The 60,948-nt window shown below is 39.9% G+C and overlaps 1 protein-coding gene across 1 annotated transcript; it reads right to left on the bottom strand.

Annotated features, from left to right (window-relative positions):
* Nucleotides 1–1,325: 1,325 nt before the first annotated feature.
* Nucleotides 1,326–58,036, bottom strand: btaf1 (BTAF1 RNA polymerase II, B-TFIID transcription factor-associated). Its single transcript, XM_079560561.1, has 38 exons — nucleotides 57,635–58,036; nucleotides 53,761–53,884; nucleotides 53,533–53,647; nucleotides 49,989–50,132; nucleotides 49,618–49,805; nucleotides 48,246–48,379; nucleotides 47,998–48,127; nucleotides 47,843–47,911; nucleotides 46,137–46,226; nucleotides 45,932–46,027; nucleotides 43,098–43,274; nucleotides 35,870–36,010; nucleotides 34,025–34,149; nucleotides 33,803–33,923; nucleotides 33,600–33,704; nucleotides 32,281–32,430; nucleotides 30,680–30,822; nucleotides 30,420–30,594; nucleotides 28,094–28,297; nucleotides 25,892–26,312; nucleotides 24,404–24,588; nucleotides 24,101–24,257; nucleotides 23,805–23,914; nucleotides 21,319–21,520; nucleotides 19,379–19,527; nucleotides 17,438–17,590; nucleotides 16,999–17,120; nucleotides 14,285–14,452; nucleotides 13,244–13,321; nucleotides 11,682–11,811; nucleotides 11,447–11,588; nucleotides 11,221–11,351; nucleotides 9,344–9,466; nucleotides 9,058–9,210; nucleotides 5,239–5,450; nucleotides 4,954–5,113; nucleotides 3,228–3,398; nucleotides 1,326–1,660 (listed from the first exon to the last, which is right to left on the bottom strand). Exons 1-38 carry the CDS (start codon nucleotides 57,646–57,648, stop codon nucleotides 1,511–1,513), a joined length of 5,562 nt encoding a protein of 1,853 aa, XP_079416687.1. The 5' UTR covers nucleotides 57,649–58,036; the 3' UTR covers nucleotides 1,326–1,510.
* Between the last annotated feature and the right edge of the window lie 2,912 nt (nucleotides 58,037–60,948).

Genomic DNA, 60,948 nt, shown 5'->3' with positions numbered 1-60,948 from the left:
GTTTGTCCTACGAAGGCGGTAAATTCCCTTTTGGAGCGCGTCCTACTTTTTAAGACTTTTAAGACAAAGGTAATTCAGGAAGGGGCCTAACACTGTCCTGGTGAGAATAAAGACGACAAACATTATATTATAGCAGTCCAGTTACGTAACATCTCGTCCAGTTTCCTTATTGCTCCAGCGCACGTGTGTTACTAAATATAGGAAAGGAGTAAAAACGGTTTTAGCAGCAGAAGGGTTGATACTATGTAGTTTTTAAACCAGGTCCGGCTTGGTCCATCGTGTTAATGTGAAAACTGCCAGGAACGTGATGATGTTTGCGGATTATACGAGGAACAAGCCAGTAATGTAATAAAAAGTCAAAGCCGGGGTGAATAATGATGAATTGTGAACATTGCTTTCAATTTTCAGGGTTTTAGATGCGGTTTTTAATGCTACAAATGAAAGGAGTTTGGGTGTTTTTAAAGTGATAAGTCTGGAAGTTTAATATATTTCACACATTTAATGGATTGTGTGTAATTGAGCGCCTGGGTGTGAAATTTAACCTCTTAATTCCCGCCTGAACAGGGAGGATCTTTTTCCTCACGTTATCAGATTTTTTTCCATAATTTTTTTGTTGGGGATTGAACTCATTTTTGTAACTGTCATTTTTTTTGTCATTTTTTTTTTTTTTGTCTTTTTTTGGTCAAATTTTAATCACATTTTTGTCATTTTTTGTCACATTTTTGCCAATTTTTATCAATTTTTTGTAATTTTTTTGTCAAATTTTTACCACATTTTTGTATTTTCTTTGTCATATTTTGTCACATTTTTGTCTTTTTTTTTTTTGTCAATTTCTTGTGACACTATTGTATATAATAGCCTCTTTGGCTATTATATAGGCCTGTGTAGCACCTCATTTGAAAGCTAAGACCCACAAAACTGATATTTTTCCTCGCGTTGTAGCTTTGTTGACTCACCTTTATGTTTTTTTTTTGTTTTTTTTTTATTTTTGTCACATTTTTGTTGAATTTTTGTCACATTTTTGCTGAATTTTTGTCACATTTTTGTTGAATTTTTGGTCACATTTTTATTGAATTTTTGTCACATTTTTGTTGATTTTTTGATGAATTTTTGTCACATTTTTGTTGAATTTTTGTCACATTTTTGTTGAATTTTTGTCACATTTTTGTTGAATTTTTGTCACTTTTTTGTTGCGTTTACATCCTTGTTTTCTTCTCATTTTTTGTGGCTGATTTGGTGCTTTTTTCCCCAAGAAGCTTTTTGATTCGGGTAAAGCCAAACTGGAGAAAATGGAATCCGTTCAGGTGGGAGTTAAGAGGTTAAAACTGCTCGAATCGCCCAAAAGGACCACACGCCCAAGTGCCGTAATCTTTATGATCTTACAGTTCAAATATTTTAAGGACATTATTGGCCTGTCATTACATTAGTGGCTTATTTCCTGACGTTCTGGGCAGTCACTTCCTGTCGTTATGGGTTCCTAGTGAGTGAAATAACGGGTGCCTGTGGCGGGTCACTTCAGGGAGTGCATGAAGCTGTCCAGGTTGTATTCCGTGTCGTACTGTTGCTGGTCCCAGAGTTCGCCCAAACCGTCCAACACCGACTTCATGGACGACTTCGCCGACGCCGAGGAGCAGGGGTCGCCCCGCTCACATTTCTCGTCCTGCAATTAAACGAAAGAAAGAGTTTAATCTGGGTGTCTGCAGAGTTGGACAAGTCAAATGTAAGACTTTTTAAGACCTTTTTAAGACCACAAAATCTGGAAAAATAAGACCTGTTTTTGAACGCGCGATATATAAATGGACTGTGAAGAAAATCACTGTCACAAAAATCCAAGTGTCAAACTGTTGTTTCTGATTTCACAGTGGGATGTTCAAATGTAAGAACTTCATTTTTCACATTTAACAACCATTCAAGTTTTAACAACCTTATCCCATAATAAGAATATTGAGATTGAATAATTACTCACAATTATCGACAACAGATATTTAGTTTGTGTATTTAAAATGCTTTGTAATACTTGAGCTGGTTAAACATTCACTGTTTCTAAAAATAAAAGCAGCTTTTCCACTCGTTTGCCTAGAACAAAACAAAACACTGTCAACTTTACAACTCATTAATGATCATGATTATTTTAATGATATTATTATTAGGCCAGAATTAGGGCTGGAACTAATGATTATTTTGTAATCGATTAATCTATCGACTATTTCTACGATTAATCGATTAGTCGCTTGGCTATGAATGGTGTAGGAACATTTTATTTTTTCTATTTTTTTTATCACATAAAGCTAAAGTGGATCCGCTTGAGGACGTGTTGAGTAAACGTAAAGTAAATGTTTGTTGGAGGCTCTTGGCGCTGATTCTGCTCCTGATCGGATGAGACACAGACAGATGGACAATGTACAAAGTGTACTACATACACTTACTATGAAAACAAAGTAGGTTTTCATCAAAAATACTACATTTTCATGTAATTTTTGCTCTATTTGAGTCTGTGTGAACCAGAAAACGATTAATCGATTACTAAAATAGTTGTCGACTATTTCAATAATTGATTAGTCGTTGATTATTCGATTAGTCGTTTCAGCCCTAGTCAGAATCTAGTCTAGGTTTTCTGTTTCTAAACTTGTCTGTCAGATGTTTTGATGAACAAAGTGAGAAACGTGTTTCTAAAGTAACAGGACTTTCCTTCTGTCCCTGAGCAGAGGAGCGTTCGCTTTGTGTTTCCCAACATTTGGACAAACTTTATTGTGAATGATGCCGTTCATGACCTTGAGTTGGATATTTACAGTGAAGGATTATCTCCACGTTGTTTCATATTGGACGTATCTTTCCCTCGACAGCAGCATTACGGATCCATCAGCGACACCTCGGTCATGTTCTGGATTCCTAAACGGTTCCATCGGTGCTTCTGTGCATTTATTTGTCTACTTTTTAAACTAAATTGTGCGCAAATTGGGTCGTTGAACGTTCATTTTTAAGACCAGTTTACCATGAATTTAAAGACCAAATAGGCCCAATTTTAGACTTTTTAAGGCCTTCAATTTTAGACTTTTTAAGACTTCTTAAGACCCCGCAGAGACCCTGTTAATGGAGGGTGTTGATAGACAGAAACAAGGCGACTGAATTTGTTTTAGACTATAGTTTTTTTGTCTTTTGGATGAATGTCTGTATTGTTTTTCCCCCATGCCCGTCCGTGGGGCCTGTGGATTCCGGTTCAGTCTCACCTTGTCCAGGGTGAAGAGGTTGAGCAGTTGGTCGGTGCCCATGCTGTGCAGGCTGGCGTTGTCCTGGCTGATCACTGTGTTGGCGATGCTCATCTTGAACTTCTGCAGACCCATGATCTTCTCCTCCAGCGTCCCGCGAGTGATGAGCCGGTACACGTTCACCACGCGTTTCTGAGGGCGGAGAGAGAGGTCAGCGGCGAGGAAGGACAAACGCTTCACAATCTCAAAATCCCAGAGGCCATCTCCAGTTTTTGTTGAGTTCAGTGTCTTCTGTGTGATTTTTTCTGGTTCTTTTTAAAGTTTAACCCCTTAACTCCCACCTGAACCGAGCACATTTTCTCCAGTTTGGCTTTACCCCAGGAAAAAAGGTGTGAAAAAACAACAAAACTGAGACGAAAATAATCATGGAAATGTGACAAAAAAAGTGAGAAAACATTGACAAAAAAAGTGACGGAAAATTGATGAAAAAGTGGCAAAAATGTCACACAAAAAATGACAAAAATTTAATTAAGAAAATGACGAAAAAATGTTACAAAAATGCGATAAGAAATTGACAAAAAATGACAAAAAAATGACAAAAATGTGATAAAAAATGACAAAAATGTTACAAAAATGAGTTGAATACCCAACAAAAAAATGATGAAAAAAAAAAAAAACACATTTTACAGTAGAAGCATCATGCACAATAACACACAGTAGCACATTAAAAAACTGCTGCATGAGTCACGCTGCAGCTGGATATGGTTTACAGGAGAATTAGCACTTGCTTTGTTTTGTTACTTACTGCACCGCTGAGGAACCTTTGAAATCACTAAGGGACTTATCAGGAAACGAGGAGCAGAAACTATCATGAGGCTTTACTTCCACCACGTCATGGACGAGTCTTTCTGTCAAGTAAACGAAGTTTGGACTAAAGTGGAGCAGCTTTGGCACCTCCTCAGGTCAGTAAGATGCTGTGTCTTTTATATTAGTTTCACCTTGCTTCTTGTTGATGCATTACTTTCATCACATGTGCGTGTCATTATGAGCTCGGGCACGGCTATTGTGACGCTTTTGTAGCGGTGATCAAAGTCATACAGAAGCGATCGTCCAGGTACATCTAAACATAACATAATAATGATACGTTTACCCCATAAAACTAAACATTCATCTAAACACAGTCGACTTTTGTGGCATTTATGGATAAGAATGCACTGTATGTAGTAAGCCAACAATATAAGGACAAAACCAAAAATGTGCTCTTTGTAACCCGACCCACCCGCATCCGAGGTTTGCCGTAATTTTGAGGTACCCGACCCGCGCATCTCTAATGCTCAGGATTACAGATTTTGGCCCAAAATATTGGTCATGCATATCGGCATCAGCCTTAGAAAAACCCACATCGGCCGATCTCTAGTTAAAATGTAGTACAGAAGAGCAGAGAGGTGAAATAAACACAAGAAACATGGGGAAGAGCAGGAAGCAGCTCTCACTCTGCAATAACCACTGCGCCTCAGTCAATTCCATAGTGATCTAGAGCAGTTTCTTTTAAAGGCACTTGTGCAGGACGCCAAACCCTGAACGAACGGTTGTGAAGTGGCCTGTCCCGTTCAGCTCCCAGAGGAAAGACACCTGTAAACTCCACATGGCCTGGAAGTCAAACCCGAGGCCTTGCGTACTGTCAGAGCCCGGCACTGGCCTACACTTGGTAAAGCTTAGGCTACGCCATGTCGGACACGCTGAGTACCTGTCCGATCCTGTGCGCTCGGTCCATGGCCTGGAGGTCTCTCATGGGGTTCCAGTCGTGCTCCACAAACACCACCGTGTCGGCTCCGGTCAGATTCAGCCCCAGGCCTCCGACGTGTGTGGTGAGGAGCAGCACGTCTATGGAGGGGTCGTTGTTGAACCTGGGAAAGCAGAGACATCAGTGAAGGCAGGGTATAATTTAAGTTTTCCCAAGAAATGAAGATCCAACGCCAATTCTCTGCATCTTTGATCTTAAATAAATCTAAACATGAATCTGTGGACACACCTGGAGACGATGGAGTGGCGCAGCCCGGCCGGGACGCTGCCGTCCAGCCGCAGGTACGTGACTGAGGGCAGTTTGGGCTTCAGAAGGTCCTGCTCCACGATGTCCAGCATGCTCTTCAGCTGACAGAAGATCAGGACTCTGTGCTGGGCCACCACAGACTCTGTACCGCCCTCAGAGGAGCCCCCTCCACCCAGACCACAGTCCAAAAGCAGCTGGAGAAAGCGGAACAAAAGAGTGATGCAGTACGTTTAGATTAGGGTTGGGCAATATCTTTTCTCTACCGTTATACGGGTCGAAATCTTCCACATGATAGGAATTTGTGTCATACTGGTAGAAACACACGTGCAAGATGTAAACAACTGGGGCGCAGGCCAAGGGAACGCTGCGCAAAGGAGCCGGTCCAAGCGTTGTCAACGTTGACACAACTTTAACCACTTTTCAAACCTCCTATGACTATTTTTGGGAACAGGGCAAGCAACAAATGTTCATCCAGGGTCTTCATAAAGTCCCCATCGCATTCTGGAAGCTCATCCAGCTGCTCTCAGGTAAAGGTCAGAAAACACACTACACGACTTTTCTAGTCGTAAACGATTTTATATAGAATGGGGGGTCCACACTACACGAGTGGATTCAGTGCGATTCTAGAACGTCTGGGGGTTCAAACTTAACGACTGAGAATCGTTGATTCTGACAAACAGCTGATGTTTTATAACACAGTCTGTGCTCTCTACGGCTTCGAAAACTGACCACAAATCCGCAAAGATAGGTCTGTGTTTGTGAGCGTGGGAAAACGTGTACGGGTCCCGATCGGTCAACGGTGTCAACAATGTCACAACACCGCAGTGCGAGGCTACTGCTACTACAAAGCCTTCAACTTGGCTATAGTTCTGTCAAATGGAGATAAAAGTTGGCGACATGAAGAAGCGGGACGTATTTCAGTGGATTTAATAAGAAAAGGAGACGGGCCTCAGTGATGGAGGAGAAAGCGGGGTGAGGCGAGCGGAGAAAGCAAAGAGAGGCTACCCGCCGTTAGCGGCGAGGTGAAGCTGAACAGTTCGTCTCCAAACTCAGTAAGAGCCGCTAAACTCTGTTCGTGGTTGAAATGTAGCTGGAAAAGGTGTTTGTCGTGAACTTTTGGTGATATAAAGTCGTGCTGTTTCGTGTGTGGGGCTGTGGCCATGAAATGAGTTGCTGGTTTAACAGAAGTGAAAAAAGGAGGCTTTCTCCCGTGCGTCCAAAATCGGGCTTAAAAATCAAACATGTTTGATTTCCTACGACTGGAGTCTAGTCGCGTCTTTCTGCCGCCCACACTACACGACCCCCCCACACTACACGACCCCCCCACACTACACGACCCCCCCACACTACACGACCCCCCCCCCCCCACTACACGACCCGACTCCGTGTGACCACCTTCGACTAGACGCGACTCGATTAGACTCTGCACGACTGAGAATTAGAGCAAAATCGGGCATAAAAGTCGTGTAGTGTGAGCTGACCTTAAAACCCACGCCTCAAAATAACTCCTCCAAACAGCGCGAGCGTCTTGTTTTCTCTCGGGTCTGTTTTATGACTGATCAAACACAAACGCTCCGTCTAGACTCGCCTTTTACACAAGAAAACAACCAAAAAGTCTGTGCTAAAAACGAAACTACAGAAATCTGCAGTGTTCCGCTAATAGCAGCGAAACGCTTCCCAGTTTTCCCTATGAAATAAAATCAGTCAATGTTCGAGCCACTTATGAAAGAGTCAGACTGAAGAATATCACTACGACGAGAGCAGCAGGTTTAGCCCGATTACAGATTGCTCAGAACTAAGAGCTTTAGTAAATCATTTGTTGATCGCTGTTCCATTACCCGTACAGAACTGGGAAGAGGGCTTTTGTTCACTCTGCTCCTTCTACATGGAACATGTTGCAAAAAGACTGGAAAATAACTGAATTTATTCCATAGAACGCTTTTCAATCCAGATCGAGAGCACTTGAAACGACCTTTCTAAATTGAAACCGTTTTTCATAATAAAGGCCATTTACTTGTGTTCAAGTAAATGTCCACTTAACTGACTGGTTCCCGACACCTTATGGCATAAAACAGGGTGATGTTCTGTCTCCACCATTATTTGCCATATACATTAATGATTTAGTAAACGAAGTTAAAGAGGCAGATGTGGGCATTAATGTGGGAGACTTGAAATTTTGTATTCTGTTGTATGCAGACAACATTGTACTATTAGCCGAAAAGGAATCAGATCTTCAGAAAATGTTGAATATTGTTCATGCTTGGCGCAACAAAATGAGACTGATGATAAATTGTGATAAAACTCAAGTTATGCACTTTAGAAGACATACTCATGCATAATCGGACGCTACATTCTGTTTTGGCACAACAGTTCTTTCTTTTACTAAAAAGTACAAATATCTTGGATTTAATGTAGATGAACATCTCACATTTGACAAAGGATCAAATCACTGTCTGAATCTGCAGGTCGAGCTCTCGGCGCTGTTATAAATAAAGTGAAGGCGTGTCGTGATCTCGGTTATAAGACCTACACTGAGCTGTACAGATCTTGTGTTGGATTATGGTGCTGGGTCTGGGGTTACTGTAAACAAACCCACAGTGAAAAGGTTCAATGCAGAGCTCCAAGGTACTTTCTAGCTGTTCACATAAACACTCCTAAGCTCGCTCTGGACGGGGACATGGGCTGAGAACCATGTGAAGTGAGGCATGTTTGTGACACGGTTATGGAACAGGTTTATCAACATGTCTGACACAAGACTGTCCAAACACATCTTTAAATGGTACCTGTCTGTAGATACATTTGGAGTGTGCAGATGGAGAACATTGTTGTTGATGCTGATCTCCAGTTTATTTTTAGAAACAAGTTAAGATGTAATGTTGGAGAAATTAAAAAAGTCTCCTTTGAAAAGTATAAACTTAAATGGTTAAAGGATGTCTTGTGGAAGCCAAAGTTGAGAACTTATATTTTGATTCAAGATAATTTTGGTCGTGAGCCCTATGTGACCCTGAACCGATCTAGAGGTCAGAGGTCAGTCTGTGCTCAGCTGAGATCCAGGACTCTGCCCCTGGCACTGGAGATGGGACGATTTCACTCGGTCCCAGAGGAGGAGCGGACATGTTGTTTGTGTCAGTTAAATGATATTGAAAATGAATCGTATTTTGTTTTGTCCTTTGTATCATGAACCAAGAAGGCAATTATTTTGTAAACTGTCTGATGTTGCTGTACGTTTGTTTGAAATGTCCGATGAGGAAAGGCTCAAGTTCTTGTTCAAGTATAAGCCATTTCATTTGTCTAAGTTTTTGTTAAGTGCTTACACGGAAGAGGACACTCTTTGTTTCATGCTTTTCTGATGTCTGCCTGCATTTTTGTGTCTTATAAGCCCATGCGGGCTGGGCACCTTTAGGTGCACGACACCAAAGGTGTCGTGTTGAGATTTGTAATTGACATTAAAATTGTAACTCCTCGACTCTTGGCCAGGACTCCCTTGAAAGTATTATTATTTTCTTATATATTTTATATTAATATATATCATTGGGACTTTCCTGGTTACACAATAATAAATTAAAAATCAGTTAATTTAACTATATAATATCGTCATATCGTGACACATACCAACAAATATTGTGATACATGTTTAGGGCCATATCGCCCCCACGTTAGTAGCAAATATCCCTAGAACAAAAAGTGACAGCCATTTTTTTTTGCATCAGAAAGAGGGTTAGAACTTAGGTCTCCGGGAAGCTGTGTGAAATTGTGCTATAGAATGTGAAGAGGAACCCGCTGGCTGCGCTGTAGGCCGACCTGTTTGAGCGCAGACAGTTTGGGCGCGTGCTGAATGTCCCGCAGGTTGGAGTTCTGCGAGGCCAGCTGCTCCGTGACGCGCTTGTGCTCGGGATGTTGAGGCGTCAGGACCAGACTGGGATGGTTGCACAGCTTCCTCAGGTACTGCAGAGCCTGGAACGAGCACAGAGAATAGACAAAGGTGTGTAGGACGCTTCGAAAAACATGATTGTGTAGAATGACAAAGCTCTTTTCACTCCCAGAAGAACTTGCTCCCAACATATTCATCCATTTAACAGTTGTTTACCTGGAAGACGTGACCCGTGGCTTTGAGTTTGGGCTTCTCCTCCTCCTCTGCGGCGGACACCGAGATGCTGTCGTCCACACTGGCTTTGGCTCTGGATTTGGCGAAGTCCTCGTAAAGCTGAACCTGCGGGAGCCGACGAGAACACGCTTTAACAAAGTAACTACCACGGACTCATTATCCGCCTCGCTGCTTCATTACTGCAGGGCGAGAATCAACTTCCAATCAACTGCAACGGAAAAAGGCTCACGGTGAAGTGGCATTTCATGAGAATTTAGTTTTTTGTATCGTCCGTCTAGTCCAGAGGCAGTGAGTGACATTCTGGCAACTTCACAAGAGGCAAAATAAGTTCATACTTTAAATTGAAATTATAGAAATCCATTCAGACACATATAATTGCCTTAATCCCTCTGATTTAAAAAGAAACGTGCACATGCTTCCATACTTCCTACTGTTTTGTTCACCAACTCTAAACTGATTTGGGAATAGTTTGTAAAAGCTTTTAACATTAGTTTTCACACTTTTCACTCCAAGTACCACCAGGGGTAGAACTCAGCCTGTCATGATAACTACACTGACTTATCATTTAACCACCCGCCTAAACCAAATGTGTAAAATATTTTTTTTGTTTATTACAGTTTGAACCTCTTAACTCCCGCCTGCACTGAGAGGATCTTTTCCTCACGTCAGATTTTTTTCCATCATTTTTTTGTTGGGTATTCAACTCATTTTTGTAACTTTTCATTCATTTTTTGGTCATTTTTTGTCACATTTTTGTAATTTTTTCGTCATTTTTTTGTAATTTTTTTGTCTAATTTTTTTAGCAAATTATTGAAATTTTTTGTCACATTTTTTAATTTTTTTTGTCACATTTTTGTAATTTTTTTGTCTTTTTCTGTCACATTTGTCATTTTTTTGTCATTTGTCACATTTTTGCCTTTTTTTTCGTCATTTTTTTTATCAAATTTTTGGTCGTTTTTATGTCACATTTTTGTAATTTTTCGTCAATTTCTTGTGACATTTTTGTGACATTTTTGCCACTTTTTCGACAATTTTTTTTAATCACATTTTTGTCATTTTTTGTCACATTTTTGTCATTTTTTTTGGTCACATTTTTATCTTTTTTTTTTTCACATCTCCCGCCTGAACTGAGAGGATCTTTTTCCTCACGTCAGATTTTTTTCCATCATTTTTTTGTTGGGTATTCAACTCATTTTTGTAACTTTTCATTCATTTTTTGGTAATTTTTTGTCACATTTTTGTAATTTTTTTGTAATTTTTTTGTAATTTTTTTGTCTAATTTTGATCCATTTTTTGTGATTTGTCGATTTTTGTCACATTTGTAATTTTTTCGTCAATTTTTTCTCACATTTTTTGACATTTTTTGTCACATTTTGTCATTTTTTGTCATTTGTCACATTTTTGCCTTTTTTTTTCGTCAATTTTTTTTTTAATCAAATTTTTGTCGTTTTTATGTCACATTTTTGTAATTTTTCGTCAATTTCTTGTGACATTTTTGTGACATTTTTGCCACTTTTTCATGATTTTTTTAAGCACATTTTTGTCATTTTTTGTCACATTTCCAAACCGAGCACATTTTCTCCAGTTTGGCTTTACCCCAGTCCAAAAGCTTCTGGAAAAAAGCTGTGAAAATAGCAACAAAAATGTGATAAAAAAAAATGTACAGCTTTTTTCCAGAAGCTTTTGGTTTGGGGTAAAGCCAAACTGGAGAAAATGTGCTCGGTTCAGGTGGGAGTTAAGGGGTTAAAGTAACTTGCCCAACACTGATAACGTCGAACTTTAACAAGCGCTTTTTTTCTCTAGTTCAGAAACAAAATTTAACGTTTTTGTCTTTGATCGTCTTGTGGTAGTGTCCGTACCTGCAGCGGGCTGAGGTTGCAGTAATAATCCTGGATGATTTTGGGAGGCAGGTCCTGAAGCACGTCCTCCTTCATCCTCCTCAGAAGGAACGGCAAAACCTGTCGATGTAGAGCCTCCATCGCCAACACTCCTGCAGCAAAAACGAGACGAAGAGCGAAAAACCATTTGATCTTTTCTGTTTATCAAAGCTTCCACTTCTGACAAAATGATATCGAGTTGTCGTACCCGCTTCCTGGTCACGAGATGAACTTTTGGCGTCCCGACTGGCGAGGATCGGTTTCCCGTAACGAGCTGCAAACTGCCGCTCTGTGCCCAAGAACCCGGGCATCAAGAAATCAAACAGCGACCACAACTCCAGGACGTTATTCTGCAGAAGAAACGGGGAGGAGAAACTCGATACAGCGGCTTTTGGTGCAACAAACGAGCGATAAATGAATGGGAATATGAATGGACTCCTCACCTGGATCGGGGTTCCGGATAAAATGAGCCTAAAGTTTGCCGCTAATTGCTTGATCGCTTTGGAGAGTTTTGTTTTCCCGTTTTTAATGACGTGGCCCTCGTCAAGGATACAGTAATTAAACTTTATATTCCTGCAAAGAAAATCAACGAATGAAGTGAAACTGTAATAGTATGCATAAAGCTAATCCATTTAAACAATATCAATATCTCGTTATCGAATGTCATAAAATAAGCATCACAAAGAGCGAGTTTGGGCGTTTTTTATTTACTCTGACAAGGGAGAAAACTCGCTAAAGATCAACATTAACTCGGCCTGTCACGATGGCAAGTTTGAAGTTCGATATATTGAAGCCCGAAAATATCGCATTAAACAATACTATAGACTAGGGGTGGGACAATAAATTGATTTTGCGATATATCGCGATATTTAGCAAGACGATATGATCCCAATACTTTATATTATGATATAATTTTGATGATGTCATGCATATTAATGAGGCTGCAGTGCTCCACTGCTTTCAGTCAATTTCGATGGAGCCAAAAATAGTACAGTCAGAACAGCAGAGGGCAGTACTTAGACCAGACACTGTCACACAAATATATTTATTTTAACCTCTTGCCACCCGCCAAAACCAAATGCATTCTCTCCTCTTTTTATTTCCCTTATGTGTTTTTGTTACTTTTTTGATGCATTTTTGTCACATTTTTTGCTGGATTTTGGTCACTTTTTTGTTGGATTATTGTCACTTTTTTGTCACATTTTTTGCTACTCTTTTGTCACTTTTTTGCCATTTTTTTGTCATTTTTTGCTGGATTTTTGTCATTTTTTTTGCTGGATTTTTGTTTTGTTTTTTTGCTGGATTTTTTTGCCATTTTGTACTGGATTTTTGTCTTTTTTTTGCTGGATTTTTGTAATTTTTTGCTGGATGTTTGCAATTTGTTTGCTGGATTTTTGCCATTTTTTGCTGGATTTTTGTGACGCGTTTTCTTCTCATTTTTTGTGGCTATTTTGGAGCTTTCGTCCCAAGAAGCTTTTTGATTAGGGTAAAGCCAAACTGGAGAAAATGAGATGCGTAGAGGTGGGAGTTAAGAGGTTAATATAGAAGCTGCAGTTACGCATAAGACCTGAAGTGGCAGTAGTGAGTATAAAATGAACAACCTGCCTCGCCTTTCAGTTCTTATTAATTTAAAAACAAGGGTACAAAGCACATGCAAACAAATGTAAATAACGAATGATATGCAGTTTGTTAAAAAAAAAAAAAATTGCAATGTATCGATGGTTTTGCACAATATATCGATTATCTAAAGATACGGTCAACTCTAAAGCAAACAAATGACAGTAAACCTTCGTGCTAGGCTAATTTGCTTCAGTTATAATTATGGGATAAACATTGAGCCCAAAAATTTATTGTTTATCTGTTGTGTGTTGAAGTCGATATAGTAATTATCATGACAGCCCTAACATTGGCCACTAAATGAAAAATTATGAACGAATGAAAGAATAAATAACATCGACTTAAACTAGATGAAGGTGAGACACGGCAGGTGAAAAACTGCACTCACTTGAAGAAGTCGATGTCATTCCGAACAACGTCATAGGAGGCGACTACGAGGTTGTGTTTCTTCACCAAATGCTGCAACCTGAAAAATCAAAAAGCACGATGAACTTCACAATATTACACTGGCTGACCCAGAGGTAGCATTTAACCAAGAATTCTCCTTCTATTACCAAGGATTTTTTTGCTTAAACGGAATATTTAGAGGGCGGTCTGGAACTTAAACTCTTAACTCCCGCCTGAACCGAGAGGATCTTTTTCCTCACGTCATCAGATTTTTTTTTTCCATCATTTTTTTGTTGGGTATTCAACTCATTTTCTAACTTTTTTGTCATTTTTTAATCACATTTGTCATTTTTTTGGTCATTTTTGTATCACATTTGTCATTTTTTTGTCACATTTTTTGTGAAATTTTTATCATTTTTTGTCTTTTTTTTTTATCCAATTTTTGTCAAATTTTATCATATTTTTGTCATTTTTTCGTCCATTTTTTATCCAATTTTTGTCATTTTTTTTGTCAAATTTTAATCAGATTAGTCATTTTTTTGGTCATTATTTTGGTCAATTTTGTATCACATTGTCATTTTTTTGTCGCATTTTTTGTCAATTTTTTATCACATTTTTTGTCTTTTTTTTTTATCCAATTTTTGTCTTTTTTTGTCAAATTTGATCACATTTGTCACATTTTTGTATTTTTTTGTCATTTTTTGGTCACATTTTTTGTCACATTTTTGTCGTTTTTTCGTCAATTTTGTGTCAATTTCTTATGACATTTTTGCCACATTTTCATAAATTTTTTGTCACCTTTTTGTCACATTTCCATCATTGTTTTCGTCTCAATTTTGTTGCTATTTTCACAGCTTTTTTCCAGAAGCTTTTGGATTGGGGTAAAGCCAAACTGGAGAAAATGTGCTCGGTTCAGGTGGGAGTTAAGGGGTTAAAAAAAATGCATATGACGAATGATGGAAAACTAGTTAATGTTGGATAAAAATAGCTCATGATGGATTATGTCGACCTGAAGGTAAATTGGGAGGTAAATCCGTCTCACCGCATGCGCTCCGACGGGGGCCCGGTGTAGTGCAGGGGGTTGAGGAAGTCTCTGGAGCAGAACTTTCCGACCTCATCGACCCAGTGTCCCGTCAGAGTGGGGGGGCACACCACGATGGAGGGCATAGGGCTGCAGTCCGCCGCTTTGGTTTTGGAGAATTCCTGCGCCCTGGAGACGAAAACAGTAATTTAAAAAGCAGAAATGTAATCGTAATAAGCACATGTAATGCTACTCACTCGGGAAACGCACTTCACACTTTAAGACAAAAATAATACATTATCTGAGAAAACTACCACCTAAAAATGTTATACTACTAAATACTTTAACCCCTTAACTCCCGCCTGAACCGAGAGGATCTTTTTCCTCACGTCAGATTTTTTTCCATAATTTTTTTGTTGGGTATTCAACTCATTTTTGTAACTTTTTTATCACATTTTTGTCACATTTTTTTGTTAAATTTTTGTCACATTTGTCATTTTTTTGCCATTTTCTTGTCATTTTTTGTCACATTTCTGTAATTTTTTCGTCAATTTTTTATCAAATTTTTGTCATTTTTTTGGTCACATTTTTATCACATTTTTGTCACATTTTTGTCATTTTTTGTCACATTTTTTCATCCATTTTTAATCACATTTTTGTCATTTTTTGTCAATTTTTTGTTATTTTTTGGTCCGTTTTTTTTAAATAAATTTTTGTCATTTTTTTGTCACATTTCCATCATTGTTTTCGTCTCAGTTTTGCCGCTATTTTCACAGCTTTTTTCCAGAAGCTTTTGGACTGGGGTAAAGCCAAACTGGAGAAAATGTGCTTGGTTCAGGTGGGAGTTAAGGGGTTAATTAAAACTGTACTACCCGAATGAAACCTTGAAAGTTGTTAGTAGGTAGTTTTGAGTAAAATCTCTCAGCTGTTGCCTTAATCTGTTTCCAGCACTCATAGACCCTCTGCACATCCAGGATTTTTACTCAATTTAATTAGAAACTGGTCTCCACCGGAGTTCTTAGTGAGACAGAGTTGAGACGTGAACAGGGCAGACGACTAATGCCAACGCTGAGCTAATCTAGTCTCTGCAATTTTTATCTAATTTTGAGAGGGATGAGATCTTTTGTTCTTAAAGTGATAGTCTGGAAGTTAAAATACATGGATTAGATTGTGTATAATTGAAAGCTTGGGTCTGAAATTTGAGGCAACATAAGTAATATTAAACTCAAAAAAAGGGTGAATCAACACAACTGGACGTACTTTCAAAAAAGAGCCGACAGTTTCGTTGTCCAGAGCTGTGGTCCGTGGTGACCACACCCATCAGATATAGACGTGGTGGGCGTGGATGGTGAACACCCGGTGACGGCAGATGATGTCACTGGGTATTCGTAGACCCGGGCCATGTCTGGGGCCTCCTCTGGATGGCTCTGTCCCAGGTGTTGGACAGCTGGAACCTAAGTCCCCCTGGTCTGTTGATGGCCGGGCGCATGGCCCTCTCTTATATGGCTTCCTTGACCCTCTCTCAAACCACCGCTGCTCCTTGTCCAACAGCCGTGTGTCTCTGTCCTCAAAGGAGTGGCCCGTCTCCTCCATGTGCAGGAACGGCCTGGACCCGGGCCATGTCTGGGGCCCCAGACGCCAGTGACATCATCTGCCGTCACTGGGTATTCACCATCCACGCCCACCACCTCTATATCTGGTGGGTGTGGTCACCACGGACCACAGCTCTGAGGAAACCGTCTCTCTGGATGGACAGCGAAACTGTCGGCTCTTTTTTGAAAGCAAGTCCAGTTGTGTTGATTCAATCCTTTCTTTGAGCTTAATTAAGATTCAAAATTCAAGATTTACGTTTCTCTCATCCTTGATTATGGAGCGGGGGGAAGGGGGAGAGGGGAGGGAGGGCAGGGAGTTCAGCTTCCCGATGGCCCTGTGCACGAAACAGGGCCAAAGGATGACTGAGAAACTACATTGTTTTCTAAGTTTATAAATAGTAAATATAAAGCCCCGCCCTTTGCTGATTTCATCAATATGATTTTATCAAAATCACTTTGACCAATGAGACGAGCTTTCCTGTGAACCGGCCTGTCGGGTCCAATCAGGAAGGAGGGGGAGGATTGTCTACTTTTGTTCCTTCTCTGTTTATTTTCCAAACTAGGAGTTGCTTTTTTAAATTTTTACTCAACCTTTATTTAACCAGGAAAAGTCCCATTGAGGTTAAGAATCTCGGGGGAGTCCTGGCCTCAGAGGGGAACCTACTGTACATGTTTTTCATTTTTAGCTTTCTGGTCCAAGGAGGGAGGAATTTGACAGTTTACTGCAAACTTACAGACTAGTCACCCAAATTAACCTCTTAACTCCCGCCTGAACCAAGAGCATTTTCTCCAGTTCAGCTTTACCCAAATCCTGTAGGCCAGTGTAACGCCTCATTTGAAAGCTAAGATCTACAAAACTCATCTAAATGGATGTCATTTTTTTGGTCATTTTTTCGTCAAAGTTTTCTCACTTTTTTGTCACATCTTCATCATTGTTTTCATCTCACTTTTGTTGCTATTTTCACAGCTTTTTTCCAGAAGCTTTTGGACTGGGGTAAAGCCAAACTGGAGAAAATGTGCTCGGTTCAGGTGGGAGTTAAGGGGTTAAGCCCAAATGGACTTATTTCAAGAACATTTCACTAACTTTTTTCACAGAATCACTCCTGAAACAGTCCAAGTGCCACATTTACAGGAAAGTAATACCTGAGGTAGTGATCTCCCGCCAGGATACAGATGGACTGCAGCGTTTTGCCCAGGCCCATGTCGTCACAAAGGATCCCGTGGAGCTTGTATTTGTTCAGGAAGGACAGCCAGTTCACGCCATCCTGACAAGATAGGAAAAAAAACACACAAAAAGCTCATTGTCAGACATAAAACTTAGATGTTGTGCAGTGAAACTAGAGCTACAATCAATTGGCAGCATTTTTCTAAAGGAAGTGGAAGAAAACTTGCACTGAAGCACCTGAAGGAACTCCTCAAAATGTCAAACATCTCTGGCATTTACAAATTCATAACAACTTTTGCCATTTCCCAAAGCGTCTGCCTGGAGGCCCCACACAAAGTGCTAAGAAAACAAATATTTGAGAGGGCAGCTGCAGCTCTGGGCACGACTGTGAAGCAGCTCCAGAGGAGACAGACTCACCTGCTGGTACTTCCGCAGCTCGGCCTTGATGGGGACGGGGATCTTGTAGTTTTCCAGCTTCCTGCCGTCCAGAAGCTGCTCCAGGAAGTGCCTCTCCCTGGCCTTCTGCTGGATGAGCTCGGCCGACATGGCGGGAGGGTCGGGGATACCAGCCTGATGAGCAGAAACAAACTTACATTTCTGTGTTTCAGCATTTGAATAGGAAGCAGCAATTCACATTTATAAAAGCTTAGAACTGTAATTTCATTGTGGAAGGAGGAATGAGGGGACTTCATAAGCAAACTAGACACAGCAAGCAACTTTTGAGGAACAAACTGAAGTATGTTTTCAGCCAAAGCAGTAGATGAATGTGTTTTGGATCATATTTTTTTGTTAACTTGTGGAGTAAAAAGGCTTCCTTATCAATGAGGAGCGGGTATTGTGCTTTTGTAGGCATTTGTTGATGATCTGAAACAGCTGGATACAGGGTTCATAGGGGAAAAAGAAGATGCAATGCCATTTTTTAATGCTCAAACACTATATTTCAATGCCACAAATGCCATAAAGGACACTTTTTAAAACACCTGACCCTGATCTCTCCACTTCCTTCAAGGAACCCCCCCTTTTTGTCAATAGGAGGAAAAAAAAGAAAGAAAAAAAGACTATTTGGTACGTGCCGATGTCAGTCCCAAAGTCACATCTACCCAGACATTATTGACACTTATCCCTAATGGGAATTACATATGTGGGAGTTGTGTACAATGTAACACTTATAAAACCTTAACATATGTGGGAAAAACCATAAGAAAATTAAAACAAAGAATAAGCGAACATAAAAGCTCAATACGCAGAAATGACAGAATATCCAGTCGCTGCCCATTTCAACAATGCTCATCATGATGTAAGTGCTCTACGTTTTTGTGGCATTGAACGAGTCCCTCCTCCTTACAGAGGAGGAGACCATGACAAACTTTTGAAGAAAAGAGAAGCCTACTGGATTGAAACATTACAGACCCTTACACCCAAGGGATTAGATGATGAGCTTGTTTTGAATGTTTTTCTATAGAGATTCCAGTGTCATGCCATGTTCATAGGCTGTGTCTAGTTCCTTGGTGAACATATTGATTTGCATATATTTAGGCAGATCTTCTCTATCTTCGAGCGGTCTTATACATCCATTTCCCATATGCAACTAAATGCATTCTGTCCTCTTTGGCTATTATATAGGCCTGTGCAACACCTCATTTGAAAGCTAAGACCCATAAAACTGATCATTTTCCTCGTGTTGTTGCTGCGTTGTGTCACTGACATTTTTGTGACATTTTTGTCACTTTTTGGTTGAATTTTTCTGACATTTTTGTTGAATTTGTGTGACATTTTTGTTGAATTTGTGTGACATTTTTGTCACTTCTTGGTTGAGTTTTTTGTCACATTTTTGTTGAATTTTTGTTGAATTTTTGTCACATTTTTGTCTCATTTTGGTCACATTTTTGTCACGTTTGTTGCGTTTACATCCTTGTTTTCTTCTCATTTTTAGTGGCTGTTTTGGTGCTTTTTTCCCCAAGAAGCTTTTTGATTAGGGTAAAGCCAAACTGGAGAAAATGCGATCCGTTCAGGTGGGAGTTTAGAGGTTAAATGAGGCGTTACACCTATAGGCTGTAAGCTCCAGTTGAGAAGCTTTTAGATTTAGGTAAAGCTGAACTGGAGAAGATGTGCTTGTTTAAGGCAGGGGGTTAAGTACTGTAAAAATGTGAGAAACTGTCAATTACTTAAAACTTTCCAAACAGGAAACACCAAATTAGGTCATAAATTATCCACAGCACTGGCGATTGTAGAAAATGGTGCTTTACTTTTGGCTAAAATTGTCAGGTTCGGCCCTTGGTCCTTTTATAATAAAGAAAATCGGCCTCTCTCCCCAACTCCCAGCTCATATAAAGGCTTTCCCTGTTGTTGTGCTTGTACCTCCAAAGGCAGCAGTCTGATGAGCGTGGCGAAACACTGCGTGGCCATGAACCTGATGCTGTCCGTGGGGTCGCTCATGCGCCCCAGCACCGGGACGACCAACAACACGATGTACGGGACGATCTCCACGTCCAGCTGCTCCATCACACCTGACACACGGCTGTTAAAGAGAACACGGCGTACAGAGGGAGATAAACACAGCCACTGAAGCAGAACGTATAGTTTCAACACCTGGATCTGAGGGAGAAATCATGAGGCTGAACGAGCGGGAAAATACAGTGGCTCAGCGCCTCACAGCGAGTCCTGGGTTCTATCCCTCGCCATTTTTGACCTTTCTGTGTAGAGTTTGCTCTCGCTGTCTGTTCTGGACTTTCCCTATAAACTAAAAACAACAACTTTACAAAATAAATTCGAACTCTTAGTGGGATCCAGTGTTAATTTTGTCAACTAAAATATTTAGTCTTAATTTTAGTCAAAGTGATATTTTTGGCGACTAAAATTGGACTAAAACTAAATTAAACGTTTTTCATGAGACTAAAACTATGACTAAAATGTCCAGATATTTTAGTCGACTAAAATAAGACTAAATAAAAATGAAAGGGAGAGACTAAAATCATCGAAACTTCTATTAACAGTCTGAAAGAGCCTTATATCATGTAAATTCTCTGCTAAAGGATCAGCTCTGAGCTTTGTTCATGTGGAGCAGCTCCATGAAGCAAAGGAACACGATTAAATATGATTATAATGAATATTATCAATGCAAAGTCGACTAAATTCGTCTTAAATTTAGTCGACTAAATTTACTTGCAATTTTAGTCGACTAAAACTAGGGGTGTAACGGTTCACGGGGATGTATTGAACCGTTTCGGTTCGGCCTGTTCGGTTCGGTCCACTTGCGTACCGGTTCGGTGTATTATTTTCATTAAATAGTGAAAATGTATTATTAGCGTCATATTAAGCGCCGCGGAACAAAGTTCCTACGCGAGTTTCCGCACGGACGCTATTGAGTGACGTACATTGAAGCTGCATGAGTAGCTGAGAGAAACGGCATCATGCCAACAGCGAAAGAGAAGCCAGAGCTTGAAGACCCTCCACATCACTACAGTCTCCTGTTTGGGAACACTTTGGCTTTCCGGTTAAAACTCATGACGGGGACAGACGAGTGGATAAATCCAAAGTTGTGCCGACATTGTTCCACGGAGATCGGGTTTGCAGCAGCAACATATCAAACATGTTAACGCACTTAAAACGGCATCATCCGAGTGTGAAAACCACGTCTACTAAAGAAAAGCAGCCTTGTGCAAACACCGCTAACGTCGGCATTCAAACAACCCCTGTCAAGTAGTTCGGATCGGGCAAAAGCAATCGTATAGGTGTATTCATCGCTACGGATTTGCGCCCATATTCAGTTGTTGAAGGCGCTGGCTTTAAGTATTAAGTATTTGCTACAATATCCCATCACGTCTGAACTTCAGCCAAAAGGTTATACCAGCACTTTATGAAAAAGCTCAAACTGATGTGGTTTAAATTTTTATTTTAAATGTTACAAAATGTGTATTTCATTATGAAAGTGCAATTTATTTAAAATATCACCCAAATGGGTCGCTTTTATTTATTTTATGCAAGAATTCTACTGTGTATTGGCAGCTTTTCAAAAGAAACATGTTGTTAGTTCTTATTTATTTGTACCGAAAATTAACCGAACCAAGCCCTCCAAAACTGTGAACCGAACCGAATACAATTTTAGCGTACCGTTACACCCCTAACTAAAACTAGACTAAAATTGAAGATATTTTTTTGACTAAAACTAGACTAAAATCGAATTACATTTTCGTCAAAAGACTAAGATTAAAACTAAATTAAAATATGTTGTCAAAAGTAACACTGGTGGGATCTGAAATGATCAGAAGTAAAAACGTAGTATACTTTAGAAAGGATACAGGCCAAAGCCTCGATGGCGCCCTCTTGTTTGGTGCAGTCATCGATGGCGGCGAGCCAGGGCAGGACTCTCTCCAGGAAACAGTTCATGGTCTCCAACATGGAGATCTTACAGAGCACGCCCACGCAGCGGGACGCCATGTGCCGCACGGCTGTGTACGGGTGCTGCAGGCAGAGGAACAGCTGCGCCAGCTGCTCCAGGAGCTACAGTTGGACACAGAGCAGTGGTAAGATATTAGGGTCATATACAGGCAGATTTAAGGCTTTTTAACCTCATAACACCCGCCAAAACCAAATGCATTCTCTCCTCTTTGCCATTGTCGTCACTTTATTACTTTTTTGCTGCTCTTTTGTCACTTTTTTGTTGGATTTTTTGTCATTCTTTCTGCTGGATTTTTTTCATTTTTTGTTGCTCTTTTGTCACCTTTTTGTTGGATTTTTTGTCTTTTATTCTGCTGGATTTTTGTCACTTTTTTGCTGGATTATTGTCTTTTTTCTGCTGGATTTTTGTCATTTTTTTTGCTGGATTATTGTCTTTTTTCTGCTGGATTTTAGTCATTTTTTCTGCTGGATTTTTGTCATTTTTTGTTGCTCTTTTGTCACCTTTTTCTTGGATTTTTTGTCTTTTATTCTGCTGGATTTTTGTCACGTTTTTGCTGGATTATTGTCTTTTTTCTGCTGGATTTTTGTCATTTTTTTTGCTGGATTTTTGTCTTTTTTCTGCTGGATTTTTGTCATTTTTTGTTGAGTTTTTATCAGTATCGTTTTTTTATTGCTGTTTTGTAGAAGCTTTTAGATTTGGAGAATTTGGAGAAAACATGTTCAGGTGGGAGATAAGAGGTTAAATGGTCTTTTAATGCCCAAATGCTATCAGTTTTAATGCTACAAACAGTAACTTTGCAAATATCAAAGGGATATTTCAGGATTTTTGACAAAGGGCCTCATTTCCTTGTTATCCAGAGTGTTGCTGATTTCTGGAGATATTTTTTTTGTAATATCTGTATTTGAAGAGTTTCGTGGCGCTAGGCTGGCGCTAGGCTAGTGCAAGGCTAGTGCATTTCTATGGTATCAGCTAGCCTGCATTAAAAACAGTGTGACCCGCTCCACAGAGCACCTGAGGCAAATCACTTTTAACACCAGACTAACCATATAAATGTTTGTGTTAATAGAATCATGTTTGGAATATAACTGACCTGCATCACATGAATGATCGCATTTTGAGGGACTATTTTCTAGCAGATCACTCCGCCGCTTCTTTTAAATGCAAAAATGGTTAAAATGATTCTATCTCCAGAAATTAGCAACACTCTGGATAACTAGGAAATGAGGCTCTATGTCAAAAATCCTGAAATATCCCTTTAAGACAAATTTACTAACATTCCATCAAACAGGAAAGAGGGAAAAGCAGATTGGACCCAATGGAAACATTTACGCAACGAGTCCTGCAGCCAGAACTGCAGCTGAACGAGGTTTAGGCCAGAATTTGGGTGTTTTTGACAAACTTGTGCAGTGAAAACTATTTTCATCCAGAATTTTTTGTTAAATTCCTGTTGGAGAAAAATTGTATTGTATTGTATTGTATTGTATTGTTATTCAAGGCATTAATTTTGGCATAATTTATTAAATTGCTTTCTAATGCCCCACGGCAACCCTGATGTGTGTGTACAGTATAATGTATTCTGTAGCAAAGGATTTGTTGAAAGCACTGGAGGAAGTAGAAGTAGAAGAAGTAGAAGTAGAAGAAGTAGAAGAAGTAGAAGAAAAAGTACAAGAAGTAGAAGAAGTAGAAGTAGAAGAAGAAGAAAAAGTAGAAGTAGAAGTAGAAGAAGTAGAAGAAGAAGAAAAAGTAGAAGTAGAAGAAGTAGAAGTAGAAGAAGTAGAAGAAGAAAAAGTAGAAGTAGAAGAAGTAGAAGAAGAAGTAGAAGAAGAAGTCGAAGTAGAAGAAGTCGAAGTAGAAGTAGTAGAAGTACAAGACGTAGAAGAAGTAGAAGTAGAAGAAGTAGAAGAAGAAGCAGAAGTAGAAGTAGAAGTAGTAGAAGAAGTAGAAGTAGTAGTAGAAGTAGTAGAAGAAGTAGAAGGAGAAGTAGAAGAAGAAGTAGAAGAAGTAGAAGAAGAAGCAGCAGTAGAAGTAGAAGTAGTAGAAGAAGTAGAAGAAGTAGAAGAAGTAGAAGAAGTAGAAGAAGAAGTAGAAGAAGTAGAAGAGGTAGAAGAAGAAGCAGAAGTAGTAGTAGAAGAAGTAGAAGAAGTAGAAGAAGTAGAAGAAGTAGAAGAAGAGGTAGAAGTAGTAGTAGAAGTAGTAGAAGAAGTAGGAGAAGTAGAAGAAGTAGAAGAAGTAGAAGAAGTAGACCTAGAAGTAGAAGAGGAAGAAGAGGAAGAGGAAGGAGAAGGAGAAGTAGAAGAAGAGGAAGAAGAGGAGGAAGAAGAAGAGGAGGAAGGAGAATATCTTAAATCAACAATTTAATTTGTTTGGTGGGTATTCGTCATTTACCAAAGGTTTCAGTTGCGCAGACATTGCCGGTGCCATAACTTCCAAAACTTGAAGAGAGTTGATCAGTTCCTGTGCAGCAGCATCTCCTCTTTCCATCTGAACATTCCTGTCTTTAGAAGAAGAAAAAAAAGTCCAGTAGTCGTACAAAACCCCAGGGATTATAAAGCACGGACATCAACATCCCTATGAAAAATTAAGTCACTAAGGTTTCTGCTAAACCCTCAATCAGACTGAAACCATAAACCACAAAACTCGCTAATGAACTTCATAAATCCGTGTCCCTGAAGTTCACGTACTGATCTCCTGGTTCTCGTTCACGACGGCTCGCAGAGGTCCCACCGTGTTCTCCCACAGATACGGCAGCGACTTGGTCACGTCCGATCCAAAGTGCTTTGCGATGGTTGTCAGCGAAAAGTCCGCTCCTCGTCTCTGGATGAGAAAAGGTTTCCTGCTCTAAAAGATGAAGCACAAAAAGATGGTCACATGATATTAGTCTGGAAATCATAAAAATACGACAATTTCTCCTAAAAATCTTCGCAAAACTATGACATCTCTGGTGGAAACTTAAACGTATTGCAGGATGTTTATAGTGGTCATACCTCGTCATTGTCGGTGTTGATGAAGCTGCCCGGGGGGAGCTCCGTGCTTTGGGGCTTGGGGGCCTTTGGGACCGGGCCTCTCTTGCTGGTGATGGCGAACGCCGCTTTCTGGTGCCGGTACAAAGTGATAATGCCACGGGTCTTATTCACCATATGATTCATGCCGTCCTTTTCCGAACAGCAGCCTGGAAGACGAGGAGGGAAGAGAGTCACAGTCTGCAAAAGCGTTCTTTATCCACACGCTTTACAGTCCCTCCAACATCAAGCAAACTCCGCGAAATCAGTGCGGAGTCGCAACTTTTCCGCAACTATTCCAATAACCCGCAATTTCCTTCGCAACTTTTCCTTAACTCCGTAACTTGTGATGCACGATAATGCCAATTTGAACCGATAACCGATAATTCCACATGTCCCGATACCGATAACCGATAATGACACCGATAATTATGTATATATATATATATTTGCACTTTATTTTGTGACAAGAACTCACTGTAACAGTTCTGCCCAAAATGTATTAACTCTACCAAGCAATATACAAGTGTATGAATATAAATCAAATAATGAGTTTTACTTTGGGTTTGAGTCTCCACCTTTTTCTAAAGCTCTGGTTTTTACAGTTCCATCATCTGAGCAGGTCTGCTCTGCTCATCTGTGTCACATCTTGTTAGAAAAAAAAAAAAAAAGAAGAATGTTACTACTACTACTTCCTTCCTAGTGTTTTTCTTTTTGTTGACATCATACTTATGAATTCTTATTTACAATACTGGAATATAGACAGTATTATAGTATTTCACTGAGTCTAGAAGCGTCTCTGACATGAGAGAGAAGTGATGCCAAATCTGTGACAGATTCTGACTAATAATACGACACTACAGCACAAAAACAAGCCTCTCTCCTGCATTGGGCTCATTTAAGCATTTGTGCCTCGTGTGGCAGCGCGGCTCATTTCATCAATGTACAACTTCTCTCGTTCATAGCGCTTCAGTCGCGGGGCTATCGTGTTTATTTGATCAGAAATATGAAGATAATTCATGGGTTTTTAGGCCCCGCTCTGTTCCAGTAACTCACATGAGCGGGTCACCGGTTCACATTTCCTCGTCTTTTTCTCATTTTGTTGCGGTGCTAATGTTGAAGTGACTTCGATGTAAAAAGTCTAAAAACTCTTCCTTCACGGAGAGCGCCTGCACAGCTGTTTTGCTGGAATACTCGTTGTATTTTTCAGCTAAAACCGTGCAGAAGTCGGCCGTGGAGAGCGAATATCTGCAGTTGTAAATGTGCTGTCCTGAGTCTGCAGCAGCTCCGGGCTGCAGGACGAGCGGGGCCGAGAGAGAAAGGCAGCGAGCTGGAGCCGCAGATTCAATGTCATTTGAGTTTATAATTATAATTTTTTTTTTATCGGCTTTATTGGGGATGGCTTCAAAATGCCAATAAATGCCGCTAATTATCGGCGGCCGATATTATCGCGCATCCCTAACAGTTCCGTACCTTTAGCGTTGTCCTGTGTGGGAGGGACAGGACAGGCGGACGACGGCGTGGACAGAGCGTCCACACACACAGAGGCACACAGGTTCTTGATAATCTTTGGATTGGGACACGGGGAGCGACCAGCGCATTGTTGCAGGAGCTTGGCAATAAAAGAAGCGGCATATCCTTGAATCAGCGTGTTCTCCTCTCGCTTTAACGTCTCCATGAGGGGGCGCACCAGGGGGTTGAGTTTATCGGGGAGCACTTGCAGGTTGACGACGGCGCAGGCGGTGAACATGTGCACCCGCAGATGGAGCTGCTGCCAGTCACTGTTGGTCTCCATCACTGTGGACTGGGCCTGCTGCCTTTTGCTGTCCAAACACTGCCACTCCTTCGACTTGGAGTTCAGACCGGCTGTGGATTCACTGAAGATGGTGGTCACCTGGGAACAAGAGGAACCAGTCAGGAAAAACTAAGGGATACGTTTTGCATGTAGATTTGTATTTGCATTGCTGTGGAGGCTTTTGTTTTATGAGTTACTACGCCTGTTCAATCCAGTCCGAGTCCCTGGTTTTAACTGATCCAGTCCGTGTTTTGCACTCAGTGACCCAGGCCGTACGGTCGTGTTTATTTGAGGTTGCTCAGGAAAATATCGGAGAGACAGGGGCAGAGACAGGAGCTGCTTCAACAGAGTGAGTAAGTTTAACTAGAGCGATTAGATGACAATAAAATTAACATTAAGTCCTTTTGGCACTTTGTAAATAAGAAAATCCAACCAAAATGCATCAGTTGAGTTTAGCTCAAATGTTTCGGTTTAGCATTTGTTTCACATGAAGTCACTGAAGCTAGCTCTCTTGGATTTTTTATGAAGTCCTGAACTTAGCCTTAACCTCTTAACTCCCGCCTGAACCGAGAGGATCTTTTTCCTCACGTCAGATTTTTTTTCCATCATTTTTTTGTTGGGTATTCAACTTATTTTTGTCATTTTTTTGTCCTTTTTTGTCCTTTTTAGTAAATTTTTTGTGATTTTTTTCGGCATTTTCTTAATCACATTTTTGTCATTTGTCATTGAACCGAGCACATTTTCTCCAGTTTGGCTTTACCCAAATCTAAAGTTCATAGGCCGGAGTAAAGCCTCATTTTTTCATCCTCATTTACGACTCGTTTCAGTCGCTGTTTTGACTTAGATTTGGGTAAAGTCGAACTGGAGAAACTGTGCTCAGTTAAATCGGGGGTTAAGAGGTTAATGAAATAGACTCTAATATAGGCGGCCTTTATTTCTTTATTTGAGCAGGTGTTTTTTAACCTCTTTTTGGTTGAGTTTTTCTCACATTTATTATACATTTTTGGTCACTTTTTGCTTGATTTTTTGTCACATTTTTGTCAAATTTGTGTCACATTTTTGTTCAGTTTTTCTCATTTTGGGTGAGTTTTTCTCACATTTCTTTTTATTTTTGGTCACTTGTTGGTTGAGTTTTTGTCACATGTTTGTTGAATTTTTGTCAAATATTTGTTCAGTTTTTGTCATTTTTTTTGTTACGTTTACATCCTTGTTTCTTCTCATTTTTTGTGGCTGTTTTGGTGCTTTTTTCCCAATAAGCTTCTTGATCAACGCCAAACTGGAGAAAATGGGATCCGTTCCAGTGGGAGTTAAGAGGTTAATACTAACAATGAAATACAGGCCTAGAGCTGGTGAAGACTCTGCATGGTGCTCCTCCTGCAGGCAGCTGTGGGAATAACGTCAAACTTTTCATTTACTTTCATTTACTTTGTGCTTTACAGCTTCATCGTGGCTTGATTAAACCTTTTAGCAGTGCGGCACAGAACTCACATGTTGGATTATGGGCTTTAAAAATGTGGAGGACAGTTTCAGGTTTTAACAATGAGCAATTGTACCCAGGAAGTACAGAACGAAGCGCTGACGCCACAGAAACGGCTAAACTGAACAGGTTTCCCGAGGACTACTCAAAACTGCGTGAATGTAGTGATCTCCAAATCTGTCTTTGCTTTTTTTGAGCTTTACCCCATTGTTTCCTTGTCAGATTTTTGCATGATATGTTCACTTTGAATGCCAAAGGAAAAAATCTATGAAACAGTTAAATTTGAGTAAATATGTCTGAATAAAATGATGAAATTAATATCTAACTTTACATCAAACCGAAAACAAAATCAGTCATCAAAATGAACACAGCAAAGGCGGAAAATGCTGCATTGTGAACCTACCAGCTCACTGGCCTGGTCGATGGTAAAGACGCTGCAGTTGAGGCGGTCCTTCACGTCTATTTGAGCGTCGGCGAGGAGCGCGATGAGCTGTTTACATTCGTTCTGCATCCGAGTGAAGGGGATGGCGATCTCATCGTAGTACAGCTGCTCCGAGAGGATGGCGAGGAGACGAGGCTGCACCATGGAAGACACCAACTGACAGTCCTGAGGAGACAACACAACGGCGTTTAGACACATCGACTTTTAGAGCTTTTAACCATGCTACAATGTTGATCTCTCATCAAAAACATACCTGGAGCTGTGTTTCAACACACTCATGCATCTTTGAGTAATCTTTGTACTGGTAAGTGCTTTATTTGTCATTGTACAATTGTACTACGAAACTGCGTCCAGATGTTGGGTTAGTCCAGAGAAGGGCTGAGCGATATAGCCAAAAAAAGAATAGATATTTTTGCTTTGACGATTATGATTTGAATGTATTTTATTTGAAATAAACTTTAAAAAGTCTCCTGATCTTTGAGGAAAACTGCTCAGAGTCCTGCTCATTAACATTTCATAATGTAGCTACAATTAGGCCCATTAAGAAAACACAACCCTTGATTTAAAAATTGTTATTTCGGTTTTAGATTTTCCTTGTCTGCTCTCAAAAGTTAAACCTCTTAACTCCCGCCTGAACGAAGAGGATCTTTTTTCTCACGTCATCATTTTTTTGTTGGGTAATCAACTTCATTTTTTTTGTCATTTTTTTTGTCATTTCTTTTGTCATTTTTGTGACATTTTTGCCACTTTTTCACCCATTTTTCATCACTTTTTATCAATCACATTTCCATCATTGTTTTCGTCTCAGTTTTGTTGCTATTTTCACAGCTTTTTTCCAGAAGCTTTTGGACTGGGGTAAAGCCAAACTGGAGAAAATGTGCTCAGTTCAGGTTGGATTTAAGGGGTTGAACAATTAAAAATGATGCATTAGTGTTTCATAGGTCAGTCAATAATCATCCATGTCACATAAGTAGAACATAAAACACAACACTTCCAGTCCTCTTGCACCACAGGGGAAGGGCTTCAGCTAGAGATCATTCAGAATTTTTATAGGCTTATTTGCGTATTCTTACATTTGTAATTGTCACTTCCACCGGTAGCCGCCATCTTTATACTCCCTTGGCCACAAGTCTGCTCCTGAGCCGACTTGCTGCCGAGGGGCCTGTTCAAGGGCAGATAGCCACTTCCTCTTGCTCCTAAAGTATTGGGACACCCCACCCCTCCGAGGGAACGCGCAAAATCTAGGGCAAGGGCTCAAATCTAGGGCTAGGATTTGAATGGGACAGGGCCTAAGTGACATAAGCTCACAATCTTATGCTCCCTCAGTGTTTACAGGAGATGTTTCAAACTAGAGAATCTATATAAAACCTTAGAGGAACTGATCTGCTACAAAAACCTATGGCGCACAGTAATACTAAGAGGAGGTGTTTATCAGTTAAAGGCGTTGATCTATGGAACGGTTTATCTATTCAACTTAAGGCTCCAAAACTATTAAAGCATTCAAGAAAATGTATAAGTTAAACATGATAGAGAAGTATAGAACACTTGAATGAAGACCATTAGAAGAGAAGTCGATCGAGGATACATAGCATAGTTTCTGATTGTTGAAGTTTAAGTTTTGTGCGTAAGTGTTTCCATCGTTGGTATTAGAGAAAGTGTATAATGTGTCTCTTTGGACACAGAGTCACAGTTGTAGAAGGGGTTTAGGCAGAATAAGTCTTGGCTTCAGCCTAAACCCCTTTCGGTCAGGCTTCATTTAGCACTTAAATTCTTCATGTATGTGTTTTCTTATTGTATAAGATCTTTGGAAAGCATGTGATTTAAATGTTCATAATGACCGAGGAAAAAAAAAAATTAACTAACTAACTAACATTCAAGGTCTACATTTTGGGACAATTCATCCATCTATCCATTCATCCATTTTCTTCCACTTGTCTGTTGCCGGGTCGTGGGGCAGCTGTTGGAGTTGCCCAAATCACATTGCACCTGCCCCTATTAGCTCCTCCTGTAGGTGGTGGGTCCACGGAAGGACAGCCTCATGGTTCAAACTGGGCCTGTTGGTCTCTCATAAGGGACGTCTGACCCGTCACCTAGGACCTGTTTGCCATGGGACGAAGCCCCCGACAACAGAGCTCCCAGGATCATTCGGACGCTCAAACGCCTCCACCACGTTAAGGTGGCAGCTCCAGGAGGGGAGGAACCACCACCGCGTTTCTATATTTTCAAAAACAGTGAAAATATAGAAAAGTTTCTAACTGACTTGACAGTATGGCGAGCATTAGTTCACCTTCTGCTGCGCGGCCCACTCGCACAGCACCAGGGCCACCGCGATGCGCTGCAGGGCGGACTTTGAGTTGAGGTGGAAGAGCAGCAGTTGTCCCAGAGACTCGGCCGGACGCAGCTCCTGAGAGGACGAGTTCAGCTGAGGGTCACAGATGGAGCGGCACAGGGCGCCCAGCAGCCTGAGCAGGACACGCAGAACAAGGCAGTCTCTTAGTGAAAGCAGAGAGAGAGTCTACACTTTACAGGTTTGTGTTGAGCACTCACTTGGCGGCCATGAGTCGCGCCCGCACCACCACGTAGTCCCTGGCCCCCGAGTCGTCAGTCACAGTCTCTGCTCCGGCGATGTACTCCTGAACCGTCTCTTTGACCTGGTTACACCCCTGACGAGCCTTCACACCGGACTTGTCCTGTTCAATAACAAAATCCTCATTCGTCTCTTCTCTATTCGAAAAATCACTGAGGCTAGTTTAGTACATGCCCCGAAGAAAAGTTCAATTGTGCTTGCCAAACAAAATGAAACGTATAGAGGAAATAGTGGGATCAGAGTAACCTTTTGATCGTGAAATGGAGAGATATCCTCCTGGTTTGAGTTGTAGGCTTTATACCGTAAATGCTCTAATATAGGCCGGGGCCTTTATTTACTCAGAGGCATCTCGGACCAGGCCTTTATCGGAACCAGGCCACAATTAGAGACAGGCCTTTATTTCTATTTGAGCAAAACGGACGACCAGGAAAACAAAGAAAAACGAGATTTGTCGCCATTTGCACCTAAAATATTAGGTTCATTTATTAATTAACATTTCAAACCCTCTCCCAGCGGCTGGAACATTGACGCCTTTTATTTTGTCGGGACAACAGGAAGTGTTTCGTTGCTGTTAGCGGAGCATTGACATCAATGTCACTGCAGGTTTCTGTTACGTTTTTACCGCGGACCGGTTTATTTGTTGTTATCTTGTGTAAAAGGCGAGTTTAGACGGAGCGTTTGTGTTTGTGATCGATCATGAGACTGACCCGAGAGAAGATGAATCGGAGGAGTTATTTTGAGGCGTGGGACTGACCTGCACACGGAGCAGCTGGACGTGCTTTGAAGACGCGATGGTGACTTTATTAAAACCCTGGAGGGTCTCACAACATTTGTTTCTTGCCCTGTTTCCACAAATAGTCACTGGAGGTTTGAAAAGTGGCTAAATCTGTGTCAATGTTACGCTCGGATCAGCTCCTCCGCAGCGTCTCCATCGGCCTGAGTTCCAGTTTGTTTACTTCCTGCACGTGAGTTATCATTGAGACAAATTCCTAACATGGGGAATATTTCTACCGCTATAGTTTCTAATAAAAGCCCCGGCCTGTTTTAGAGAACGGCTTTAATTTGCCTCCGCCAGCCGCGAACCCGGCCTCTGTTAGAGACCCGGCCTCTGTCAGAGACCCGGCCTCTGTCAGAGACCCGGCCGCTAATGGAATACAGGCCAGTATTAGAGAATTTACGGCAAGTGTTTTATTTTTATTGACTAGGGATATTCGATGTTTGATACAGATGCCTGAATGATACCTATACTCAAATATTTCTCATCTAGAACCGGAAAACAGAACAATAATGTGTGGAAGATTTTCAATTTCGGGTTCATCTGCAATGTCAAGAATTGTGTTAAAATTGGGAGAAATAGGGAATAAATTGGGGGGGGAAATGGGAAAAAAAGAAGGCAGAAATAGGGAAAATATTAGTGATAAAAAATGTGCACAAATGAGGGGAAACAATTTGGGGAAAACAATCATTACAGCTTCAAAACTTGGATCTAAAAAAAAGAATTTAAAAAAAGCCAAAGTCAACAACATTAAAAACAAGGCTTTACTCATATTAAAATGCTCACCTTGGACCTGGCCTTGACCTCCAGGAGCATGTTGATGTCAATGGGGATGCGTGAGGCCTGCATCATGAGGCAGAGCCAGGCGCCCATCCACGGACAGCTGGCCGCCACCACGAACTGCTGCGGAGCCTGCGCCAGGAGCTCCATCCACACCTGTGCAACACGTCACAACAGCAGACATCAGAAACAGAGCCCTTTCCCCCGGCTACAGGCGAGGATATGGAACAGGACGAGCAGTGGACGGTATCAGTGAGAACGTGGCCCGTAGTGCATGCTTCATGGACGTATTGGGTAATAGCTACAATTCTACCGTGTTTGGATTATTTCAGTTTAGTTACATAAAGATAGCCGATATAGCATGGTTTTGGTTTTTAAATCCTACATCAGGGGTCTCCAACAGGCGGCCCAAAGATGGCCCAGAGATGATTCAATCCGGACCGTGAAATGTAGAGTAAAGTCTCTAGCAGATTCCTGTGCGGAGTCATTGATTTTTAAAGATGACCAGAATTCTCACTCCAGACACTGGGGCATAGCTTAACCTCTTAACTCCCGCCTGAACCGAGAGGATCTTTTTCCTCATCTCAGATTTTTTTTTTATCATCATTTTTTTGGGGGTATTCAAAATACCCCAAAACAACAACTCATTTGTCACATTTGTGTAATTTTTTTGTCACTTTTTGTCATTTTTTGTCACATTGTCATTTTTTTGTCAGTTTTTGTCATTTTTTTGTCACATTTTTGTCACATTTTTGCCACCTTTTCATAAAATTTTCAGCACATTTGTTTGTTTTTTTTATCACATTTGTGTCATTTTTTCGTATTTTTTTCATCACATTTTTGTCATTTTTTTGTCACATTTTGGTCATTTCTTGTGACATTTTTCGTCACTTTTTTGCCAATGTTTTCTCACTTTTTTGTCATATTTTTGTCACATTTTTTGTAATTTTTTATCACATTTTTGTAATTTTTTGTCACATTTGTCATTTTTTTGTCCCATTTTTGCTATTTTTATGTAACCTAGCTAAAGCCATGCTGCTGTGTGCGCTCGAATCATTTTGAACTGCACAACAGTTATGTTTTTGTTGTTGCACTTTCCTTGTTTTTGTCGCCTTTTTCCAGAAGTTTTTCGTTTTGAGCAATGACAAACCGGAGAAAATGTGCTCCGTTCAGGTGTGGGTTAAGGGGTTGATCACTTATTGAAAAAAGATATGGAAATAGATTCAAACTCCGTTTTGTGTCCGGCCCAATAAACAAATGGATAAAAATTGCACTCAAATTTCAAGTTAATGAATTGTAGACTCATAAAAGTGGTATTCACAAACCTTTTGGACCAACTCTAGGATCTCCTCATTGCTTTCCAATATACAGCATTGGAATATGTGTCGCAGCATATCCTGTAGGATGGGGTTTATCCACAGGGAACAGTTCTGGAGAAGAAATGGAGCAATACAACGTACAGATTGCTGTAAACAGTGTATTATCTTTATGAAAAGTGTAATTATTAACATGATTAGGTGTTCTTTACCTGGTCGGCTTTGGATAAGAGAGTAAACAGCGTTTCCAGCGCGGCTCGTCTCACTGAGGAGATGGTGTGTCTAAGAAAAGGCCAAACCCGAGGGACCAGGACGGTTAACGACTCCTGCATGCTACAAACAAAACACGATCAATGTCCCCAGGGAGCCCAAGTTTAAAAACAAAGGCAAGCATTATCAAATCTATCTCAAATCAAATCAATGGGACTGCTGACCTGCTCTGTCGGACTTGTGGATACGTGAGCAGCAGGGAGAGTAACGTCATGATGCTGTTTGTGGAGGCGGTGAGGTCGTCCAGGTCCAAGAGAGAGTCCCACAAAGTGTTCACGATGAAGGGCACCTGGAGGACAGATGAATCAGCTCCACATGAGCACTCCTATGGGCTCTGTGGAGACTGCACGGACTGAAGCCCTGAGACTTGGAAGTGGTGTGCAATATTTCTATAACCATATTATGGCGATATCCTACTACACCATTTCAACATGGTGTGGTCCATTAGTACACATTTTACAGCGAAGACAAAAGCACCCAAAACTCAGCACCAAAACAAGGCTAAAATGGAACTAAATTAGCACTAAAACTGAACTTTTGCACGTTTGTAAGACCCGCACATGTTATGTTTACGAGGATGCAAAAAATGTGAGTGAAGGTGGCTTTGTGGCTTCTTGCGATGCATATTGCATCACCACATATTGCAATACGATATTGTGTGGCACTACTTTGAAAACAGGATACTTCTCGTGTCTCTCATGAAGTATATATTATTATTTGGTTACATAAATTAATTAGCTGAGTGTAGTGTACACTGCACGATTTTGGCCGTCTGTGACAAATGATCACTCATCATGGGGAAAATCTTAGGTTGTAGAATCGCTGTGCAATAAATCGAATTAATTCAATGAATTCATGCTTTTAAAAACAGACGATTTGGAAAATGGTAAAATCGAGTCCACCGCTCCACATCCCCCCAACGTGCGGCCCATTTAGCAGCGTTTTAGATGCTCCGTAGCGAAATGACACCAGCGACTTTCTGACGATCTCAGCTGCTTCACAAAGGCCTTTGTGGCTTCTAGCGATGCATTTTGCATTACCTCATATTGCAATACGATACTGTGCGGCACTACTTTGAAAACAGGATACTTCTCGTCTAAAGACTCTCATGAAGTATATATTTGGTTATATAAATTAGTTATTTAACTGCCTTAACATAAACAAGCACAGTTTGTGCTGCATAGACATCCACACAGTAAAAATAATTCAGGAAGATTTGAAAAAACGTGGACAGCAGCGAGTTCACCTGATGAGGAAACTGAACTCTCTTAATGTATCAGCAAATATTTTAAGTAACTTTTATCATTATTTTAGTGAAAGTGTCTTAACCTTTTCTTTTATTTGCTGGTTTGACGCCTGTCGGTGAAAAATAAGTCTGAACCACATTGTCAAAGTGTGTAGTAAGGCCCAACCAGGGACATGAGCTGCGAACTAGCACTAGCTACAAGCTCTTCATGCATCGCATCAGCTGCAAATATTAATTGTAACTATGTTGATTGTATCGTCCCTGATAAATAAATACAAATTTCTGGTGTGCGTTTTGAAGACCTCGCCTCACTCTAAGAAAAGAGTCGTCCAAAAGACATCGATTTTGGGTCAACAAAATCATATCTTGCGGTCGCACTGAACTCTGATGCCTCCGGGAGGCGATATGTCGTCCCCCAACAGAAAAGAAACCACTATTCAAAGTCCTTCATTCCGACTGCTGTCAGAAATTCTTTTTTTCCCCTCATTTTTACTGGTCCCTTTGTGTCCTGATGCACTTACAGTTCATGACGTCTGTATATGGTTGCTTGTGTCTCCATTTACTGTTTTTTATGACCAGAGAGCAGTGAACAGAATTGCCCATTGGAATGAATAAAGTTGTTTTGATTGATTTATTGAAAAATTATACCAATCTTCACTGCAAAGACTTGGGAGATGACTTGCAAACAGTGATCCCTCCTCTGCATTTATCAACGCATTCTATTTTACCCCCATCATTGAAAAAGGCAGTTCGTGTGTCTTACTTTACTGGGGAGGAGCTGGACGAGCCCCTCCACCACAGGGATGAGAGCAGAGGCGGCCACAGCTCTGACGTCGTCATCCAGGTCCTGAAGCCCCACAGTGACAGCAGGAAGCACCCGCGGCAGCAGCACCGAGATCAGGTCCTGGACGACAACATTATTTAGCACCATTAGAAAAAAAGAAGCAGAGCAGGTAGTTCTTATCCCACCTTATGCTGTTCTTTAATATAATGTGAAGATGAGATCATACTAAATATATAAAGGCTTTCAACCGCTAATGGTGAAGTGTTTTGAAACTTGGGGTGTGCCTGCAGACAATGTAGACAATATATGTTGAATAATTGGTATATAACCACAAGCTCTGCCTTTAAAGACAAGTACTTATATGAGGAATGTGAAGATGCAAATCAACTTGAATATAGCACTGACACAAGTAGGCCTGGGGCGGTAACCGGATTACCGCGGTCACGTGACACACACCGCAGGTCTGAGTTCCTCACCGTCCAAAAAAAAAAAAAAAAAGCCTTTAAGTAAACAAAATTTAACCAGAAAAGGAACTAATAATAAACCTGAACAAGTGTTTCAACGAAAAAACTAACAAAAGTCTCAAAAAAGACCAGCCACAGGTGAAAATAAAATGAAAATCCAGCCGCCCTGAGCAGGTGAGGTGCAGCAGTCACATACAGTATCAGGCCTACGTGAGCGTGGAGTGTGTGGGTGACGAGATCCAGCTCCATATGCACATGAGGCGCATTTACTTAAAGTTTAGACTGGGCCTGTTCAATAGGCGACGCGAGGGCGAACAATCAAATCTGACCCGCGTTTCATCCTCCATAAAAAAAAGCTGTGTGTATGCGGCTCCATCACCTCAGAGCGGCTGAAATGTAAACATGGCTCTGTGTAAACCGGTGAAAAACGGATAAACAACGAAGACAAGAGGCTGATCGTTGGACCGACTGGCAGATCTGACCAAACCAAAGCATAAGGACACTCGTGCGTCGTGTTTTCAGACTTTTTCACGGATTATCCTGGAGGAGCAGGACTCTTTGCGGTCCTCAGCAGGTGGACAGCGTGTTTCCCTTCTTCATCAGTACAAAGGCCTGACCAGTAACTTAAAGTAGCAATGCCAGGTGAAAATTTTAAATACTGTGGATCAAAACAATATTAGCATACAGTGGTAGAGGACAGCAAGAGGATAAAAAGGCAGCTTGAATTTTTTAAATCCATCAAGTACTTTCAAAGTTATGAGCATTTCAGTTTTCATTTTCGGCCACTTTTGGTGAAATCAGTTACAATGAAAACAATAGGATATGGTCTGGACCGATTTATCGCAAAAATTGGTACAATTTTCTGCTTCCGTGTTCTCTAACTTTCCCATTTCACCAAATATTGTTCTCAAAATTCACTCCTTAAAAGAAAAATAGTCAGTGATTTCAAATATGATGTCGGATTTTATTTATGAGTTAAGACAAAGCAACTAATTTGCATATTTTAACATATAATCAAGGCAAGACACTGCAGGTTAATAGGGCATTTTTTTTAAATGGGTGATATCAATTTGAAACTTTTGCTGTATATTATTTACAAATACTTGAAAAAAAAATGCATTGCAAGTTTTCTGTAATATAATGATTACACATACATATGAGGCATTTTCTGAGTAAAAATGCCCAAAATGTACAATGTTTTTTTGGACGAAATCTAAATAATACATAAATCCATGTTTAAACTCATGGTTCAGCTATGTTGTCACAATAATTATAAAGATTGTTTTAGAGGCTATAAGATAGCTTGTTTAGTTTTTGAATAAGCTACTAATGGTGAATAAATCTGTGAAAATTCAACTTTCTTTTTTTTTTTGGGGGGGGGGGGGGGGTTCCAAAACTCGATAAATCAGGAAAGGAATTACAATTAGAGAAATCCCTCTAACAAAGCCTTCAAAATGTTATTAAATACACAACTGGAAAGTTTAGAGTCTGCAAATAACACAAATGTTGAGATTTGTTGGCAAAAATGTCAGGTAATTAGAGAAAAAAAGGCTTAAAGTTAAACACTAGACATGCCATACAATATGGCCACAGCTAACTCTATACATCGATATAACTAGTAGAATAGAACCCTATATAATAGCTTACAATTTTCATCCAGTTTCTTAAAATGTTTAGCTGAAAACTTCACATCACAACCTGTCTAGTAGCATTTCATCACAACTGCCTTCAGCAAAAAAGTCAATATTTCATCCTTAAAAAACTCAAGCACTATTTAAAAATGTTTCTTGGCATATGCATGAAAAAGTCTGTCTATATTCATGTACATCTGTTTGTCCAACTTCCAAGATCTTAGTGAAGCATCAGGAATTATTGGGACATTTTCATGAATAATGTACTTTGGGTCAACAACTGTATTGTCTGACCCAGTTGGCCACTTGAAGACACACGGATTTCCTTTTGATGGATGCAGGAACTTGACATCAAGTTCACCATTGTTGACATTTAATACAGTTCCAATGTACCAGGCGTCAGGCTCACTGAAAGCTACAGCCACAAAGTTGCCTACTTGGGCATCCGCAGCCTTTAGGTGTTTGCAGCTGATTTCTTTGTCGCTTTGTTCTGAGATCTTCCGTTTCCGACATTTCTTTTTCTTTGTGTCATTTTTCCCCAGTGCTGTCTTCTTGGCTTTCTTGACCACTTTTTTTGCAGCACGTTCTTTTGTACGTCTAGCCATGTCTCCAACACTTTCAAACTTTTTACGTTCTTCATTTTTCTGAGCAGTCCTGTGTTTGCTACGGAGCAAAATTCCATTTCGCCTTGCCTGGATCCAGAGATGTTGTTGTTCTTGTGCAGGCTTTGAAAGAATCCACTTCACTAAATCTTTGCTGTTTTGCTTCAGCATTTCGATACTTGAGTGATAATGGAATGAAGCATTTGGGCGCCTACGCTGACTAGCGTCAAGGCTACCAAGATGTCGTTCACACGATAAGTTGTCCAGGCGGCTAAAACCTGTTCTTTCCATTTGTACTTCAGATGGGGGAGATGAGTACTTGCCGCCAGGAAGAAAGTCAGACAGCTGATTTTCAAACGTTCTCACAAAAGCCTTACAGAGCAGCTTCAACGTACTCAGAAAAAGTTCTTCCTCGTTTGGGAATAGTAAAGTGAAGACAGCTGGGTGAAGGTCATGGTTGACCATGTCCATGTATTCACAACACACATTCTTCTCTACATCAGTGAGAGGCTGAGGATCATGCTGACATCCTTTTAGGAAGTCGTAGAGTTCCTGCACTGGTCCATATAGTCTCAAGTAAGGGACTTTGTTGCTTGCTATCAGGGCATGATATGGACCAGTTACTTTTATGTACATAACAGCCAACGCTTGAACTAGAGTCATTAGTCTGGGACAGCAAAGGTCAAGTTGAATGGACACCAACTTTTGATTAGCTTTTTCCTTACCACCCTTCACTTTCAATTCCAAGAGTTGAGTTAGGTCTGCGTAATGGTGGATAATTTGAGCAGCTGTGGCAAATAATGCATTAAAGCGATTGTCCCGGTAGTTGCTGATATGCGACTTTATCCCTTTGTCCTTACAAACCTCTGTCCAAATATCTTTGAGGCCCAAATGATCACCAGCCGGCCAAAAGTCTCTGCCACCATGCGAACAACCCGCTCTGCTGCAACTGTTTTTCCGAACTTGAAAAATTGGCCACTAGCATCGCGACCAAATTTTCCATTTGTTTCTAGCTCGGACTGTTGGATCTGAAGCTCTTGACGGCTGTAACTGTGAAAACCCAACAAACAATGTGCCATGCAGAAGAAGTGATGCACCACCTGACCATGAGCCTCTGAAGGAGAGGATTCTAGCAATTTGTCCCGCCATTCACACAGTTTCCTGTTACTAGCTTTCTCATTTGAGGCACGGTCACTCATGAGGAAAGATAATTTTGTCATCACATCTTGAACAAAATTACCTTCAGATTCTGATGCATGAGCATGAGCATCAGATAGTTCCTGGATTTTATCTTTGAAGACTCTTACAATAGTATCAGAGTCCTCTGATGCCATTTTGGTAAATCCGAGTGACAGCATTTTACCAGACCCTAACGTAATACCAGTATCAAGGATCTGCTCTTTTCTGCGGCTGGTTCCGTCTTTATTGACACCCCAGTTCGGTGTTTTCACGAGAAGTTCCGCTATGTACCTCTCAGCAATATACTGGGCCTCATCAGTAATGTTGACACAAACTTGCCGGGAGGGTAGCTCGTTGAAGTCGGTGTCAAACAGGTTCTTGCCAACAGCTTGAATGACCCGTCCAACTTTATCAGTTGCAACTTCCAAGGACACCAGCTCGAGAACACACATCCGAAGTGCATCACAGAAAATACCACCAGACTTTAATTTTTGAGGTTCCTTTTCATTCGTAGTGATTTTCTCATTGGCAATAACAAGTTCATTTTCTTTCATTCTGAGGTCACTGCTCAGTTCCTTGATGATGCCTTTCAGAGATTTTATCTGTGAAGTCTCCTCACTTTTGCTACTGGATATGAACAAAGTCTTGTATTTACATTTCATCTTTTGTTCTGATACCTTTTCCTTTTTTAATACCATGTTCTGTTTTTTCATAGAACAAAGAAGGTTGTCTTTTTCTAAACATTTTCTTTCCAGATTTTGTATCCTCCAGTGACACCTCAGTAGTTTTCGACGGGAGTAAGTGGCTGTTTTTCTCCGTTTTTTAATGTTCTTTGGACTGACGGTACCAAGCTTTTCCTCGATGCCTGCAAGCTCACTTCTCTTTTGAGCAAGTAATCCTTCATAATATTTTATGTCTTTTTTTATATGGAACAAATCTAAATTTTCCTTTTTTTTTTCTGGATCAAAGTGAGTACAGAGAACCTCTACAGTATCCGTGGCACTATGATCGGTGGTCCTTTCTGTCAAATTGACACTGTTTGTGTCACTTGCCTCAACGCCTCTGTTTATGATGGATGGAGAAACAGTGACTTCAAGAAGTGGCAATGGTAAATCAAATGAAGTGTTCTCCAGATTAACAATCTCTTTTTCCTTTTTTCTTTTACAGAGTTTTTCTCTGCATTGAACAAGGTGTAAGATTTTTTTGTTTAATCTTTTCTCAAAGTTTTTTGAGAGCAAGTAATCACAGTGTGAATGATAGATTTCACTGGGAGTCAGATTTATGATCCATGTTTGAAGTTTTGTCCAAGCTAACTTTCGGTGCAAGACGCATCGCCTCAGTTCAAGAATTAATCCATTTGTGAAATTGTTTTCTAGCCTTGTATGGCTGCCACTAAGGAGAGACTTGAGTGGTAGATTATTTCTTTGAGAAAATTCTCCCAGGTACTCTTCATCCTTGTCAGCCATGAGGAATCAAGCATTGCTCTAAGAAAAAAGACCACATTTAGAATATGACAAATTCCATTAGGATCATACTACACTACTCCTGCACGCAACCAGTTACAGATGGGGACTATCTGTAACTGTGGACACCATGCACTACAGTCGGCCTGTTCGCGCATCAGCGGAGCGGAGTTAATGCTAGCTGCTCTACGGACTCAGCCGGCGTTAGAGTGACAACAGCAAAACGCACGGCGCGGCCCGTTTTATTTTTTTCATTCACAAAGCCGCGGATTAAAATCACTATTACATCTCAAACCAAAGCACGTATAGTAAAGTATACTTCCTAAATATTATGTTGATGATGGTGACTTTTGAAAAAAATGATTATCTTACGGTCAAAATTGCGGAGACTTTCCTCCACAATATCTCAGGATCTACAGCTGATATGTAGAAGTCACCAGCATCATTGGACTCTGCTATATGTGTTCTGTTTGACTGGGAAATATCATGAAGCGGGAACATGATCTGTTGCCGCGGAAACCGAGAGGAAAAAAGTTTTTTTTTCGCGCGAGGTCCAGACCTCTAATCGGAGATTTTGACGCTGCATGTGGACTTTATTCAATCATATCTTAAGAAATAATTGGCCTACTGAAGAAATTAAAACATGTGTGGATTCCTTGATTCAAGCCGCGTTTAATGATACCATGTATATAAATATCCACCAAATATTGTAACCGTTAGAAGGCGCTAAAGAAGAGGAAGGCTCATTCGGGTCATTTTTCACCACTCAGTGGCGGAGCGTTTTGCGTTGCTACTTAAAGGTAAGGAACATCGGTTATGGATGTGTTTGGAACAGTCTTCACGAGGATGAGACAGGCCTCAACTCTGACGATATTCAAATCCAGGCTGAAAACAGTTCTTTTTGCCCGTGAATATGACTGAAAGTATTTTATCTGCACTCTTGCCTTTTACTGTAATTGATTCATTTTATGTTGATGTCCAAAGGAGAAGGAGCGACAAAACAGAGGTTAGGTAACTTTGTGAACGAGCAAGTAAAAATAGTGCTCAAGACAGAGCGAATCTAAACAAGACTTAAAAATGCATATAACTGAAAGTATTTTATCTACACTCTTGCCTCTTACTGTAATTGATTCGTTTTATGTTTCTTGTATTTATGCAACTGTAAAGCACTTTGAATTGCCATGTGTAAGACTTGTGCTCTACAAATAAACTTGCCTTGCCTTGCCTTGCCTTTACAAAGCGGGTGATGAAGCTGATGTAGCCTGAGTTTGGGGAAACTGCACCGGGCTGACACGCACGTGTTCAATCGGTCAACACGTGTTAAACCTGACTGTCTGGACTCTAACTTACCCAAAGAATATCAGAACAATTCATTTGACAGGTAAATGTTTGCTTCCTTTCTCCTTTCACTCAATTTGATCTGTATTTGTGGGAAATGTGAAGATACAAGCGCAGAGATGTTTGTTTGCGATGGTCGGAGTGAAGAGGCTAAAGCTGAATAAATGATCAGCGAACATGAGCATCATCTCATAATAAGAGCCTAATTCACTCAGTTTTTCATAAAGCGCCAGGTCTGGCAGGAGAACAGCGGCTCAGGTGCTTGGATCGCCCCCCTCCCTTGTTCAAATGTGTCCCCCCACCTTCAAAACGCTTCTGACGCCACTGAGCGGTATATCACAAAACCGTGGGAATTTGTTGATTAACGCCCGTGATATGAAAAAATCCAAACCGGCACAGCCCTAGACACGAGGTAATGTCCACTTTTGTGAAACTTTAAGCATTCAAACAGCTGTGATCGACACCAAACTCCCGGGAGAAACGCCCTGGTGTGAGGAGATCCCCGGACGCTTCCGAAAACAAAGTCTCACCTGCCGCACGGCCAGCGCGTACTTGATCCCCAGCAGCCCCCCGTGCCGGACCTCCCACTGCTGCTCCTTCAGAAGGTTCAGCAGCACCTCCACCGTCATGGACACGCCCGTCTCGCTCATGTGACGCAGAGCCACACCCAGAGTCTGCGCGCTCGTCTCCCTCACCGGCGCCACCACCTGGAGAGACAACGGGGGAGGAGATGAATGAATAAAACTACATGCAAATCAGTTCAGTCACTTGTTGTGCATCTTGTTTTGAGAATATCTGGAGACATTTTGAGCAAAATTAAGTAATAGCTAATCAGATTTATTTAAAAACAAAAAGCTTTGGCAATTTGGTAAAAGCTGCAAGCATTCAATATAGCACCTACAATTTGAGAAGCACAAACAACCACAAATATCATCTCTTCCCCTTAGAGCAGGGGTAGGCAGGTTTGCTTGGTGGAGGCCGATTTTCTTTATTGTGACAATTTTAGCCAAAAGTAAAGCACCATTTTCTACAATCGCCAGTGCTGTGCATAATTTATGACCTAATTTGGTGTTTCCTGTTTGGAAAGTTTTAAGTAATTGACAGAGTTTCTCACATTTTTACAGTACTTAACCCCCTGCCTTGAACAAGCACATCTTCTCCTTTCAGCTTTACCTAAATCTAAAAGCTTCTCAACTGGAGCTTACAGCCTATAGGTGTAACGCCTCATTTAACCTCTTAACTCCCACCTGAACGGATCCCATTTTCTCCAGTTTGGCTTTACCCTAATCAAAAAGCTTCTTGGGGAAAAAAGCACCAAAACAGCCACAAAAAGTGAGAAAAAAACAAGGATGTAAACGCGAAAAACGTGACAAAAATTGAACAAAAATGTGACAAAAATTGAACAAAAATGTGACAAAAATTGAACAAAAATGTGACAAAAATTCGTCAAAAATGTGACAAAAATTCGTCAAAAATGTGTCAAAGATGTGACAAAAATTCAACAAAAATGTGACAAAAATTCAACAAAAATGTGACAAAAATTCAACAAAAATGTGACAAAAATTCAACAAAAATGTGACAAAAATTCAACAAAAATTCAACAAAAATGTGACAAAAATTCAACAAAAATGTGTCAAAATTCAACAAAAATGTGACAAAAATGTCACACAAATTCAACAAAAATGTGACAAAAAAGAAAAAGAAAAGAAAAAAAAAACATACAAAAGGTGACACAACAAGGAAACAACGCGAGGAAAAAGATCAGTTTTGTGGGTCTTAGCTTTCAAATGAGGTGCTACACAGGCCTATATAATAGCCACAGAGGACAAATGCATTTGGTTTAGGCGGGTGCTAAGAGGTTAAGATTAAACTCTAAAACGATTAAAGTACTTCTGATTTGTATAATAATTTTTCTCAAAATCATCTTGAGGGCCAAAGGTTCTATGCTGGAGGGCCGGATTTGGCCCCCGGGCCTGACGTTGCCTACCCCTGCCTTATAACAAGTTGTTGAGCTCTAATATGAACTGATCTGACATTTAACACAGTGTAAGCCGTAAAATAGAACAAAAATAGAATCTGATACGTGTCCATTACCAAAGGGAAATCACAGGTCACAGTTTTCTTGTGACTTCCTTTTACAGCAGTGAAAAATAACCACAACTATTGTCGACAAAATGTTCAGGGTGTTTCATGTGTCTTATTCTGGGGGGAAAAAAAAAAGTAGAAATGCTATACATTGGAGCAACGTGGCAAGACATACAATTCCGAAGAAATCTACACGCTATATTTGGTGACATTGTGACAAGGAACCATTCAGGCTGACACCGTCTTTCCCAGGGGCGCACAACGGCAGTATGCATTCCACCCTCCCAGGTTAACCTCTTAACTCCCACCTGAACCGAGAGGATCTTTTTCCTCACGTCTGATTTTTTTTTCCATCATTTTTTTGTTGGGTATTCAAGTCATTTTTGTAACTTTTTTGTCATTTATTGTCATTTTTTGTCACATTTTTGTGTTTTTTTTTACAATTTTTTTTCTCAGATTTTTGGTCATTTTTTTTACAATTTTTTGTAATGTTTTTTGTCAAATTTTCATCACATTTTTGTCACTTTTTTGTCACATTTTTATCACATTTTTGTCGTTTTTTTGTCATTTTTTCGTCAATTTTTTCAATTTCTTTGTGACATTTTTGCCACTTTTTCATCAATTTTTCATCACTTTTTTGTCAATGTTTTCTCACTTTTTTCTCACATTTTTGTCATTTTTTGGTCACATTTTAATCACATGTTCTTTTTGTTTTTATCTGATTTTATTCTTCTGTTGTAGCACTTTGAGGTTTCGTTGAAATGTAAAGTGCAATATAAATAAAATTTATCATTATTATTATTGTCATTTTTTGTCAAATTTTTGTCATTTTTTCGTCAATTTCTTGTGACATTTTTGCCACTTTTTCATCAATTTTTCATCACTTTTTTGTCAATGTTTTCTCACTTTTTTCTCACATTTGTCACATTTTTTGTAATTTTTGGTCATCTTTTGGACATTTTTTTGTAATTTTTTTTACATTTTTGTCATTTTTTCGCCAATTTTTTGTCAATTTCTTGTGACATTTTTGTGAAATTTTTGCCACTTTTTCATCAATTTTTCATCACTTTTTTGTCAATGTTTTCCCACTTTTTTGTCACATTTCCATCATTGTTTTCGTCTCAGTTTTGTTGCTATTTTCTCGCCTTTTTTCCAGAAGCTTTTGGACTGGGGTAAAGCCAAACTGGAGAAAATGTGCTTGGTTCAGGTGGGAGTTCAGGGGTTAAAGTAGGACACAATAGGAAAGAAAACAGTTTGAATACGTAAATAAAAGACCCACCTCGTCAGACACAAAATCTCCAAAGCGATCGAGAGCAAAGACACAGAGCAGTCGAATGACCAGGTCCTCGATCCACTCCTGGTGCTGCCGCAACATCTGCACCAAGCAAACACGCACTTTAGCAGTGTCATTAATTAAGAGGGAGATACAGGATATTACAAAAACTCTTTTCGAAACTCTCATTCCATGTTAAGGAGTACCTTACCTGGTCTACAGTGCTTCCCACGAGCTTCCCTCCACCTGCTCCGTGCGACTTTAGGATTTCCCTGAGACCTGTGCCAGCGCCGTGACGAATCTAGAAGCAAAAATACAATTCCTTTTAACTGTATCTTTAAACTACTGTGGATAAGGAGGGAAAAGTAAAAATATGCATTCTACCAAATGAAGACAGGACAAAGTGATTCAATAGCCCAAATTTGTACATATAACAGAGAATGCTAATCATAATCCTAATGCTAGCCTCATGCTACATGCTGACAGCTAGCTTCAAGTGCCAGTTTTTCACTTCAAGTGGACAATCTGCTGTCAGGAAACTTCCACAAGGGCACAATTTTGACTTTTTGTGTGCTAAATATTAGGGCTGGGATGATAGATTTTGTCACGATCTGATACGTATCCCGATACTCAGGGGCCGATCCAATACATATCGCGATACAGTAAGTATGTAATGATAAGTAATATGTTTACCTAAAAATGTATAAAAAGAAAAGAGTCATGTGTCCAAAGTTTATAAACCAAATGCAAACAAAGGAGTGCATGAGAAAAAGGCCTCCAAACACAAGTATTGAAAGCATGGTGAAACCTGATAAATAGTGATCCGATATTTTTATTTTATTCCCAGCCCTACTAAATATGTTTATAGTCCACCAGAAAACCTAAAAAAAGTGAAAAAAAGGAATGATTCCCAGAAGAGACATGTGTTTTCTTCTCCCTAAGAGAGAATCTTAGAGAGAAAAAAAAAAAATACATGGAAGCAAAGGTGCGAAAAGTGGTCCAACTCGTAGACAAAGACCTAAACATCAAACATCACAGATTTGCTTTTTGACAATTAAAAAGAAATGAATTGCTTTTATAACCTCTTAACTCCCGCCTGAACCGAGAGGATCCTTTTCCTCACGTCAGGGTCATTTTTAATCACATTTTTGTCCTTTTTTTCGTCAATCTTTTAATGCATTTTTGTCACATTTGTCATTTTTTTGTCATTTTTTTAACAAATTTTTGTCACATTTGTCATTTTTTTGTCAAATTTTTGTCACATTTTGTCATTTTTTTATCACATTTTTGTCTTTTGTCAAAAAAAAAGTCAAATTTGTATCACTTTTTTGTTCTTTTTTTGTCCATTTTGTATTGCATTTTTGCCACATTTGTCATTTTTTTTGTCATTTTTTTGTCACATTTCTGTCATTTTGTCACATTTGTCATTTTTTTTGTCAGATTTTTATCACATTTTTGTCTTTTGTCCAAAAAAAAGGCAAATTTGTATCACATCTTTGTTCTTTTTTTGTCCATTTTTTATTGCATTTGTCACATTTTGTCAAATTTTTGTCATTTTTTTTGTCATTATTTGTCACATTTGTCATTTTTTTTGTCATTTTTTGATCACATTTTTGTCAAATTTTTGTCAAATTTTTGACATTTGTTTGACACATTTTTGTATTTTTTTTTTATAATTTTTGTTTCACATTTGTCATTTTTTTGTCACATTTTTGTCATTTTTTCATCCATTTTTTTTCAATTTCTTGTGACATTTTCGTGACTTTTTGCCACTTTTTCATCAATTGTCACTTTTTTGTCAATGTTTTCTCACTTTTTTGTCACATTTCGTCTCAGTTTTGTTGCCATTTTCCAGAAGCTTTTGGACTGGAGAAAATGTGCTCGGTTCAGGTGGGAGTTAAGGGGTTAATGACTCACCTCCCACGAAGGGTTGAAGAGGTCGTTGCAGAGCTCCTCACAGAAGCTCTCCAGGGGCCACTCATTGGACTGAAACACATGATAAAATACATCAGGAAATGGGATTTAAGCCACTTACACTTTTCCCATCTTATCAAAGTTATACGTGCTCTTACTTCCTCTAAAAGGCAGGAGTTGTCCGGGACGTTGTCGATTAAGACTTTGTTCTCTGTAGCCGGTTGGTCGATTACAATGTTGGTCGTTTTCCTTCTTTTCTCTTCAGGTTCACCCTCGAAGCTGTCATTACTAAAGATCAAAGGAGATCATCGAGTCTTATGCCGTAATCATCTACTAGTAATTACACTAAAACAAAAGGCTGTTACTGTGTCAGGTTTAAAGACAGTAAAAAAGGCCTCTCTCTCACCTCTTTTCGTTGGGATCCATGTCTCTGGACTTCTGCTTTGCGACCAGCTTGGCCATCCGCTTAGCTTTGTTTTTCTGCCGGCTGCTCATTCCCGGTCTGAACTCCGAGTCGATCAACTCGGCCGCTTGCATGGGCTGAAGGAAAACAGTGACACAAAAATGAAATTAGAGGAGGAATGGTTTGTCGCTGTAAAAATGTAGCCTATTCTCTGCCTGTTTTTCCCAGAAACCTTGAGTGGTAAATTGAATCCCAAAAACAAAAGAGACTTTTTCTAACCAGCAATTAGATTGTCAGAGGCTTTGAAATACATGATTATATGTCATTACATGACTTAAACAGAAAACAACTTTTACATCATGTACTTTTTTTGGTTTTGTGTATTAATCATTACAATTGTTCAGTAAATTATAATATATTCCGAGACTGACTTAAAGCTGCCTTAAACGAGGTCTTTTTGAAGACATTTTTTTCATCAGTAGGTGGAGTAGTGAACTCTGCTCTGCTCCACCCCCCCCTCACCTCACCCCCATCACTTCCCTCTCTCCCCTCCACATTGTTCAGACCACACACTGCTCTGACTGGATTCAATGAGCTACGGAAATCTCATTAATCTTGTGTGAAACACACAATTATTCCGCATAAATAAGATATGCACAAAGTAAATATTTTGAGATTTACATTTATTTTCCAAACTGCAACATTTCTGAAAGTCTGTCACTATTTTTGTACATTTAGAACATCATAATTCCATTTAAAACTAAGTTTACAGCACAGTACTTTTATTTCCCCGTAACCCTTGAACACCTCAGCCACTCGGTGCTGCTTTGCTTTGTGAGGAAAAAAAGGGGAGGAAAAAGACCTGACAGCTCCTGTAGATACTGGAATAATAAACAAACGGACATTTCATTTCAGCTGCATCAGAGCAGGTCGGTCACATGTTTGTCAGTTCACCACGATTTGTAAACTTCTGTCATAATGCTAAACTGTTAGCTGCTAACTGTTGCTTCTGCTTTGAACAGTTGCGATCTCTTGTTCACTCTTGTCTTGTTTGTGTTTACGTGGTGCGGGGGCATGAAGGGGTGAGGGGTGAGTGAGGTGAGGGCATGGATCATTATAATAAACGGGTGAGGGAGGTGCGAGGTGCAGCGCCGGAGTGTGGCGCACATGGTGGCGCACATGGTGGCGCACATGGCGGCGCACATGGCGGCGCATCAAGAGGAGCTTATTGGTAATGTAGGCTTTAAGTTCAGATCGGGCTGTCAGGATAATTACCATGTTGCGCAATATTCATGGTATGCACATTTATTTTTCCAAGCGTGCTGAAGGGTGCCCGTAATAGTAACCGCAGACGCTGTCGCCTGCAGGGACCCACCACATGCTCACGGGCGCTGCACCCCGGGGTGCTCCTGCCCCCCTGAGGCCTGGCACTGTTGTAGTCCAGGTCCTCGTCGTTGAAGAGCTCATCTGTGTCCATCCCGATCGCTGCGCCCATGTCCAGACCCAGCTTCTTCTGCAGGAGCTTCCTCTGCCGGGACAGGCGCTCCTTCGGGTCCATCTCAGCTGAAAGACGACGCGAGAGCAGGTCAGTTACGCGCTGAACCGTGTCAGACACATGTTAGTAGTGTCTGAACTTCACAGTCAGATCGAACACATAGAACTGCAGTTATTGAGATCTAGAACACTTTTCTTGTGAAGATTACAAAAAACAAAGGCCACATGTCTGAGCAGAGTTCCTGTACAAACCGGTTTTGTCGTCCTGCAGCTCGAACTCTGCCCCGGCGGATCCCAGCAGCGACGCGCCATGTTTGAGCAATCTGGAGATGTCAAAGTGGAGGAAACTCAAACGATCACAGGATGATTCCTCTGGAGACAAGTCCTCACAGGACTCTGAGGAGAGAAGAGAAGAAGAGTGTCACAAAAAACAGCATGCAGGGTGCCCGGCCCGCGTCAGAACATAAAAGAGAAATGAGGAAAAACACAATGGTACTTATGGAGAACAGGTTATATTTTAATTAGCAAGCAATGCAACGCCTGGATTACTGGCAAAGTTGCACGATTTTAGAAAAAAAAAAGCGTTTTGATCTAGAATATTGCTATAACGTAGGAATTAATTATAAATTTAAGCTAAATATGTAAGCCATTTGATTTTTCATTCAATCGCATTTCAAAAGGAGGATAAAATTGAACTGAATTAGAACTTTTGTATTTAAAAGGAATAGGCCACCGTTTTTCCATACTGAGATATGTTCTTACCTTAGCTTCGACGAGTTCTTTAGGACCTGTCTGGTCTTCCCCCGTGCCTTCAGTCACGTAAACACAGCACAGACGGCGTTAGCATTTAGCCTCTCCCTCTCTCCTCTATAGCTCCAAAACAGGTCAAGATAGAAGCTACCAAGCTCTTCCACGTTTTCCCTATTTAAATATGTTTACGTGAAGTGTTCCACTACAAAGTATAATTACACAAAATTAAACAATGTGGATTTTCTAAGCGGATAAAAGGGGGAACTATATTGTAAGGCGTAATAATACCAGGAGTAGTTCGAAATCCACGCAGTAATCTTCACTTTACTGTGCGGATGCCAAACTACTCCTGGTATTATTACGCCTTACAATATAGTTCCCCCTTTTATCCGCTTAGAAAATCCACATTGTTTAATTTTGTGTAATTATACTTTGTAGTGGAACACTTCACGTAACCATATTTAAATAGGGAAAACGTGGAAGAGCTTGGTAGCTTCTATCTTGACCTGTTTTGGAGCTATAGAGGAGAGAGGGAGAGGCTAAATGCTAACGCCGTCTGCGCTGTGTTTACGTGACTGAAGGCACGGGGGAAGATCAGACAGGTCCTAAAGAACTCGTCAAAGCTCAGGTAAGAACATATCTCAGTATGGAAAAAACGGTGGCCTATTCCTTTAAGTTACTATTCCTTTTTTTATTGAAGGTTATGCAAATCTGTCAGATGGATGGATATGGATATTGCATCACTTAATTGATAATTGCATTTATAAGCTCTTGCTTCGGCCCACTCCTTTTGAGTAGAGTGTTAACTTCTCAAATAAACAAATCATTTGGAGATGTTGTGCAGCCCTAGTTGGCGGTGAGAAAGGGGCATTAGAAAAATCTCATGCAAACTCCACAATACAATGTGAGAACAGAGAGCTCCTTTTAGCCTGTACTTTTGTCACAGTAAAAAATGTTGTCTTTCAAGACCTCTCCCAAAGAGTTTCCTCAAGAGAATCTCACAGGACAATCTAAGTGTCCGTTTACGACAGTTCACGAGTCAGTTTTATTGACACGGTGGGCCTTTTACATGATTGTATGCACATAATCCTATTTTCAATCCAGTACATGTCAGAAAACTGCTTGCCTGGCCTGTTTCACAAAATGACATTGACAAAAAATGCAAGTCCGCAGTATGTTCTCAGTAAAAGGAAGCACTTTGAAAAAAACGACTCCCTGCTCGGTGGTAGAGGTGGGTGACGTGTGTGTGTACAGCTAAGCCTCCTCCTGCCGCCTGTCAACACCATCAGACTACTTTATGCTTTTGAACTGCAAATAGGCTGGTTATCACAAAGCCTGCTGCAGAAAAATACTGCTGATAGACCAAATATTTTAAGCTGCCTGTAAGTGCCGCTGCACAGCGTGCCTTCTAATGTCCTTCTACACCTGAGCGAACAGGGACAGAGCTGCTGTACTGCCAGAGGACACAGAGGGCTACGGTACGAGCTCATTCAACAGCAGGAGGGATCAAAGACGTCACCGTTTTCCTCAAGGGGCTTCATTAAATGCAAACTGAGGGTGCAAACTATAAACTATACTGCCAAATGATCTAAACATTAGACGACACAACATCCATATCGCCAGAAGTAACAATACACTGCAAAATCAATGTCATCTTCAATTTGACAGATATACATGTTCAGCCAACACAGCCCCAAACAAAAACGATATCTATTTCAGCCTTGTTTGGATCAGTGTTGTTTTTAGGATCATTTTGGCAGAAAATTTCACAAATGATTAGGTGAACTTATACATTAAACTACTGTTCTTATGTTGTATAGATGAAGGCCAAAAGTAGGAGGAGGAAGTGTGCGTGGATAGGAAAGTCTGGGCTCAGACTGCTGCCGCGATTCAGCCCCAGAGGAAGGAAGGAAGGAAGGAAGGAAGCAAGGAAGGAAGCAAGGGAGGAATGGAGGGAGGAAGGAAGGAAGAAAGCAAGGAAGGAAGCAAGGGAGGAATGGAGGGAGGAAGGAAGGACGGAAGGAAGCAGGCAAGGAAGGAAGGATGGAGGCAAGGAAGGAAGGAAGGATGGAAGGAAGCAAGGGAGGAATGGAGGAAGGGCGGAAGGAAGCAAGCAAGGAAGGATGGAGGCAAGGAAGGAAGCAAGGAAGGAAGGAAGGACGGAAGGAAGCAGGCAAGGATGGAGGCAAGGAAGGAAGCAAGGAAGGAAGGAAGGACGGAAGGAAGCAGGCAAGGATGGAGGCAAGGAAGGAAGGAAGGAAGCAAGGAAGGGAAGAAGCAAGGAAGGAAGGAAGGAAGGAAGGACAGAAGGACGGAAGGAAAGAAGCAAGCAAGGAAGGAAGGAAGGACAGAAGGACGGAAGGAAAGAAGCAAGCAAGGAAGGAAGGAAGGACAGAAGGACGGAAGGAAAAAAGGCAAGGAAGGAAGGATGGAGGCAAGGAAGGAAAGAAGCAAGCAAGGAAGGAAGGAAGGAAGGACGGAAGGAAGGAAGGAAGCAAGGAAGGAAAGAAGCAAGGAAGGAAAGAAGCAAGCAAGGAAGGAAGGACAGAAGGACGGAAGGAAAGAAGGAAGGAAGGACAGAAGGACGGAAGGAAAAAAGGCAAGGAAGGAAGGATGGAGGCAAGGAAGGAAAGAAGCAAGGAAGGAAGCAAGCAAGCAAGCAAGGAAGCAAGGAAGCAAGGAAGGAAGGAAGGACAGAAGGACGGAAGGAAGCAGGCAAGGAAGGAAGGATGGAGGCAAGGAAGGAAAGAAGCAAGGAAGGAAGGATGGAAGGAAAGAAGCAAGGAAGGAAGGACGGAAGGAAGCAAGGAAGGAAGGAAGGAAGGATGGAGGCAAGCAAAGACGGAAGGACGGAAGGAAGGAAGTATTCATACCTTGACAGTTTTGCTTCAAGAACAATGGCAAAAGCAAAACTGCATAACTAACTTCTTGGTGGTGATAGTTTTGCATTTTCGCTGTGTGTTCCAGGAGGTTTTACAAACGTTCTAATAGCTTTGGTGGAAGACGGCACTTGGAGAGAGTCTACACATACAGTAGTCGTGCTCACCTTCTTTGGGTCGGGGGGTCGGGTGCCACTGAGGAACATGCTTCACTATGGCTTCGACAGCTTGGCCCGCAGCTATCCGAGTGTCCCAGTTTGGACTTCTTAGAAATGTCAAAACCTTGAGAGATCATTGTGATAATTAACACTAACACAATCATTCCAGTTTAACAGACTCGGTGACAAAGAGAACGCTAGAAGTGTCATCTCCAGTCGATAAACACAAACCCATACCTTTGACAGCAGGTTGTTGAGCTCGTGTGGGTGCAGACGGACCACCTCCCCCAGCTGCTGCGCTGCCGCCTTCCTGGTCACCGGCGTCGTCCCAGTGTCCAGCAGAATGAACAGTCGGTCAAGCCTGGAATGTGATTTAATAAATGAAGCCGGCTGACTCATCACAGATACGCTTTCTTCACTGTGGTTTGTTGAAGGCTTTTTTTGAGGTGGACGTGTTCTTCTTTGCAGTGAGAAAGCTCCAAATTAACAGGACAGTGCATTGAACTGGCCAAGGTTTCCTCATTAGTAACAGCAAAATATGGTTATTACAATTTTAGGCGATGTTCATGTTGAAAGAAGCCACAGTAGATCACAAAATATCTGAGATCTGCACTTTTTCTTTTGAGACAGAAAGAAACACAGGCTGTAGTTTTACCCAAATGGCTTTCTTGTGCTCTTAACCCCTTAACTCCCACCTAGGGGTGAAACAACTAATCGATTAATCGACAACTAATCGATTACTAAAAAGTTGTCAACTATTCCAGTAATCGATTAATCGTTTTCCAGCAAACACAGACTAAAATAGAGCAAAAAAGACATGACAATTATGTATTTTGGATGAAAGCCTACTTTGTTTTTAAAGTTAGTGTCTGTAGTGTTTTGTACATTATAAATTTCATTAATATCTGTCTTTGTCTTGTCCAATCAGAAAGCAGAATTAGAACAAAGAGCCTCCTACAAACGTCAGATAAATACAATTTCCATGCACCTGTCACAGCCAAGCGATTAATCGTAAAAATGATCGGTAGATTAATCAACCGATTAATCGATTACCAAAATAATCGTTAGCTGCAGTCCTACTCCCACCTGAACCGAGCACATTTTCTCCAGCTTTACCCCAGTCCAAAAGCTTCAGGAAAAAAGCTGTGAAAATAGCAACAAAACTGAGACAAAAACAATGATGGAAATGTGACAAAAAAGTGAGAAAACATTGAGGAAAAAATGTCAAAAAATTTACAAAAATGTGATAAAAATGTGACAAAAAAAGGACAAAATATGACGCAAAAATGACAAAAATGTGACTAAAAATTAAAAAAAATTAAAAAAATGTGACAAAGAAATGACAGAGTGACAAAAAATAACAAAAAATGACAAAAATGTGACAAAAAGTGACCAAAAAAATGACAAAAATTTGATTAAAATTTGACAAAAAAATGACAAAAATTTGATTAAAATTTGACAAAAAAATGACAAAAAAGTGACAAAAAAGTGACAAAAAAATGACAAAAAAGTGACAAAAATGTGACAAAAAAATGACAAAAATTTGATTAAAATTTGACCAAAAAATGACAAAAAAAGTGACAAAAAAATGACAAAAAAGTTACAAAAATGAGTTGAATACCCAACAAAAAAATGATGGAAAAAAAAAATCTGATGACGTGAGGAAAAAGATCCTCTCGGTTCAGGCGGGAGTTAAGAGGTTAAATTAACTTACTGCAAACATCTATGACAATTACTAACACCCTACAATCTATCACACTTTGGACATTTGCATCCTGGTCTTCGTTTGCCCTGCCCAAACACAATATTATCACACAATACCGTTTATCAGGGCCACGCACACTTAGGTCATTAGCAGTCTAATAATACGGCACAGTGGATTAGCACTCGCCACTCACTCTGAGCCAGTGTGGGGCTTAAACTTTAAGCAGGTCTGACAGTTTCTGTTGCTTCTACCGAGGCTATAACAGCTCCCCACGGCCGCTGAATCACATATACTGCAATAAAAGTAAACATTTACCACCAGGGCGCTCTTTGTGTGAAAGGCACAAAAAAGTCAATGGCTGAGGAGCTCTTTTATTGAAATTATGGTCACGACTTTGACATCAAGGACACCTGCTGAAGCTTCATTCACAATACTGCGCCAGAATTCAGTCACATATCCTATTAACACTAGAGTTGTCTCAAAATATTGCTCCGAGTGCAGTCAGAAGTAAGTAATTTGGCTCTGAGGCAGGTATTGCAGTAACAAAATGCTAAATTCATTTATGTTCATGCAGTGTTGATTTCGTCGACTAAAATATTTAGGCTTAATTTTAGTCAAAGTGTTATTTTTGACGACTAAAATTGGACTAAAACTAAATTAAAAGTTTTTTCATGAGACTAAAACTGTGACTAAAATGTCCAGATGTTTTAGTCGACTGAAATAAGACTAAATAAAAATGAAAAGGAGAGACTAAAATCATCCAAACTTCTGTTGACCGTCTGAAAAAACTTCATATCATTTAAATTCTCTGCCAAAGGATCAGCTCTGAGCTTTGTTCATGTGGAGCAGCTCCATGAAGCAGAGGAACAAGATTAAATATGATTATAATGAATATTATCAATGCAAAGTCGACTAAAATAAGACTAAATAAAAATAAAAAGGAGAGACTAAAATCATCCAAACTTCTATTGACCGTCTGAAAAAGCCTCATATTAGGGCTGTGCAATTAATCGAAATTCGATTACGATTTCGATTACAACAGTAAACGATTACAAAATTAGCATAATCGCAAAAAATCGATTATAATTTTTTTTTTTTTTTTTTTTTCAAAAAAAAATTCAAAAATGTTTTTTCAATTTTTTTCATTTTTTTTCTTTCTAATTTTAAATTTTGGGATTTTTGTCACTTTTTTGCTGGATTTTTGTCACTTTTTTGCTGGATTTTTGTCACTTTTTTTGCTGGATTTTTGTAAATTGTTTGATGGATTTTTGTCACTTTTTTACTGGATTTTTGTCACTTTTTTACTGGATTTTTGTCTTTTTTATGGATTTTTGTCACTTTTTTAATGGATTTTTGTCACTTTTTTGATGGATTTTTTTAAAGGCAACAAATAATCGTTTGAATAATCGTGATTTCTATTATGACAAAAATAATCGTGATTATTATTTTTTCAATAATCGAGCAGCCCTACCTCATATCATTTAAATTCACTGTCAAATGAGAAGCTCTGAGCTTTATTCATGTGGAGCAGCTCCATGAAGCAGAGGAACAAGATTAAATATGATTATAATGAATATTATAAATATAAGTCGACTAAATTAGTCTTAATTTTAGTCGACTAAATTGACATGCAATTTTAGTCGACTAAATCTAGACTCAAATTAAAATACAAAAAGACTAAGACTAAAACAAAATATGTTGTCAAAATTAACACTGTGTTCTTGTATTAATTGAATGATCAGAGGCTTTAAATTATAACTTATGTGGCAGTAACAACAACTGTTTTGGGAAAAATATTCTTTGGGTTGTAAAATGGGATTTCCTCTTTGTATCCATAACCCATATCAGAAAATGTACTATTTGTTTTTTTGGGGGGGAAATCAAGCATTTTAACAGCAGGTGCCCTACAATACCAAATCAACCACAAGGCAAAGTTGTGTATGAAGTGTGTTATGATGTCATGTACTTGTAGCACCAGCAGCTCGTTGTTTAGACATCCGGACTCCTAATGCCATTACAGTGGGAAGGGCATTTAATTTGTGGATTCTGCAGCCAACTTTACACAAGTTAGGCGCGGATAGGAAACCATTAGGCAAATGGATGGGCCTCAATTCTACATGGCAGCTGCAATTATGACACATTACGGGGGTTGAAAGCAGAACTGCACGCTATATATTAAAAAAGGCAGAACTCCACAAGCAAAGAGGAAGGCTAACAGTGACGACGTCCACGCTTAGAAAGATCTTAAGGCGTGCACGAGAGCAACATATGGCCATTTAGAGAAAGTGGTTGAAAGTCAGATGTAAACCTAAACCTTGAGCCAGACGTTACACCTCGCCATGCCACTGTATACCAAAGTTAGCTTACATTAGCACCAAAGCTTGGAATATAAAAAAAGTATCTCACCTCGTAACAGCCATCGCCTTTTGTTATAAGGCCATTCAAGTCCAACATTAATCAGACAAGGCACCGGGACCGTCCGCTATTCCCTTCTTTCAGTTTTAGGGGGTAATAACAGTCCCAAGTCATGAGCTAGTTAGCCGCTAAATGCTAACTAACCCGCTAGCCCAGGCCGCCGCTAGCTAGCTACCGCCCGTTGGAACAGTTCAGCGGCGCCGATACATGGCTTCAAAAAAGTTTAGTTTTCGCTTTCTGGTGCCGAGTATCCCCGACGGGTTACCTAAGCATACCGACGCACAGCCCGGGTCACCCCTCGGAACTCAGTGCGGATAAATATTTCAGCCTAATAAGGTGTAAAGAGTTATTTTGATGCGCGGCCGGGGCGACCCAGAAGACTGTTTTTATATGAGGAGCCATCTTGCATTTATTCCTTCCTCCGCGGCAGGCGAGCGGTGATTGGCCAGAGCCGGCAAACGAGAGCCAATCAGAACGCGCGCTAAAAAAAAAGAAGCGGAAACTACAACACACAAAAAATAATATAATAAATACGGCATTTGTTTGTTGAAATTTCACAAGATGTTGATTTATTGCTCATTTTAAGCGCTTTCTCAAACGCGGCCAGCATTTCCGTAACAGATGACAGACGGGAACATTGTGTCTTCTTCATAGAGGAGCTCATTTAAATTATAATAGGATACAAAAGGCTAGCAGGGATTCTTTTTTGGGTTTTTTTTTTTTTTCTTCGCAGAATTGTTTACGCAACGTGGCGTGGGTGCAGGCCGTACAAATAAACATGAGCTGACCTTGGTCCTGAAAGCGAACGCGCTCTCTCAAATCTAAATACAGGACAGTGGAAGAGCGTTTCTGAAAGCGTTAGCCGTAGTGATGCTGCCTTCATGTGCCCCGGTTAAAATGTGTCCTTTCCAGTTGTGAAGCAGGAAATTACGAGTGTGTTCAAGTGCTTTTGTGTCTTAGGAAAGTGAAATCTTATGACTACACACACCAAACACACTCTATGAACAAATAAATTCACAAACTGCTGTGGGACTGCTATTTTGTATCTGCTTTAACCTCTTAACTCCCACCTGAACGGATCCCATTTTCTCCAGTTTGGCTTTGCCCTAATCAAAAAGATTCTTGGGAAAAAAGCAACAAAAATGTGACAAAAACTCAACAAAAAAATGACAAAAATGTGACAAAAACTCAACAAAGATGTGACAAAAATGTGACAAAAACTCAACAAAAATGTGACAAAAATGCAATAAAAATTTGACAAAAATTCAACAAAAATGTGACAAAAATTCAACAAAAATGTAACAAAAATGTGACAAAAACTCAACAAAAATGTGACAAAAACTCAACAAAAAAGTGACAAAAATTTTACAAAAATTCAACTAAAATTCAACTAAAATTCAACTAAAATGTGAAAAAAAATCAACAAAAATTAACAAAAATGTGACAAAAACTCAATAAAAAATGTGACAAAAACTCAACAAAAAAGTGACAAAAATGTAACAAAAATTCAACAAAAATGTGACAAAAATTCAACAAAAATTAACAAAAATTAACAAAAATTCAACAAAAGTGTAACAAAAATGTGACAAAAACTCAACAAAAACTCAACAAAAAAGTGACAAAAATTCAACAAAAATGTGACAAAAACTCAACAAAAACTCAACAAAAAAATGACAAAAATGTAACAAAAATTCACCAAAAATGTGACAAAAATTCAACAAAAATGTGACAAAAACTCAACAAAAACTCAACAAAAAAATGACAAAAATGTAACAAAAATTCACCAAAAATGTGACAAAAATTCAACAAAAATGTGACAAAAATTCTACAAAAATGTGACAAAAATTCAACCAAAAAAAGTAACAAAAATTCAACCAAAAAAAGTGACAAAAATTCAACCAAAAAGTAACAAAAATTCAACAAAAATTCAACAAAAATGAAAAAGAAAAAAAAACATACAAAAGGTGACACAACACAGCAACAATGCGAGGAAAAAGGTCAGTTTTGTGGGTCTTAGCTTTCAAATGTTGCACAGCCAAAAGAGGACAGAATGCATTTGGTTTAGGCAGGTGGTAAGAGGTTAATAAAATAAAAACAAAAAAAAACATAAAATCTAAGACGATAGACAATAGGTGGAAAAAAAGACTATTAAAACTGTGTTGCTAAAGGGCTATGTTGGTGTCGGCTTCATAACAATCGAGCTAAACGACATTAAAACATTATGGTTGATGTTTTGATGTGTTGAAAGGTCAAAGGTTATCTCCTCACGAGAACATGGGCGTGATGAGGCGGCGTTCATGTGCAATTTCCACTCGGCAAGTGGTATTTACCACGATTATATGACCACACGAAGGCAGCATAGATAAATAAATGTGATTAGTTGTGAAGTGAATTGACAAATAACTTATTTGAATTTATGAATCAAAGCAGATTCCATGCAGGTGGTGCAGAACAGTTAACCTCTTAACTCCCGCCTGAACCGAGAGGATCTTTTTCCTCACGTCATCAGATTTTTTTTCCATCATATTTTTGTTGGGTATTCAACTCATTTTTGTAACTTTTTTGTAATTTTTTGTCACATTTTTTTCATTTGTTCGTCAATTTTTTATCCAATTTCTGTCATTTTTTTGTTACATTTTCGTCATTTTTTGTGACATTTTTGTAATTTTTTAGTCAATTTTTTGTCAATTTCTCGTGACATTTTTGTGACATTTTTTCCACTTTTTCAACAATTTTTCGTCACTTTTTTGTCATTTTTTGTCACATTTTTGTAATTTTTTTGTAATTTTGTTTGTAGTTTTTTGGTCACATTTGTGTCATTTTTTCGTCCATTTTTTGTCAATTTCTTGTGACATTTCTTCCACTTTTTCATCAATATTTTGTCACTTTTTTGTCAATGTTTTCTCACTTTTTTGTCACATTTCCATCATTGTTTTCGTCTCAGTTTTGTTGCTATTTTCACAGCTTTTTTCCAGAAGCTTTTGGATTGGGGTAAATCTAAACTGGAGAAAATGTGCTCGGTTCAGGTGGGAGTTAAGGGGTTAAAAGCCTTTCTGCCCAGCTCAGTGCGGACTCTAGGCACGAACATTAAAAACAGGGCCTGTGAGCGTAAGCGATATGTACCCGCAGATTTCTATTGTCGATACAATGAATCAGATGTTTTTGTAAGAAATGTCTAAAATAAAAAGTCCCATCCTTGATTATGTACGCCTGGCAAGATTCCATAAGCTTTAATAATTATAATTAAAATATCACCACAATGTTTTTGCTGTATTCTTTTGTAAATGTATTTACAGACCCCTATG

The sequence above is a fragment of the Gobius niger genome, assembly GCF_951799975.1.
Source record: "Gobius niger genome assembly, chromosome: 7".
Lineage (NCBI taxonomy): Eukaryota > Metazoa > Chordata > Actinopteri > Gobiiformes > Gobiidae > Gobius > Gobius niger.
Note: the sequence above shows the minus strand (reverse complement) of the source record. Positions and strands in the feature narration are given on the sequence as shown.

Bases quoted from the DNA above. Each gene is read 5' to 3' on its own strand.
- btaf1 (XM_079560561.1), bottom strand. The intron at 28,298-30,419 runs GTGAACTAATGC...TTGTCTCCTCAG, and splicing joins AGTGGGCCGCGCAGCAGAAG to GACTGTCAGTTGGTGTCTTC. The intron at 11,589-11,681 runs GTGAGGAGTCCA...TTTCTTCTGCAG, and splicing joins TATCCGGAACCCCGATCCAG to AATAACGTCCTGGAGTTGTG.